The sequence below is a fragment of the Ovis canadensis genome, chromosome 7 (genome assembly GCF_042477335.2).
Source record: "Ovis canadensis isolate MfBH-ARS-UI-01 breed Bighorn chromosome 7, ARS-UI_OviCan_v2, whole genome shotgun sequence".
Classification (NCBI taxonomy): domain Eukaryota; kingdom Metazoa; phylum Chordata; class Mammalia; order Artiodactyla; family Bovidae; genus Ovis; species Ovis canadensis.
The window spans coordinates 106,562,660-106,634,748 of record NC_091251.1 but is presented as its reverse complement, the minus strand read 5'-3'; positions in this window follow the sequence as shown (position 1 = coordinate 106,634,748).

Genomic DNA, 72,089 nt, shown 5'->3' with positions numbered 1-72,089 from the left:
CCAGTAAGCCACCTGGGAAGCCCTGTGGAATTACTGTAGAACCCCATAATTGTACTTATTTGCATTTATTCCAGAGAATTGAAAACTATTACAGAGGTGAAAGCATCTGTGCATAGGGATTTGTCTACACTAAAACCTATACACAGATGTTCAGGGCAGCTTTATCTTTAATAAACCCAAACTGGAAACAATACTGGTGTTCTTTAACAGGTGAATGGTTAAACAAATGTAAAAACATACCATGCATGCTACTCAGCAATATGAATGGATACTATTGATACATAGAATAATTAGGATTGCATTTTTATAACATTCTTCAAATGATGTTTTATAAATTAAGGCTAGATTAGTGATTGCTATCATTTAGGGAAAGTGGTTATAGAGTGAAACCTGAGGGATTCTTGTGCTAGAATTGCTCATATCTTGACTGTGGTGGTGGATACATAAAGCCACAGATGGTATAAAATTGCATGGAACAAAATTGTCTAGAAAGAAGCAGGAGCTATTCATAGTGGTGAAGAATCTGCCTGCCAATGCAGGAGACATAGAAGATGTGGGTTCAATCCCTGAGTCAGGAAGATCCCTTGGAGGAGGGCGTGGCAATTCACTCCAGTATTCTTGCTGGAAAACTCCATGGACAAAGGAGCCTGGCAGGCTAGAGTCCACGGGGTCTCAAAGAGTGGGACACAGCTGAAGCAACTTAGCATGTATGCGGTGGGAGCAAATATGGTTCACAGAGATCTACTCTGCAGAAAATCACAGAAGATTTCGTCACTGAAGAAGGAACCAGTGGTGAGTATCAGTTCAGTTCAGTCGCTCAGTCATGTCCGAATGTTTGCAACCCCAAGGAATGCAGCATGCCAGGCTTCCCTGTCCTTTACCAACTCCTGGAACTTCCTCAAATTTCATTAAGTCAGTGATGCCATCTACCCATCTTATCCTCTGTTGTCCCCTTCTCCTCCTGTCTTCAGTCTTTCCCAGCATCAGGCTCTTTTTCAATGAGTCAGCTCTTCGCATCATATGGCCGAAGTATTGGAGCTTCAGCTTCAACATCAGTCATTCCAATGAATATTCAGGGATGATTTCCTTTAAGATGAACTGGTTGGAGTCTCCTTGCAGACACTCAAAAATCTTCTCCAATACCAAAAGCATCAATTCTTCGGCACTTAGCTCTCTTTATGGTCCAACTCTCACATGCATACATGACTACTAGAAAAACCATAGCTTTGACTAGATGGACCTCTGTCGGCAAAGTAATATCTCTGCTTTTTAATAAGCTGTCTACATTGGTCATAACTTTTCTTCCAAGGAGCACGTGTCTTTTAATTTCATGGCAGCAGTCACCATAAGCAGTGATTTTCAAACCTAGGAAAATAAAGTCTGCCACTGTTTCCATTGTTTCTCGATCTACTTGCCATCAAGTGATGAGACCAGATGCCGTGATCTTAGTTTCCTGAATGGTGAGGATCAGTTCAGTTCTGTTCATTCGCTCAGTCATGTCCGACTCTTTGTGACCCCTTGAACCACAGCATGCCAAGCCTCCCTATCCATCCTCAACTCCTGGAACCCACCCAAACCCATGTCCATTGAGTCGGTGATGCCATCCAACCATCTTATTCTCTGGCGTCCCCTTCTCCTCCTGCCCTCAATCTTTCCCAGCATCAGAGTCTTTTCCAATGAGTCAACTCTTCGCATCAGATGGCCAAAGTACTGGAGTTTCAGCTTTAGCATCATTCCTTCCAAAGAAATCCCAGGGTTGATCTTCAGAATGGACTGGTTGGATCTCCTTGTAGTCCAAGGGACTCTCAAGAGTCTTCTCCAACACCACAGTTCAAAAGCATCAATTCTTCGACACTTAGCTCTCTTTATAGTCCAACTCTCACATCCATGCATGACTACTGTAAAAATCATCACCTTGACTAGATGGACCTTTGTTGACAAAGTTATGTCTCTGCATTTCAATGCTGTCTAGGTTGGTGAGGATAGCCTTTGTGAATCTCCCACAGATTTTAACAGCTTTAATCAGTTAAATATTCATCATCTGCAGACAACATCTACCTGAATCGCTCCCACAGCGTCCTTCCACTGCTCCTGCAGGAGCCCAGGAATTCCAGCAACAGTGAGCCTAGATCTTAGTCATAATATTAATAAGGACAACTATATGTCAACAAGGTGAATAACTTAGAAGAAATGGATACATTCTGAGAAATATACAAGCAAACGAGACTTAATCATGAACAAATAGAAAAGCTGAGAGTACTGATGATAATTAAGGAGATCAGTAATCAAATACCTGCCAACACACAAACCCTGTGACCAGATAATTTTACTGGTGAATTCTGCCAAATATTTAAAGAAGAATTAATGCCAACTCTTCTCAAACTCTTCCAAAAACTTAAAGAGGAAGAAGACTCCCAAACTAATTTTATAAGATCCTCATTACCCTGATACAGAAGGCAGATAAGGACACTACAACAAAAGAAAATTGGTGACCAAAATCTTTGATGACCAAGGATGCACAAATTCACAATGAAACATTAACAAACTGAATTCTGCAGCACGTGAAAAGGGTCAGACACCATGATCATGTGAGATTTATCACTGTGATGCAAGGATGTTTCAACATAGCCAACTCAATAAGTGTAATGTACAAAATGAAAAAAATGGAGTTAGATGTCATACAGTTATTTGAATAGATTTAGGAACACATTTGACAAAAAAAAAAATGTCCTTTCCTGATGAAAATGTTCAACAAGTTGGGTATAGTAGGAATACACCTCAAATAAAGGCTATGGATTACAAACCCATAGCCAACATTATACTCAACAGTGAGAGGTTGAAAGCTTTTCCTCTGAAATCAAAAAGATGGCAAGAGCATGGACTCTCACCACTCTTATTCAACATAGTCCTGGAATTTCAAATGAGACAAATTGGGTGATAAAGATAAATAAATGCCATCCAATTTGGAAAGGAAGAGGTAAAAATCATCTTTGGATGCAAGTGAGATTTTATATATATAGAAATTTTGAAAGACAGTGCCAAAAATCTCTTAGAGCTAATAAATTCAGTGAAGTTTAAAGATACAAAATCAATATACACAAATCAGTTGCATGTCTATATATTAACAACAAAACATCTGAAGAAAGAAATAAAGCATAACTATTCACATGGCATCAATAAACAGTAAATACTTAGAAATAAATTTAACCAAAAAGGTGAAAAATCTATTTGTATACTGAAAAGTACAAGGCTTTGATCAAAAAAATAGAAGAATACACAAACAAATGGACATGTTTTCCATGTTAATGGGTCAGGAGAATTAATATTATTAAAACACTCATACTATAAAACCCATCTGTAGATATAATGCAATGGTTATCAAAATTCTAATGACATTTTTCACTAAAATTTGTATGGAGTCGCATAAGACCACAAATAGACAAAGCAATCATTAGAAAGAAGAAGAAACCTGGAAGAAACACACTTCCTGACCTCAAAATATACTGGAAATCTATAATGATCAAAGTATGGCACCGGCATAAAAATTGACATGCAGGACAGCAGAGTGGAATCAACAGCCCAGAAATAAATGGTCACTTTCATGATCAGCTAATATTTGATAAGGTATCTTTGAATACTGAATGAAGAAAGAATAGTTTCTTCAATAAATGGTGTTAGAAAAAATGGTTAACCATCTGCAGAAGAATGAAATTAGACCTATGTCTTACACTGTTCACACAAATTAATCTGATATGAATGAATGCCTTATGCATAAGATCTAAAACTGTAGAACTTCTAGAGCAGACACAGAAAGCTCCTTCACATTGATCTTTGCAGTGATTTTAGGGGTATGATGTAAAAGCACAAGCAGCGCAAGTAAAAACAAGTAAGCTTCTTCTGCTCAGCAAAAGAAATGGTCAACAGAATGAAAAAGCAACCTGCAGAATGGGAGAAGATACTAGCATATCATATAGATTTAATGAGAGGTTAATGTGCAAAATACATTAAGAACTTACAAATTCAGTAGAAACAAAGCAGAACGACCTGATTAAAAACTGGACAGAGAACCTGGACAGACAGTTTTCCAAAGAGCACATACAAATGTCCAACAGGTACGTGAAAAAGGTGGAAACAGCAGAACCAGTGGCTGACTTTATTTTCTGGGCTCCAACATCACTGCAGATGGTGACTGCAGCCATGAAAGTAAAAGACGCTTACTCCTTGGAAGGAAAGCTGTGACCAACCTAGACAGCTTGTAAAAGGCAGAGACATTACTTTGCCAACAAAGGTCCATCTAGTCAAGGCTGTGGTTTTTCCAGGGGTCATGTATGGATATGAAAGTTGGACTACAAAGAACGCTGAGGGCCGAAGAATTGATGCTTTTGAACTGTGGTGTTGGAGAAGACCCTTGAGAGTTCCTTCGACTGCAAGATGATCCAACCAGTCCATCCTAAAGGAGATCAATCCTGGGTGTTCATTGGAAGGACTGACACTAAAGCTGAAACTCCAATACTTTGGCCACCTGATGCAAAGAGCTGACTCATTGGAAAAGACCCTGATGCTGGGAAAGTTTGAAGGCAGGAGGAAAAGGGGACAACAGAAGATGAGATGGCTGGATGGCATCACCAACTCCATGGACATGAGTTTGAGTAAACTCCAGGAGTTGGTGATGGACAGGGAGGCCTGGCATGCTGCAGTCCATGGGGTTTAAAAGAGTCGTACATGACTGAGCAACTGAACTGACTGACTGACTGGCTTTTTTAGATTCCATGGATAAATGATCAAATTCAGAAACAGAGTAGAGTGGTGGTTAACAGGGACTGAGGGATGGGGATATGGAAAGATGTACCAGGGACTGAGGAATGGGGTTATGGAAAGAAGTTGGTGAAAGGGTATAAACTTCCAGTTGTAATATGAGTAAGTTCTAGGAATCTCATAGATGTGATAATTAAGGCTCATAACACTGTACTCTATATGTGAAAGATGCTAAGTTATTGCACCTTGAATTATCTCACCACATAATATAAGTGTAATTATACGACATGATGGAAGTGTTACCTAACCCTATGATGGTAATCATTTTGCAATAGGTAGGTGTGTCAAGTCAACAAGTTGTAAACTTTAAACTTGATGTTGCATGTCAATTATATGTCAGTAAAGTTTGAATTTAAAAAAATGAGTAAGTATTTCAAGGATTAAGGATTCATGATTCTCTTCATTGATGACTTATTCAAAAACTACAGGAAATAGAAGCTAGTTCAAATAATAGAATAAGCTATCCAGACATATTTGCGTGTTCCTTTTTTACATATTTCATGCTTTATTTTTTTTTTACAAAAGGAATGCTGAGAATAACACTTTTCTTATTATCCAATAAAGTTTGCTAAAGACAAAATCTAAATGCAGATTGATCTGAAATTGCTTCTGAATTTTGAAAAAAATTTAAGATTGAAATCTAAGGAAAATACCTTGCCACAGTTCTAGTAGAAATGGTTGAGAAGTCATCTGAAAGTCCCCTAAGTCAATATTTATTCAGATCCAGATAAACTTATAGTTCATTGTTTTGTAATTCATCAAAACTCATTCCTTGTGCTTTCTAGCTAATGTTAAGCCTAATTTGAATGTCAATCATCATTTTTGCCTTCAGAAGAGCTTTGCTTGGTCTACTATCGCCTAGAACTCTAGGGTCACAAAAGCCATGGACACTGAAGCATGACAAAAGGCAGAGGAGGGCTGTTATGTTTCCACTTAAATTTACCTTTCTGCGAAGTCTAAGAAGGCTCACTCCCTGGAAGATTTTTGTCTCAAAGAATAAACAGATCCAATGTTTTTCTTGACATGATGACTCTTTGATTTCTTCTGCCTTGCATATGATTAGAAGAGGATGAGAGATTGGTGACTGATTTTGTATTTTGTTAATTGACACAAGTTACCACATAGGTACTTGGCAGAGGAAACAGATGATACAACTTATTCAACAAATACACTGAAAAAGCACTGTATAAATGCCAAAACATTTCATGATAGTTGGCATGTTAAAATCATCTTGTGACACAAATATTTGCTATGAAAATCTTCCATCAACATTGTGATATAGGACTTTATGATAGATTTCTTGCTGAAAAATGTCTGTTTTTTTTTTAAATGATGAAGATTTATGAATGGAAAAAAAATGTTCTTAGCATCTTACACTACCTTCCGTGACCCTGTCTTTAGTATACATGGAGAAAGTCAGTCTCACTGAGAGGCTGAGAGTCAGTTTAGCTTATTTTTTCCTTGAACAGTTGTGAGGATTGTGAGGATGTTTTTGTAAAGTGCATTTAGTAAAAGAATGAGCCATAATGAGAGAACCAGAACAGCTAAAGTCCTCCACAAGCTGACTCATTACCTTAAAAGTCCATTTCTATATTCATAATGTGATACCTTTAATCCATACAAGGTAACTCCACTTTTATCTTTGTGTACAGTAGAATCTTTGTCACAGTGTATTAAAACCCTTGAGGGGAACCTTTCCATGGTTCCAGGGTTAATATTTAGGGAAAATGAAAGTAAACTATTCTCAGGAAACTACGAGAGCAGATTCTTCATATTCATTTAGATCCAGATGGATTGAAGCTAATGCATGCTACTCATGAAATGTGATAGTCTCTTGGTTTAAGACCAAAGAAAATATGAAGATTGAACCAGAGTTTATCATATTGAAGATAGTGTTTACATTTATCATCATACTGAATCTAAGCTTGGCTTCTTGGGCTGCTTTCAATGTTCTCCTTGAACTAAAAAAGAATCTGACTGCACTACCCAGATGTAATTTGCTCTATTCTTCCATAATATCCCAGGCATCAGCCAAGCCTATAACTGTGAACTTAGACAATAGCCATCAGCAAACCTAATTCTGTACATTTTACTTAGGCTTAAAGTACTCTGCCTGTTTAAGGATTATGTGATAATTTCTCCAATAATCATTTGGCCTCTATTCATTGTAGAGAAGTCACAACTGAGGGAGATAAAAACTAGCATATCAGAGGTGGATTTCAGGCCTCTGCATTTCAGGAGTCAGGCTTAAGCCAACTGGGGCATGGCATTCTTCTAGTTATAATAAATTCTCAGGACCAAACTGAGATCAAAGAGATATCAGAGTTTTCTGGGGATTTTATTCTCTCCTTTATGTGAGGGAGCCATATTATGGGATGGTTTCTTTTCCTCTGATTTCCTTTGCAGAGATTCAGTCCTAGAATTTTAACAGCTATTTTGCTTGAACAAAAAAATAACATACATAACTAGAAACCTCAGAGAAATTAAGTAGCTTCCCCATGATTCTACACGTAGTATGGAGAATAAGTTTAAACTCAGGTAGTATTGCTCCGGAAGTTTCATCCTCAACTATTATGTGATAAAGTCTCATTATATGCTAACCTCATATTAGCTCTATACAAGTTCTTTGTTTGAATAGTTTTCCATTTATTGTCTTTATTTTATAGTTAATACCTAATATATATATATATATATATATTTTACCCTATATATATATATATATATATAAATATATTTTTTTTCTGGAACTATTTTGGTGACAGAGAATGAGATGGTTGGATGGCATCATCAACTCAATGGACATGAGTTTGCCCAAGCTCCGGGAGTTGGTGAAGGATAGGGAAGCCTGGGGTGCTGCAGTCCATGGGGTCACAAAGAGTCGGACACTACCGAGCAACTTAACAACAACAATTTTATACTTATGTTTCACATGTGCATTTCTGATTTTTATTTTTTGCCTGATTCCTTTGGAATAGACTCTCTTTTGCAGTACTCTTATATTCTGTAATGTCTTGTAGATACAATGAATTCAGTGTGCATAAGAATATTGATATAATCTCAAAATTATGACAAGTCTGGCTGTAATAAACTTAATCATTGAGTTGTCACATACTTGAATAAAAGACTACTATTAAGGCAACCTCCTCTATACAAAATTGGAAATCATAGGACATGAATTTCTTTGACATTCTGATCTCACCCTTACCATCATGTGAATTTAACCACCCTAATTATCACTGTCCCTTTTCATACCTTTGGTATAAGACACATTCTTCTATGATTACTATGCTTCTTACCCTCTTTTGCCTGTCAGGTGACCCTGGCTCATTAGATCTTACATCTTTTTTCTTGTTCAATTTTTTTTTTCTCTCTCTCTCTCTCTCTTCATTGACTCCTTTAGCTTGTAAACAGTATTTAAATCCTATCCTGGGAAAAACAAAAAGGAACACTCTGTTCTACATCTGACACTCTATTCCACATCAAATATTCTCTTAGCCTCATCCTTTGAGTTCATCTCCTTTCATACCCAAGTTCCTTGAAAGCGTCTTTTTTTCTCATTTTTGATTCCTAATTCTTCTGCTTCTATCTCAAGGGAAAGTAAATTGTTGTTGCTAAAGTGATTCACTTTAAAAATTACTGGGCTGTCTGCTTGATTTTTTCCAATTAACTGCTTCCTTCTGGAGGTTCCTGTGTCTTAGCTTCAACATTCCTATTTTTCTTGTTGATGTTCTATTAATGTGCGTCCAGATATTACTCATGGGATTCCCTCCCTCCATCCCTACTTTAGATACTGTTATTTCTTACTTTTGTACCTGGAGATTTCGTTTATTCCTTTTTTTTTTTTCACTTTTTTTGTTAATCAGAAGTGGCAATTTTTCAGACTCTCTCAAGAGCTGAATTCTCTCTTGCTTGATACGTGCAATACCAACATAGTGCTCAACATGTAACAAAGTATCTTGATTTCTATAGAAATGACATAAGCTTCTTTTATTTATCTTTCAATAGGAACAATGGTCTTGAACAATGTGGGTTCTGTGTGGTGTATATCAGAACAGTGGACAGAGGAGATCATAGGACTAAGTGGTGAGAATGTGAGGCGTGGCTTTCACCTATTTGATGACTTTGTTGAGGACTCAGACTGTCAAAATGGGTCATAATTGTTTCAAACATGGAGGCATCACTCTAAGGAAGAGTTTCACTATACTTTTAGGCTGCTAATCCCTGGTGGCTCAGACAGTAAAGAATCTGCCTGCAATGCAGGAGACCCAGGTTCAGCCCCTGGATCAGAAAGGTCCCCTGGAGAAATGAATAGCTACCCACTCCAGGATTCTTGCTTGGAGAGTTCCGTGGACAGAGGAGCCTGGTGGACTCCATGGGGTCACAAAGAGTCGGTCATGACTAAGCAGCTAGCACTTTCACTTTCACCTAATGCTGAAGCAGGCAAAATGAAAGTCAAAATACCATTATTTGACAATTTTTAGAATGTTTAGAATGTTTAGTTATTTTTTCCTTTCATGTTTATTAACATGCAATTGATATGCAATACTGTGTAAGTTTGAGGTGTATAACATGATGATTCAATACCTCCTAAAATCATTACAGTAGTAAATTTAATGAACATTCGTCGTTTAACACTGATAGAAAATAAAAGAAAGAAAAGCATTTTTCCTTGTGATGAGAACTCTTAGGGTTTCCTCTCTTATCTCTCATATATTACATGCTACATTATTAATTGTATTAATCATGTTATACTTTATATGCCTGGCACCAGTTCATAGCTAGAAATTTGCACATTTTGACCACCTTCATCTGACTCCTCTCGCCACATGCCCCCTAACCACAACACTGAGTTTTGTATGAGTTTGTTCTTTGAAGTCGTATAATTGGCCTATAGCACTGCGTTAGTTCCAGGTGTGCGGCATAGTGGTTTGATAGTTATGTACATTACAAAGTGGTCATCGTGATAAGTGTAGTTACCCTCTGTGAATATACAGAGACATTATGTTATTATTGACTCCGTTTTTCACACTGTGCATTTCATCCCCATGATTCAGTTTCTTCTGTAATTGGAAGTCTGTTTTCTTAATTAAGAAAAGCTCTTAATTTTCTTCTTCTCTTCCACCCCCAACCCTGCCGGCAACCACCTGTTCTCTGTGTCTATGGATTTGTTTCTGTTCTGTGTTTGTTCATTTGTCTTGTCTCTTGGATCCCACATATACATGAAGTCATATGGTATTTGCCTTTCTCTGTATAACTTATGTAACTTAGTATAACACTTACCAGTATAACTTAGTATAACACTCTATCCTCATTGTCACAAATTCTATTTTTTTTTATGATGGAATAATACCCCATTGTGCATCTATAACACAGCTGATTTAACCAGGCATTTATTGGTAGGTACATAGGTGGCTTCCATTTCTTGGTTATTGTGAATAATACTTTAGTGAACACAGGAGCACATTTTGAGTTAGCGGTTTTGTTTTCTTTGAGAAAAGTACCCAGAAATGGAATTGCTGGATCCTATGTTAGCTTGGTGATGTCCATGTGTAGAGTCTTCTCTTGTGTTGTTGGAAGAGGGTGTTTGCTATGACCAGTGCATTTTCTTGGCAAAACTCTATTAGTCTTTGCCCTGCTTCATTCCGCATTCCAAGGCCAAATTTGCCTGTTACTCCAGGTGTTTCTTGACTTCCTTCTTTTGCATTCCAGTACCTTATAATGAAAAGGACATCTATTTGGGTGTGAGTTCTAAAAGGTCTTGAAGGTCTTCATAAAACCGTTCAACTTCAGCTTCTTCAGCATTACTGGTTGGGGCATAGACTTGGGTTACGGTGATATTGAATGGTTTGCCTTGGAAACGAACAGAGATCATTCTGTTGTTTTTGAGATTGCAGCCAAGTACTGCATTTTGAACTCTTTTGTTGACCATGATGGCTACTCCATTTCTTCTGAGGGATTCCTGCCCGCAGTAGTAGATATGATGGTCATCTGAGTTAAATTCATCCATTCCAATCCATTTTAGTTCACTGATTCCTGAATGTCGATGTTCACTCTTGCCATCTCCTGTTTGACCACTTCCAATTTGCCTTGATTCATGGACCTGACATTCCAGGTTCCTATGCAATATTGCTCTTTATAGCATTGGACCTTGCTTCTATCACCAGTCACATCCACAGTTGGGTATTTTTTTGCTTTGGCTCCATCCCTTCATTCTTTCTGGAGTTATTTCTCCAGTGATCCCCAGTAGCATATTGGGCACCTACTGACCTGGGGAGTTCCTTTTTCAGTAACTTATCATTTTGCCTTTTCATACTGTTCAGGAAGCAACAGTTAGAACTGGACATGGAACAACAGACTGGTTCCAAATAGGAAAAGGAGTACGTCAAGGCTGTATATTGTCTCCCTGCTTATTTAACTTACATGCAGAGTACATCATGAGAAATGCTGGATTGGAAGAAACACAAGCTGGAATCAAGATTGCCGGGAGAAATATCAATAACCTCAGATATGCAGATGACACCACCATTATGGCAGAAAGTGAAGAGGAACTAAAAATCCTCTTGATGAAAGTGAAAGTGGAGAGTGAAAAAGTTGGCTTAGAGCTCAAAGCTCAACATTCAGAAAATGAAGATCATGGCATCTGGTCCCATCACTTCATGGGAAATAGATGGGGAAACATTGGAAACAGTGTCAGACTTTATTTTGGGGGGCTCCAAGATCACTGAAGATGGTGATTGCAGCCATGAAATTAAAAGATGCTTACTCCTTGGAAGAAAAGTTATGACAAACCTAGACAGCATATTGAAAAGCAGAGACATTACTTTGCCAACAAAGATCTGTCTAGTCAAGGCTATGGTTTTTCCTGTGGTCATGTATGGATGTGAGAGTTGGACTGTGAAAAAAGCTGAGCGCCAATGAATTGGTGCTTTTGAACTGTGATGTTGGAGAAGAATCTTGAGAGTCCCTTGGACTGCAAGGAGATCCAACCAGTCCATTCTGAAGGAGATCTACCCTGGGATTTCTTTTTAGGGAATCATGCTGAAGTACTTTGGCCACCTCATGGGAAGAGTTAACTCATTGGCAAAGACTTTGATGCTGGGAGGGATTGGGGGCAGGAGGAGAAGGGGACAGCAGAGGATGAGATGGCTGGATGGCATCACTGACTCGATGGACGTGAGTCTAAGTGAACTCCAGGAGTTCATGATGGACAGGGAGGCCTGGCATGCTGTGATTCATGGAGTCACACAGAGTTGGACACGACTGAGCGACTGAACTGAACTGAACTGATGTTAGCTTGGGGCTTCCCTAGTGGCTCAGTAGTAAAGAAACTGCCTGCAATGCAGGAGACCTGGGTTTGATCTCTGGCTTGGGAAGATCCCCTGGAGAAGGGAATGTCTACTTACTCCAGTTCTTGTCTACGAAATCCCATAAACAGAGGAGCCTGACAGGGCTATTGTCCATGGAATCACAAAGTGTTGGACACCAGTGAGCTACTAAAACTTCCACTTTTTCATGGGAATTCTATTCTTTTAGATTTTTTGAGGAACCTCAGTCTTCTATAGTGACTGCTAAATATTGTAATACTTGAAGAAAGGAAAAAAAAAAAAAACCCAAAACACAAAACTTTGAAATGGGCTTTGGGAGTACTGCCTTAAGTTATAATATGGAATTTGTAACTAACTTTGGAATTTTTCTGTTAAAATGATTTTCCCCACAAAGGAAGAATTTTAAAACTTAAAAAGAAAGGGGGTGGTGGGAAAGAGGGAGGAAGGAAGAAAAGAAAAATAATAAAAATGTATATGGAATTCAATATGCTATAATTGCAAACCTCCTTAATAATCTTAACATACAGAGCACATAGGAGATGAAGGAAAGAGGGAGAAAAGAAAACTTGCTGGTTCTTAACAGATTAACCAAGGGCATCTTAATAAATGCTGCTATAGTGTTTATGGTACAACAAGGGGAGCCCACATTACCTTTAAGCTGTGCCTTTCCCATGGCCTATATTGTCTAATCTTGTACTACATTTAATCAAGTTTGATGGCCTGCATAACAAAGGAGGAATTCCAGATAGTATTTGCTCTCATTCTTTTATTCCCTAGGTAGATACAGAGAAGAGGCAAAACATGAGTCTGAGGAATGAAGACGTTTCAGCGTAATGCTCTGACCTCTAGAGCAAACGCGTTCCACATGAGAGTGTTCATGTTAATAAAAAGGTTAGCATCATTAATTCCATGATCTCTTGTTTTGACAGCCAAGATGAATTGGTCTGTTTTCTTAAACATTCTATCCTCTTTCCTGGTGAGAGATTTCATCCACAATCATGGCACTGAGTCAATTAATACAATTTCTTGAAGGGACATATGTAATAATGACCATCAGACAAACTGAGAAGGTATTCAGTGATTTAATAATGCCATAAATCTTTATAATAATTTCATAAATGTTTACAAAAATTCCTTCAAAATCTTTTCCTTTATCTATACCTACTGTTGAAATCATTGGGAAATCAGCTGTTATGATCATTGTAGAATATGCAAAGTCAAGAGAATTATATGGACAACCGAACTATATTCTTTTCATGGTCCAGTCTAAATATAAAAATTCCTTGTGAATTGATTGCAACCTTAAATCAGTATGTTTTCATTCCAGTGCTCTCCAGATATAGAGAACCAATAAACTTTTACATTGTTTAGCTGACTTACTAGCTCCCTAAAGCTATGCTGAGCATCAATAATAATTTTCTAAATGACTTCTTAAAACCACAGCATTCAAAAAGTCAAGTCTCAGAGATCAAAAACAGATTGTGAAGTGGGGATGGTTTGCTAATGGTCCTACCTTTTTTGTGATATAGCTGGCCTAGTGATTGAGGGGCTAAAAAGGCAAAATATGAGCATAGAGGAATAAGGGTTTCTTGAAAAAAATAGACCCTGAATAGTTAGATGTGAAGACACACTGAAGAGACGAAGGTATCGAAAAGAGAAGACATGTGCTTCTCGATTTAGCATAAGGTCAGTCCTCATGCATAAATCCTCCCACATGCCACGTGGTGTATTCCAGCCTCAGATCATCATCCATTGGCCTAATCAAAGTACACCTGGCTTTTTGTCCTTTTTTTTTTTTTCTTTTTTTCAGTTTCTCTTAATTGGCCTATAAAAGACATTTTCAACCTCCTTTTCCTCTATCACCTCCCCTGAAGGGACTGGAAAGCCAAATAATTACCTTTCCAGGACCTTTTCTGTTATATAAGTGTTTAGCCAAGTTCCAGCTTCTGAGAAATAAGCAGCATTCTGCTGATGGAAGGGTTTAGTTCTCCAAAAAAATTTTTCTTCCCTTTTAAAAAAGGACATGGTGGATTTTCTTTACTTGTCCACTCTTTATGCCTTCAGAGTGGGTGATTTATCCATTGCTGCTATGTGTCCATTTCACCATGAAGCCAAGTAGGGAAAGACTAACAGTCTTAGGATGGCAGGTTAGGAAGACAGAAAGATGGCATGCTTAAGCGCTCAAACAAATGTCAGGAAAACCAACCCTCAGATTAGGTATGTTCACAAAATAACCACTGTAGTCTAGTTTTCTGCTTATGACAGATTGTGTGACCTAAGGTCTTTACAAATAAATATTTTTAGCATTTTTTTTAAAATTATAAGAGTATTTGGTTTTGCTGACATAAAGCTCCACAGGATATGCCTTTATTTTTTGACAATTGTCAGACTGATGACATGAAAAATGCATAGGATATCTGCAGACATACAGAAATTTCATCGTGTATAAACAAAACAGTCTAATCACTTTGTCCTTTGTCAGAAATCTTGGTGGAGTTTTATATTTCATCTCTTTCCTCTCAACATATCATTTGCTTTTCTCAACTCTGTAGCCTTGTGGTATGAGCCTGAACTCTCTGCATTTCCTGTTGTTTAGTTGCTAAGTCATACTGACTCTTCCACAACCGCTACATGGACTGTAATTCACTGGGCTCCTCTATCCACGGGATTTTCTAGGCAAGAATACTGGAGTGTGTTTCCATTTCTTTCTCTAGGGGATCTTCCCAGCCTGCATCTCCTGAACTGTAGGTGCTGAGCCACCAGGGAAGCCATTCCCTGAAGTGATAATAAAAAGACATTCATTGCATGATTCATTCATTGTGCTCCTAAAAAGGGCATGCATATTATTTTTTTATGTGACTCCATTTTTTCATGCAGTAAATCATGTTAATAATTATGTTTTTATGGCTTGGCATTTGATAGGCATCTATAATTATACAGTATCTGCACCCATGGCCAACCCAAATTTTTTCCACTGCTCTTGTGCCAACTCAATGAAGCACAGCCCAGTGTAATAAATACACAGAAGAATGTGACACCTGAGTAGGTGTTATGTATTACTTACTAACTATGTGGCTTCAGATAATTTGATTAACCTCTGCTTAAGCTCTAGCTTTCATATAACACAGAGAAAATTTTGCATATTGCTGTTTTGCAATTAAATAAGAGTCTTAAAAAGAATCTATTATAGCACTGGTCTGCAACCTTTTTGGCACCAGGGACCAGTTTCACCGAAGACAGTTTTTCCACAGACAGAGAGTGGGGGATAGTTTGGGGATGATTCAAGTGCATTGCATTTGTTATGCCATCATTGATCTAACAGGAGGCAGAGCTTGAGCTATCATGCAAGAGATGGGGAGTGACTGTAAACACAGGTGAAGCTTTGCTCATTCACCCACCACTCATTTACTGTGCCGCCTAGTTCCTAACAGGCCAGAGACAAGTATCAGTTGTGGCCTGGTGGCTGGGGACTCCTGCATTACAGAACTTGGCATGCACTTGGCAGTCAATAAATGTCAATGATCTGCTTGCCTTCTCTGATATATTAATTTATTTTTGTTATGACATTATCCATGCTGATTGAGGTACAGTGTATTAAGTCTGTTAGTATTGGTAGAAGAAAAAGAATATGCACCCCATCTCTTGCACAATAATCTGTAGAGCAAAAACTGCAAAATGGAACTAGGAATAAATTGTATGTCCTCATTATATAATAATAATGATTGATGTGTAAAATCTCACCACCTGTTTATGTCTGTTAGGGCTGTGAGTAGATTTACCTGTTTTGAACCTCTCAAAAATCCTGTCAGTAAGCTACCATTTTGTTCATATCCATCTCACAAATACAAAATTAAAGATTCAGCAAGTTAAAAGTCCAATAGCCTACTCAAAGTCCAATAGGTCATCAGTATGGAGTTTGGTGAACTTATTTGAATGAAATCTCTGTGAATCTAGAGCCTGTGAATCTAGAATCCATTCTCCTTTGTACTCCGCCTGGAGAGTAATTGATAATTTATAAATGATTGATGATCATCAATTGGAGGAATATCTCTCTAGTCTCCAGAAATCGTCAAACATTTTTGAAACAGCAAGGACGAATCTTTACACTTTCTTATACTTTAGAGGAAGATAGTTCTATCAGATAGCACATCAAATAATTATCTGATCATCATCCATATGGAACATGGTTCAATTTCTTTGTTAAATATTGCAAACACAACTTCTCAGTGGAATGGTGCTTATGAGGGGCTGGGAGGTAGGGAAAAAGGGAAGATATTGTCAGAGGGTACATATTACAGTAAGAAAATGAATAAGTTCTAGAGACATAAGATACAGCATAATAATAGTGGACTATTACCTTTGGAGAAGGAACTTGCAGCTCACTCCAGTATTCTTGCCTGGAGAATCCTATGAACAGAGGAGCCTGGAGGTCTAGAGTCCACGGGATTGCAGAGTCGGACATGACTGAAAGACTAGCACACACACAGACTATACCCTTGAAATATGCTGAGAATAGTTCTCAACTGTTCTTAGCACTCGTACAAAAGGTAACTATATGAGATGACAAATGTATTAATTAGTTTGATTATAGTGACCATTTCATAATATATATCAAAACATCATGTCATTCAGCCTAAATACTTACAATTTTATTTGTCAACCACACCTTAATGAAGCTGAGAAATAAATGGGCAAGTAGAAAACGTTTATGTTGAAAGAGAAAACAGAAAAGGCATAGCTTCTTACATCTTTTGATGATTCTGATATTCAAGAGGTGTCCTTTAATTCAGTAGCTTTTGCGCTGTATTAGCATGCAGGACCAGATAACTAGACTTACTTAATAGACAACAAGACTTGAAACTCTACATTTGTGCTCTGCTTGTTTCTTTTTTTTTTTTATCTCAGTTTTGTTTATTTGTTTACCTTACAATATTATAGTGGTTTTGCCATACATTGACATGAATCCACCATGGGTGTACAGGTATTCCCCATCCTGAACCCCCTCCCACTTCCCTCCCCATACCATCCCTCTGGGTCATCCCAGTGCACCAGCCCTGAGCACCCTGTATCAGGCATCGAACCTGGAGTGGTGATTCGTTTCACATGTGATAATTTACATGTTTCAATGCCATTCTCCCATATCATCCTGCCCTCACCCTCTCCCACAGAGTCAAAAAGACTGTTCTATACATCTGTGTCTCTTTTGCTGTCTTGCATACAGAGTTATTGTTACCGTCTTCCTAAATTCCATATATATGTGTTAGTATACTGCATCACTATGAACAAAGCTAGTGGAGGTGATGGAATTCCAGTTGAGCTGTTTCAAATCCTAAAAGATGATGCTGTGAAAGTGCTGCACTCAATATGCCAGCAAATTTGGAAAACTCAGCAGTGGCCACAGGACTGGAAAAGGTCAGTTTTCATTTCAATCCCAAAGAAAGGCAATGCCAAAGAATGCTGAAACTACCGCACAATTGCACTCATCTCACACGCTAGTAAAGTAATGCTCAAAATTCTCCAAGCCAGGCTTCAACAGTATGTGAACCTTGAACTTCCTGATGTTCTAGCTGGTTTTAGAAAAGGCAGAGGAACCAGAGATCAAATTGCCAACATCTGCTGGATCATGGAAAAAGCAAGAGTTCCAGAAAAACATCTATTTCTGCTTTCTTGACTATGCCAAAGCCTTTGACTGTGTGGATCACAATAAACTATGGAAAATTCTTAGAGAGATGGGAATACCAGACCACCTGACCTGCCTCTTGAGAAATCTGTATGCAGGTCAGGAAGCAACAGTTAGAACTGGACATGGAACAACAGACTGGTTCCATACAGGAAAAGGAGTATGTCAAGGCTGTATATTGTCACCCTGCTTATTTAACTTCTATGCAGAGGACATCATGAGAAATGCCAGACTGGAAGAAGCACAAGCTGGAATCAAGATTGCTGGGAAGAAATATCAATAACCTCAGATATGCAGATGACACCACCCTTATGGCAGAAAGTGAAGAGGAACACAAAATCCTCTTGATGAAAGTGAAAGAAGAGAGTGAAAAAGTTGGCTTAAAGCTCAACATTCAGAAAACGAAGATCATGGCATCTGGTCCCATCATGTCATAGAAAATAGATGGGGAAACAGTGGAAACAGTGTCGGACTTTATTTTGGGGGGCTCCAACATCACTGCAGATGGTGACTACAGCCATGAAATTAAAAAATGTTTACTGCTTGGAAGAAAAGTTATGACAAACCTAGATAGCATATTGAAAAGCAGAGACATTACTTTGCCGACTAAGGTCCGTCTAGTCAAGGCTATGGTTTTTCCATTGGTCATGTATGGATGTGAGAGTTGGACTGTGAAAAAAGCTGAGCGCCGAAGAATTGATGCTTTTGAACTGTGGTGTTGGAGAAGACTCTTGAGAGTCCCTTGGACTGCAAGGAGATCCAACCAGTCCATTCTGAAGGAGATCAGCCCTGGGATTTCTTTGGAAGGAATGATGCTAAAGCTGAAACTCCAGTACTTTGGCCACCTGATGCGAAGAGTTGACTCATTGGAAAATACTCTGATGCTGGGAAGGATTGGGGGCAGGAGGAGAAGAGGATGGCAGAAGATGAGATGGCTGGATGGCATCACGGACTCGATGGACATGAGTCTGAGTGAACGCTGGGAGTTGGTGATGGACAGGGAGGCCTGGCGTGCTGCAATTCATGGGGTTGCATAGAGTTGGACACGACTGAGTGTCTGAACTGAACTGAACTGAACTGATACTGTATTGGTGTTTTTCTTTCTGGCTTACTTCACTCTGTATAATCAGCTCCAGTTTTATCCACCTCATTAGAACTGATTCAAATTTTTTCTTTTTAATGGCTGAGTAATACTCCATTGTGTATATGTACCACAGCTTTCTTATCCATTCATCTGCTGATGGACATCTAGGTTGCTTCCATGTCCTGGCTATTATAAACAGTGCTGCGATGAACATTGGGGTACACGTGTCTCTTTCAATTCTGGTTTCCTCGGTATGTATGCCCAGCACTGGGATTGCTGAGTCGTATGGCAGTTCTATTTCCAGTTTTTTAAGGAATCTCCACACTGTTTTCCATAGTGGCTGTACTAGTTTGCCTTCCCACCAACAGTGTAAGAGGGTGCTTGTTTCAAATAAATATTTAATTCCCAACACTCAAGGATTTCCATATGTGACAAAGAAACATTTTTAAATAAATGGCTTAGTTTCATTTGTTCATACCTTGAGGAGATGGATGTAGGCAGATCTAAAGTTTTGCTTAACTTTTAATTCAGTTTTTAGAAAAGATGTGAATTGTGAATAGGCTATTGGAAGTGAGCCTTATAAATCACCTGAACTGTTCTACTATTGGCATATCTTGGAGTCATTATGTATAATTTGTTAATGGTGTATTTATTCTTACATTATTGGATCAGCTCCAGGGATAATCACTGATGAGTTTCAAAACTCCTGGAGGATTTCTGTGCAGAGGTAAATGAGTTAAAAAACAAGATAAAACTAATTACTTTTATTTAAATTCAATTTGGGGGTAATCATTCTGTCTTGGGGGTCTTGCAGCAGTTTTCAGAAGTGATAAATTTGCTTTAGTTTGCTAACTTGCATTCCCCTAGAGGTGAGAAATTAAATCATTGCTGATGAAAATCAGAAAGGAAGTCATTCATACTAAAGTCCATCGTAGAATTTCCCACCTTTGTGCAGTCTTCTATTTGATACCTTAGCTTTTTTTAACATGACCTTTGGAAACTTGATAAAAAGGAGAAAAAGAACCATTTTCAGAGACAAAATCAAATGCGCATTGCTTAAAAGTCTTAGGACTTTCAGAAACTATACAAATACCACAACAGAAAAAGGCTCACATGTATTGCACTGAAGGCATCTGCTGTGACTGGACACAGAAAATGCTGACAGTATAATGCTGTAATTTTCATTACAGATATGGCCAAGTAATAAAAAACCAATATACAATTGGTTGTATAAAACCAAAACCAATATTTTGCCTCAATATACATCACTGGATTCATAATTGTTTAACTGAGATGATAGCATTAGAACTCTTTTCCTTTGAAGATATGTATATTATTCAAGAGCAAATACCGTGCAATAGGTTTATAAACTATTATATCTAACCTGTCTTCCATGAGACAAATAGGACTTTTCCTGGCATGATAACTTGAGATAGGGAAAGGGATCTAGTAAGAAATGAACGTAAGGCTTTGGTGAGTATATCAATTAAAATGAGATTCAACCACATGGAGGAAGATCTAAATAAATAGGAAGTGAGCGCTACCGTAAGCTCTTGAGCTAGCCATTGACAAGTTGGTGCAGGTACTCTGTCATCATCAGGGATCAAGGACCCTTCTATTTATCTCCTTTTTGAAAAAAAAATTATTAAACTATGGGGTTTCCTAGTGGCTCAGACAGTAAAGAATATATGTGCCTGTAATGCAGGAGACCAGTGTTCAATCAGGAAGAGCCCCTGGAGAAGGGATTGGCTACCCACTTCAGTATTCGTGCCTGGAGAATTCCATGGACAGAGGAGCCTGTGGGCTACCATTCATAGAGTCTCAAAGAATCAGACACAACTGAACGACTGACGCTTTCTCTCCATGCTCACTTCACAGTTGCATTTCACTTTTGGGTTAGTCTCTGCTGTAGGGCAATGAGAACCAGCTGTATGTACACATACCCTGTTTTTTGATTTCCTCTCCTTTAGGTCAGTGGAGAGCACCGAGCAGAGCTCCCTGTGCTGCCCAGTGGGTTCTCATTAGTTGCTTGTTTCAAGTCTTTTATACAGAGCAGTGCATGCAATTTTCCCCGACTGACTCACCTGTTGAAGTGATGGACGTCACCGATTAAACAGGTAGAGACAAAAGACAGTAGGGAACCAGGCTACAAATTATCATCACCATTATTCAGCTCTTGGTGAGCAGAAGAAGCAGAACCAAACCACCAAAAATTACGAAGAACAGCAATACGATAGAAAAAGGCGTAGCCTCGCCATGGAACTGAGCAGAGATCTCTAGAACCTCAGGCAGCTCTGTGTGCTTAGGGGCTTCTGTGTAAATAGGACTCAGCTAAACTCTGACCTGTCTTACTTACCATATCCCCATCATTTTTACTCATTCTTTAGCCCAACCAAAGGACAAATGACTTGCTTCCACGATTTATATAAGCTAGAACATTTGGATGACCATTTGGATCATTTATAATTTCACAAAAACCCCATTCTGTCAGTTGTGTCCAAAAGCATGTTGTATGTCCAAAACATATATCAAAACATGCCATGAAAATTAAGTTGTATAAAATAGATAAAATGAAATGTCATCTCTTGAACAATTATTTTATAGCCCCCTTAGTATTTTTACATATAATGCTGTCATGATATTTCAAATTTCTTCTTGAGGGACTAAAATAATCTAGTGGACTAGATACATGGTTTGTGACCTGTATTAAAGGGCTTTTGACCATTTAGCAATGTTCTGTTATGGATTCACACACAAAAACGTCAGTGAATTTATTCTTAGTTGCTCTTATAGTGCATGGAATAAAAGAGGCTCTCTATAAATGTTTTTTAAATAATTGCATAAATAAAGAATTCCTGGGAGCATCACTATAAGATAGAGGTTTAAATTTCATCATCATTAGTGTTTATGAATTACCTAGTTGCTATGTTTCTTCATATGTACTATAAGCTGATTATGTCACAGAAAATTACAGCAACATTGCATTCAGCTTTTAAATGACTGCCCTCTTGGAGATCAAACCACTGCTGAATAATGAATATCATTTGACTGTCCTTCCCTTCTGTCAAAAAGAGTTAAAGTAAGTGAAATATGTTCTTTAAAAAATGTGTGTACCATATGTGGATGACTTATCATCGTGCCCTGTTTAGAAAGCCCAAGTATGTAAAAATCACATATAGTACAGAGGTGCAAGTTCAGGAATGATACAGCTTTTTGAAATCCTATGTAAATTGCTTTCCCCTCTTTATAATTCCAGGAGAGACTAAGAGAGCACATTTTTGCAAACTTGCCAGTCCTTGGATCTTTTAGTTTGTGTTATTCATGGTCTCACTTGGGGTCTGATAACCCAAAGCTATTATAGATAAGCCTATCGTCAGGGACTGAAATGTTGGTGAGTGGCAGAGAACGGACTCAGGAGTGACTGTTGTAGAAAGGGGCAGAAGTTACAAGACTAAGACCACTCCTATCATGATATATAATGAAGTCATTAACTACTGAAATAATCACAGCCTTTTTGGTCAAGGGGATGGGAAAAGGTTGGTAAGGAGCACTCTTAAGGCACCATGACTATTTTTGTCTGAAAGTGAAAGTGAAATTGCTTGGTCATGTCCAACTCTTTGGGACCCCGTGAACTGTAATCTGTCAGGCTCCTCTATCCATGGGGTTTTCCAGGCAAGAATACTGGAGTGGGTTGCTATTTCCTTCCCCAGGGGATCTTCCCAACTCAGTGATTGAACTGGTTGAACTGGGTCTCCCACATTGCAGGCAGACTCTTTACCATCTGAGCCACTAGTGAAGCCAAAAGGAGATAATATAGCTTTTTTTTTTTTTTTTTTGTATATTGCTGCCTTAAACTTGCTTAGTAAGGAGGAAGCAAAGTAAGGAAAGTGTGAAGTATTAAGCTGCTCTGTCGTGTGGGACTCTTGTGACCATATGGACTGTAGCCTGTCAGGCTCTTCTGTTCATGGAATTCTCCAGGCAAGAATACATGAGCGGGAAGCCATTCCTTTCTCCATAGGATATTCCTGACCTAGGGTTTGAACCTGGCTCTCCTGCATTGGAGGCAGATTCTTTATTGTCTGAGTCACCATGGAAGCCTATTTTTGCCTACTGATACCCATATTACCTTAATTTCACCTTGGGGAAAGTGACTGCAAGAGATAGTAGACTGTATTTCATGCATATCTCATCCTTACAGAGATTCTTAAGTTATGGTATAAATACACCTATTCATCCTGAAAACAGACTCCTACTCAAGTGAGTGTGGTTCAGTAGGTCTAGGATGAAGCTCAAAGAGCTGCAGTTGCAATAACACCCCAGGTAACGTTACTATAGAACCTGGACCACACTTTGAAAAGCTGAGTCATGGGAATGTAAGTATTCCTCATGATCCAAATACAGGAGCTCATTATGTTTGTCTTTTTATAGAGAAACAACATGCATTTTTATTTTAAAATAGATCATTATGGACATTTTCTTAGGTATGTAATTATATACATTACTCTGGATGGTTTCAAGGATACAAAACATTCTGTGTCTCATCCCACATTACTTAGTAAATCCTAAGCAGAAGAGCTTAAATACTAACTGTCTATAATACAGCATGGGTTTTCCAAAAATGTGATCTTTGACTATATTTGTAAAAAGTTTGTAAAAGGAATATACAGTTATAATCTCACCCCAGGTAATATAGAATTGTAGGGGACTGGAATGCAAAAGTAGGAAGTCAAGAAACACCTGGAGTAACAGGCAAATTTGGCCTTGGAATGTGAAATGAAGCAGGGCAAAGGCCAATGGAGTTCTGCCAAGAGAACTCACTGGTCATAGCAAACACCCTCTTCCAACAACACAAGAGAAGAATCTACACGTGGAGATAATCGGATGGTTGACACCGAAATCAGATTGATTATATTCTTTGCAGCTGAAGATGGAGAAGCTCTATACAGTCAGCAAAAACAAGACCAGGAGCTGACTGTGGCTCAGATCATGAACTCCTTACTGCCAAATTCAGACTTAAATTGAAGAAGGTAAGGAAAACCACTACACCATTCAGGTATGACCTAAATCACATCCCTTTTGACTATATAGTAGAAGTAAGAAATAGATTTAAGGGACTAGATCTGATAGACAGAGTGCCTGATGAACTATGGATGGAGGTTCGTGACATTGTACAGGAGACAGGAATCAAGATCATCTCCAAGAAAAAAAAAATGCAAAAAAGCAAAATGGCTGTTTGAGGAGGCCTTACAAATAGCTGTGAAAAGCAAAAAAGAGAAAGCAATAAGGAGGCGAAAAGGAAAGGAGAAAAGGAAAGATATACCCATTTGAATGCAGAGTTCCAAAGAACAGCAAGAAGAGATAAGAAAGCCTTCCTCAGCGATCAATGCAAAGAAATAGAGGAAAACAATAGAATGGGAAAGACTAGAGATCTCTTCAAGAAAATTAGAGATACCAAGGGAACATTTCATGCAAAGGTGGGCTCAATAAAGGACAGATATGATAGGGACCTAAAAGAAGCAGAAGATATTAAGAAGAGGTGGCAAGAATACACAGAAGAACCGTACAAAAAAAGATCTTCATGACCCACATAATCACGATGGTGTGATCATTCACCTAGAACCAGACATCCTGGAATGTGAGGTCAAGTGGGCCTTAGGAAGCATCACTATGAACAAAGCTAGTGGAGATGATGGAATTCCAGGTGAGCTATTTCAAATCCTAAAAGATGATGCTGTGAAAGTGCTGCACTCAGTATGCCAGCAAATATGGAAAACTCAACAGTGGCCACAGGACTGGAAAAGGTCAGTTTTCATGCCAATCCCAAAGAAAGGCAATGCCAAAGAATGCTCAAACTACTGGACAATTGCACTCATCTCACACGCTAATAAACTAATGCTTCTCTGGATCATGTTGTTGTTCAGTCACTCAGTCATGTTTGACTCTTTGTGACCTCATGGACTGCAGCACGCCAGGCTTCCCTGTCCTTCACTAACTCCTGGAGTTTGCTCAGATTCATGTCCATTGCTTCCATGATGCCATCCAACTATCTCATCCTCCTTCACCCCTTTTCCTCCTGCCCTCAATTGGGCTTCTCTGGACAATGTGCATCATAAATTGCTTCAGTCGTGTCTGACGCTTTGTGACCCCCATGGTCTGTAGCCTGCCAGGCTCCTCTGTCCATGGGATTCTCCAGGCAAGAAGACAGGAGTGGGTTGCCATTTCCTTCTCCAAGGGATCTCCTGATGAAGGGGTCAAACCGCTGTCTCTTACCTCTCTTGCACTGATAAGCAGTTTCTTTATCTTTAGTATGACCTGGGAAGCCCTCTCTGGATCATAGCTATGTCTTTTGTTAAAATATGTTTAATAGATTTATTTTGATGAATTGTTATAACTATTAAGTTAGACTTCACATATAATATTATTAAAGTGGAGTTCAGCTAATGTATATATATTGCTTACATTTCATGGTTCATCTTTAATTTTTAAATTGTTGGATGAACTTGCTAACATTACCTTCATTTCATTTTTTGTTTGGTTTGTGATATTTGATTACATATGTTTGTGCCAAAATCAATTCAATTTATTAGTACAAATTTAGATGTATTTATTTTTTTAATGAATAAATATACCTTTTAGATAAATTTGACTTCCCCAGTGGCTCAGATAGAAAAGCATCTGTCTACAGTGTGGGAGACCTGGGTTCGATCCCTGGGTCAGGAAGTTCCCTGGAGAAGGAAATGGCAACACACTCCAGTACTCTTGCCTAGAAAATCCCATGGACGGAGGAGCCTGGTGTCCACGGGGTCACAAAGATTTGGACAGGACTGAGCAGTTTCACTTTAGATAAATATATCTTTCCTTAAAATATGAACTTAAATATATATTTTTTAAAGTAGTGGTATAGGACAAACTTGGATATTTCAAATTGGATTCAAGTTTAATAAACTACTTACATGATAAGCTGCTATTATGTGTTTTTTTTTCCTTAATCCTGCACTTTTTTTTTCATTTTTGGATGCAGGATATAGAATTATAGAATATGAGTGATGGAAAAATATTATTAATCACTTTATGTGGGCAAAAATGCACAGTGAAGCAACATATGTATTTATCTTTCAAAGTGCCATTATTGCTTGTAGACTTTCGGATTGCAGCCATTCTGACTGGTGTGAAATGGTATCTCATTGTGGTCTTGATTTGCATTTCTCTGATAATGAGTGATGTTGAGCATCTTTTCATGTGTTTGTTAGCCATCCGTATGTCTTCTTTGGAGAAATGCCTATTTAGTTCTTTGGTCCATGTTTTGATTGGGTCATTTATTTTTCTGGAGTTGAGCTGCTGGAGAGGATGTGGAGAAAAGGGAACCCTCTTACACTGTTGGTGGGAATGCAAACTAGCACAGCCACTATGGAGAACAGTGTGGAGATTCCTTAAAAAATTGCAAATAGAGCTGCCTTATGACCCAGCAATTCCACTGCTGGGCATACACACCGAGGAAACCAGAATTGAAAGAGACACATGTACCCCAATGTTCATCACAGCACTGTTTATAATAGCCAGGACATGGAAACAACCTAGATGTCCATCAGCAGATGAATGGATAAGAAAGCTGTGGTACATATACACAATGGAGTACTACTCAGCCATTAAAAAGAATACATTTGAATCAGTTCTGATGAGATGGATGAAACTGGAGCCTATTATACAGAGTGAAGTAAGCCAGAAAGAAAAACACCAATACAGTATACTGACACATATATATGGAATTTAGAAAGATGGCAATGATGACCCTGTATGCAAGACAGCAAAAAAGACACAGATGTGTATAGCGGACTTTTGGACTCAGAGGGAGAGGGAGAGGGTGGGATCATTCGGGAGAATGACATTGAAACATGTATACTATCATGTAAGAAACGAAGTGCCAGTCTATGTTCGATACAGGATACAAGATGCTTGGGGCTGGTGCATGGGGATGATCCAGAGAGATGATATGGGGTGGGAGGTGGGAGGGGGATTCAGGAATGGGAGCTCATATACATCCGTGGTGGATTCATGTCAATGTATGGCAAAACCAATACAGTATTGTAAAGTAAAATAAAGTAAAAACAACAACAACAAAAAAAGTGCCGTTATTTTCCTGAAATTCTGTTTCAGATGCTAACGGTCACCACAATGCAATGAGACCATATCAAATTGGACAAATGGAGCCAACTTAGAAATTTGGATGAAACATAAATATTTTGTTTTGTCTAATCTATGTTTAGAGACATACTCCAAATAATTTGTTTGCCATTCTAGTCTCAGAGTTGATAATTTATCAATGGCTAATAATGCCTCTCTGTGTAGTTTGAGTTAAATGTTGCCCTTTGACAGGAAAGTTCATAGAAGGTAAGTTTTTTTTTAATCAAAAAAAACCAACAATGCATTCTACTTTCTGATTTTATGTAAACTCAGAAAAGATGTGCAGTGGGGTCAGATCTTAAAAGCATTCCTATATTCTTGTTTTTAAAATAGTGCTTATAATATGGAGAAACAAAGTTCAAACTGCAAAATATAAAGTTAAGAAGACCAAGGTCACTCAATAAGTTGGCGGACACATCCACATGCAAAGGACAAATGAAATGAAGCATTTATAATGGTATTAACGTAGCTTCTAGCAAACTTGGTAATATATCCATTTATATTTCTGTTTCTTACACACACGCACACACACACACACAAGCACACACATATGCACTATGTCTCTCTCTCTCTCACACACACACAGACACACACACAGACACACACACACACACACACACACACACACACACTCCCCTTATGCACCGGGCATGAGAAAAGTATTTCAGAAGATGCTGGTCAGATTTGTACCAACCTGGAAGGTTCTATACTACTAGATACTTTATGGAGTCTTCAGAACACCTGCTGAATATCCTGAGGCGTTTAGTCACATGAAGCCATAAGTGGAAAAACAATTCTTATAACACATCCTGTGAAATGTTTGTAGTACCAATTAGCAACCCTGGAGTGATTTACAGACTTTGGAAATCTTTCTTGTCAAGTGCTTTAAAAGAAATATATTATCCAAGGTTTTCCACAGTCTACCCATAGAAGCTAGAGTCTATGTCATATTTGATTCATTCTCCTTGGTTTACTACAATAGAACACTTATGGGTGGATGGGAAATGAAACAGCTTGTGTCAAAATAGTAAATTATGTCCTCCAGACCTGGACATTTTTTTATAGTCACATATTTAAATGTGGCCTGTTCTAGTGGAAACTAAAGCTAGTTACGGCTCGCAGCGGGGAAGATCAATTTGCAATTCACAAATCACTTATGTTACACTTCTGTTGTAAAAGACAATAATTTGTTGGTTTAAATAAGTCTTCAATCTCAAGTATGGTTGCTGGTGTTTGAGAGTATCAGTGTTCTCACTGATAGAATATGTGGAGTATAAAATGTTGAGGTTTTATAAAATGTTCCTGCATTAGCACCATTTTATTAAAGTAAATTCTATGCTTTAAATTACAGGGAACTATGGATTATATATTATATCCTAAAGAGGATGCTAAACTGTTAATACACCAGTTACTCTTCCTTTATGAAATGTTAGCCAGTATTGAACGCTCATTTATGACTTACTGTCTTCATCCTTTTTTTCTTTCTTTTTTTTTTTTCAGAATCAGAGATACATTTATGGTAATGCCTTGACATGACTTTAAAGATAAATTGCCTAGATTTTTTTTTTTTACTTTATTATCTCTTTTATTGATGTATAGTTGGTGTACATTGTTGTTCCAATCTCTGCTGTATGGCAAAGGGAATCAGTTAAATATATGTATATTTTATATATATATATATATATGTATAGTATATATATGTGTGTGTTAATATTCTTTTCATTATGCTTTATGCCAGAAGACCAGATATAGTTTCCTGTGCTATACAGTAAGACCTTGTTGTTTATCCATTCTAGAAGCTTTTAATAAGTTGGAGGGCAGGGTAGAGAGCTCAAAACTTGGAGTAGGAGCTATGTACCCACGTTACCATTCTTTTTCACTCTTCACATTGCAAGTGGCCAGGAGGTTTCAAGGAAATTTATAAACGCATCTCCAGTGGCATCTGGAACAGAGTATGGATCTGTATCTATAGCTCAGTTTCCATTTTTTAAAATAATGGCTGACGTGTGTGCCCTCGCTCTGCTAAGTGAGATGCTTAAGATTCTCCCCTTTGTGATTGTCTCAGAAAATGTTCCCTGATGCTTGCGTATGTGGACACCACTCATGCACATGGATGGACACACACACACACACCTGCTTCATTTTGTTTGAATTACAGACTCTCTAGAATTCTGTCTCCTAACCGAAGCAGATCACTGTTTGGGTTGCATTGCAGTGTCTGTGATGCAGCTCTGTGATGTTTGCTTCATGTATTAACTTGACTGGGCTGAGAGACGCCCAGACAGCTGGTAAAACATCATTTCTGGGTGTGTCTGTGAAGATATTTCTGGAAAAAGATTAACATTTGAATCATAGACAGTAAAGACACCCAATGCCGGTGGGTGTCATCCCATCCAATGAGGGCCTGAATATAACAAAAATGTGGAGGAAATTAAAATTTGCTCTCTCTGAGTTGGGACAGTCATCTTTCTTTGCCCTTAGATATCTGTGCTCCTGGGTTTGGACCCTTTGGACTCAAGCTGAGACTTAAGCCATTATAACCCCTGGCCCCCATGGGTTCCTATTCTGGTTTGATATGGAAGTACACCACCAGCATACCTGGGCCTCCAGTTTATAGATGGCAGAGTATGGAACTTCTCAGCCTCCATAATTACATAGGTCACTTTCTTATAATAGATGTCTCTACTCCTCTCTTTCCTCTCTCACTATATATATATATATATATATATATATATATATATATATATATATATGCATATGGGTTTCCCAGGTAGCTTCCTGGGGAGCTCAGCTGATAAAGAATCTGCCTGCAATGCAGGAGATCCTAGTTCCATTCCTGGGTGGGGAAGATCCCCTGGAGAAGGAATAGGCTACCCACTCCAGTATTCTTGGGTTTCCCTGGTGGTTCAGATGGTAAAGAATCCTCCTGCAAGGCAGGAGACCTGGGTTTGATCCCTGAGTTGGGAAGATGCCCTGGAGGAGAGCATGGCAACCCACTCCAGTATGGAGTTGCATGGAGAATTCCCACGGACAGAGGAGCCTGGGGGACTACAGTCTACAGGGTCACGAAGAATCAGACATGACCCAGTGACTCAGCGCAGCACACACACACACACACACATATGTTATATATATATATGTATATAGATATAGATATAGATATAGATATAGATATAGATATCATGTTATATATATCACACATGCACATATGTAATATATATCACAATATGTAATATGTATATATATCACATGCACATATGTAGTATATATACCACACATTCACATATGTAATATATGTATCACATGCACGTATGTTATATATACCACACACATGTTATATATATCACACATGTGCATATGTAATATATATCACACATGCACATGTTATATATATCACATGCACATATGTAATATGTATATATATCACACACGCAAATATGTAATATATATTACACACGTGCATATGTAATATGTATATATATATCACACTCACGCATATGTAATATATATATATATCACATGCACATATGTAATATATATCACACACATATGTAATATGTATATATATTTATCACACATGCACATATGTAATATATATCACACACGTGCATATGTAATATATATATCACACACATATGTTACATATATCACACACATGCACATATGTAATATATATATCACACACATGTAGTATATATCACACATATGTGCATGTGTAATATATATCACACACATGCGCATATGTAATATATAGATCACACACATATGTTATATATATCACACATGCACATATGTAATATGTGTATATGTATATATGATATGGCATGTTTTATTGGTTCTGTTTTCTGGAGCACCTTGGCTTAACAGAAGCTATAAAAGCCTGTTAGGATTCTAAAAGAAAATCTCTATGGATGTGTTATAAAAAAGGAGAAAGAAAATTGTTTTAGGATAGGTGGTGTGAAGGAGGTAGGAGCTGGAATGCTAAGAGTAGGTAACTTACGTCAGCTTTACAGGAGCTGGTACAGCATCTGTCTTGTTACTTTTGTGTGAATAATTTCTGGCACATGTTATGCACTTGAAGTTTGGGAAGGAGGTAGGAGGTGGAAGGCTGAAAGTAAGTAAGTTACATCAGCTTTACGGGAGCTGGTATAGTATATATCTTATTAATTCTGCATTAATAATTTCTGGCACATGTTATGCACTTGAAGTTTGTTGAATGCAGCCATTCATGCTTAAGAAAATGAATGACTTGGTGGATGGAAAAATATGATAGAATTCAGTTTCAGGAGACACAAGTCAAATAAAGCGAGATTGTGAGAGTGGTGATTGAGAACACCACCTATGATGTTATTAAGGGCTGGTTTCAAATCTTTACTAATTATCAGCTATGGGATTCTGGACAGGTGGCAAACTCCCTGAGTGAAATTTCCTCCTTATAATAGCTTTGCTGTTGTGTTGTTTAATCACTGAATCATGTCCAATTCTTTTGCAACCCCAGGGACTATAGCCCTCTAGACTCCTCTGTCCAGGGATTTCTTGGGCAAGACTATTTGAATGGGCTGCCGTTTCTTTCTCCAGGGTTCTTCCCTACCTAGTGAGCCTGTGTCTCCTGCATCAGCAGATGGATTCTTTACCCCTAAGCCACAAGAGAAGCCCTTATAATAAGTAAAGTAGTGGGCTTTGCTTTTTTTCATGATGAGGGCAATGAGGCTGGTAAAACACTCTGGACCTGACTCAAAGTAAGCGGTGATGATGGTGATAATGATGTGATGAAGATTATGGCCTAAGAGTTATATAATATGTCTGAATTAATATAATGTCTATTGTTCAACTGTTACCTTCAGTCTGTTACAGAAATTCATCTAACAAACTTGTATTTCTCTCACAGGTCACTTAAATGTAGGGCTGTGTGACCCTGTGACAGACTCACTTTGACCTCCAACTTGGTTACAGTAGTTTTCTTGCCCACATATGTAGTTTAAACTTACTACTTATGCAAATATGTTAGCTTTTTCTGCCACTAATACCTCAAAAACATAGTGGGTTAAAACCAAAATAATAATAATAATAATATTTCCTGATTCTTGTATCCACTGGGCACACAGAGGATTCTTTTGGTCTGGGCACAGTCATGCTGTCTTTCTGGTCAGTCCATGGCTGGGCTGTATAGTCTAGCATGTTCTCTTCCACAGGTAAAAAGTTGGCATATCACCTTGGATGAAAGAAATGACTTGCCTGTGTGTCTTTCATTATCCAGCGCGCTGGCTTGGGCTCACTTGCATTGTTATGGTTGCAGAGTTTTAAGGAAGGGCAAGTCTCAGTGTAGAATCCCATTCAAGCTCCTACTTTTGCTTTTCTTTGTTAATGACTTGTTGGACAAAGCAAGTCACATGATCAAGTCTAGACTCAGAGAGTAGAAAAATACATATGCTTTACCCCTTGTTTGTAGGAGTTGTAAGATCAAAGGTATTATCCATACAGGAGTGGGAGGAATTTGTAGCCATTGTAGCTTTGTAGTGCTACAGTCTACCACATTCTATTGAATATCTGCTGCTGCTGCTGCTGCTGCTGCTGCTAAGTCGATTCAGTCGTGTCCGACTCTGTGCGACTCCATAGACGGCAGCCCACCAGGCTCTGCTGTCCCTGGGATTCTCCAGGCAAGAACACTGGAGTGGGTTGCCATTTCCTTCTCCAATGCATGAAAGTGAAAAGGGAAAGTGAAGTCGCTCAGTTGTATCAGACTCTTCGCAACCCCACAGACTGCAGCCTACCAGGCTCCTCTGTCCATGGGATTTTCCAGGCAAGAGTACTGGAGTGGGGTGCCATCGCCTTCTCCAATTGAATATCTACTCACTACTAAAAGTAACCATAATTCCTGTCAAAATCTACTAATCTATGTCTTACATATCTTCATGGATGATACAATATGCATCATCTCTGAATGTGGTGGTTTGCTCATGGTAGTTGATTACTTTTAATTGAAAAAGCAACTTTGTCTGAAAAGGAAGAAACTAAGCTCAATCAAGTCATTCTTTGTAATTCAGTTTTAATTAAAATACTTAAACTTTATTAACTTTAAGGTACAAAATATGACTCATTTTTCAAGTACAAAGAAAGACTCTCATGTAAAAAAAGGCAATAGTTTTATTTTAAATGGCTTGGCATTTTCTCTCTTACAAGTCATTTAAACACACTGCAACTAGTTCCACAATGAAAATGCAAAACTAATTTGTTTTTCTCACCTGTGAGATAAATGAGACAACATATGCAAGAATGAAGCATAGATTATAATGTGAGACAAAATATTTTAAAAATAGATAGCCAAACAATCAATGTCTTTTATTTAATTGTTTTAAAATGGAACCTTGCTTATCTAGATTTTTGTCTCCATGTGCATTTAAAACCTTGTAATAAAAGTCCATTGCTTTTTGATTAATTGCATTATAAATATGGAGCCAGTATATTTTAGTTACATGTTCAACAGTTTTAATAGCATGGATTTTCCCTGAATCTTCTAATTCTTTTGTTCTTTGGGGACTTAAAGGAAGCATCACTGTAACAGTGATTCTTAGCAGTGATTTTGCCACCCTGGGTGCATTTGACAATTTCTGGAAACATTTCTGATTATGGCAACTTGGAGAGGTTGAGCACTGGCATCTAGTGAGTAGAGGCCAGAGACGCTGCTAAATACCCTATTATGCACAAAGCGGTCCCTCCAATTCCCCAACAAACAGTTATTCAGTCCATTATGTTGATAATGCTAAGGTTGAGAAGCCCTGCTCAGCTGAGTGAAGAATTTGCTGCGGAGTTATTATTTGACAAAGAAGGTGGTTGGTGATGAGCAATAACGGTAGAGGTGCAGAAGGTGAGGTGGAGAGGGTCTTCTTCACTCTTCCTCCTCTCCAGAAGTGGCCACCCTTCCATAACAAGATGGTAAGGTGCAATCTCAGATCTCTTTACTGGTGGAGTGACCCCTGCTCCTCTGGCAATTTCCTAGTGCTCACTTATCATCTTAGTGGTCTCCTGTCTGTCCAGCTTTGCTCTCACATTTTCCTATTGTTGTTTTCGTAAAGCATTATCTGAGCTACCGGCTGGGTCTTTAAAATTGATGAGGTACCATCAGCCATTTCCAGTTTTATCAAGGCAGCAGAGGCGAGGGGGAGTTGAGCTCTGGAGTGTGTTTGGGAGGTGTTTGTTTTGACTGCCTGATGGCTGCATACCAGCCTGAGGGAGTCACGAATGTCACTGGTGTGCAATGGTATAATTTTCCTGCTGCTCCAGAGAGTCTTCTGTGTTAATCTCCTGGCATGTCTGGCAACTTTCAAAATAGGAGCTAAAGGCAATTCCATGGAGTGGTGGAAAAAGATTCAAAGTCCCCATTCGTCTTTGTAAGGACAGAGAAAATTGCTAGTGTGCAGTTGGCCTTTTTCATTATTGAGAACATAGCGTGGCTTGGCTTTCACTGGGGCTAATTGATTTTCACAGCTGGGGCAGGAAAGTCTAAGGATGAACTTGAAAAGTTCCCTTTGTCCAGGCACGGAAGCTCATGGGTTCTGCAGGGACTTAAAACTGGGGCTTCAAGGAGAGATGCTGAAATCTTCTGCAATAACTTTGGGCACCAACTGGAAAAGACTTGTTTGTTTGTAGAATGCATGGAATGAGTGGGTTATGGTTTGACATACGGCATCTCTTTAAATTCATTATTTTTTCCTTTACATTAACTAGCATTAAGCTGCATGGTGTACACCTAATTTCACCCCTGATACCAAATAATTCCCCTGTCTAACATGACATGTACTTCCCTGGTGACTCAGATGATAAAGAATCTGCCTGCAATGTAGGAGACTTGGGTTTGATCCCAGGTTGGGAAGATCCCCTGAATAGGGGAATGGCTACCACTACAGTATCTTGCCTAGAGAATTTCATGTACAGAGAAGCCAGGTAGGCTACAGTCCATGGGGTCGCAAGGAATCAGACATGACTTAGTTCAGTTCAGTTGCTCAGTCGTGTCTGACTCTTTGCGACCCCATGAACCACAGCACACCAGCCCTCCCTGTCCATCACCAAATCCTGGAGTTCACCTAAACCCATGTCCATCGAGTTGGTGATGCCATTGAAACATCTCATCCTCCATTGTCCACTTCTCCTCCTGGCCCCAATACCTCCCAGCATCAGAGTCTTTTCCAGTGAGTCAGCTCTCCACATCAGGTGGCCAAAGTATTGGAGTTTCAGCTTCAACATCAGTCCCTCCAATGAACACCCAGGACTGATCTCCTTTAGGATGGACTGGTTGGATCTCCTTGCAGTCCAATGGACTCTAAAGACTCTAAAGTCTTCTCCAACACCACAGTTCAAAAGCATCAATTCTTTGGTGCTCAGCTATCCTTATAGTCCAGCTCTCATATCCATATATGAGTGACTAATAACACTTTCATTTTTTTCACCGAGTAATTCTCCTATCTAATATGGCATGTTAGATGATATTGATGCCCTGTGGATGACAGAAGATGCTGTCTGATGCCTAGAGAGTGGTCTACATCATGGCTGTTTTATTTTCTAACTGAATTTCTTTATGGGCTAGTTGGTTTTTGTAGTTCTTATTATGAAAAGTTGGACAGGCAATGGAAATAGGAGGCAGAGCTGCTATACAGAAATGCAAAGTGAGGATATAGTTACTGGAACTGGGATAAAGGGGAGGATTTGGTCACATGGGATGTCAGTGTTCAAAGGTTTGAGCATCTTAAAAGAGGTAACATGGTGCAGTGAAAACATGGACACTGGGTCAAATCGTTTTGACTTCTGTTCTAAACTTGGCACTTGAGAAGTCAAGGGATCTCAGCTGAGTTCCATGAGCCTCATTGTAGGCTTGTGAGATCTAAAATGCATGTAAAAAATGCTGTAGGTGGCATAATCTTTTCTTCCTCTTCTAATTTCCTTACTGGAAGCTAGCTTCAAATTCTTGCTCATCAAAGCCTACTGGATGTTGAATCTTGAACCATGACGCAGACCTTGTATTTTCAACAACAGAATTGGTATTATATTTTGGGGTACAACTGGAGTGCTATGCTGCCTGGAGAATGTCTGTAAAACACAGTGGTGGCAAAATGTATCACTAAATTCAATAATGGCTATTATTTGAACACTGGCTAGCAAACATTTTAACAACAGTCCATTTATATAGTCAAAGAATCAGTTGCCTTTCCTCAACATGTTTGCACTTTGTCTTTGAAAAAATATTAATAATTTGGTGACAAGTAATTAAAAGGAAAATAATGAACTATTAACATTTCTTGTGACCCATGAGAATTGCATAGTATTTACTTCATGAAATAAAGAAGACTTTTAGGGAGCCTTATGCTAAATGCTGATGTTCATAAAATTACCTTGATATTAAACTTGACCCAATATTAAAGTTATTTAAAAAACACACTTTTGTTGCAAAATATCCCCAATAAAATATAAAATCATAAGCAACCTGGGTGTTGGCAGGTAGTGTATCTACTTAAATATACGAACATATGTAAGGAATAACCAGTGCATGCTGCCTTAAACTCTAGGTATTGGAAAAGTAGTGATCAAAAGTAGTGAAGACACAAATATTTATCAGTACACAATTCAGTGTTGTCTATGGACTCAGTAAGCAGAATAATGATAAAACTAAAGATTACTTTTAAAGAAAAAGAAAAAAGATTGATGGTAAACATTCTTATTGAAAGTTGCCAACCTTTAAAACGTTCTGGATATGCTTGGATGTTGTTGTTTAGTCACCAAGTCGTATCCTGCTCCTTTCCGACACCATGCACTGTTCCCCTCCAGGCTCCTCTGTCCAGGGATTTTCCCAAGCAAGAGTACTGGAGTGGGTTGCCATTTCCTTCTCCAGGGGAGCTTCCCAACTCAGGGGTGGCACCTGTGTCTCCTGCGTTGGCAGGCAGATCCTTTACCACTCAGCCAGCTGGGAAGCCCTGCTGGTTGAGTAGGAACTTCATAGCATCGTGCAGCAGACAGGTTTCATAGTATATTAGTTATAGTTGCTATTAATCGGTATTGATGTGAAGCTCTGCCTGTTTTGCAGCGCAAGACCCAAAATATTTCCTTATTTGGTATCCCTGTTAAGTAACTTGGATATCCTCTCATTTTTCTTTAAAATACTCTAATACTTCAGACAAAATTACATATTAAAGTTGTATACTGTACTGTTATTGCAGCCTGCAGTTAATTGTCAAGTGAAAGTCTTAAAAATAGTTCAGTATGCAAAGAATTGTAACAATTACACTTTTAGCTATTATGATTCAGATACTTTTGGTATATTTTTATTCTGTATCCACTGTTTCATTCATTTACAGTTAAACTAACAACTTAAGAATTATTGACATGTTTGTATGAATATTTAAAAAACTGAAATTGCTTAATTAACTTAGTCAAAACATAAATTTGACGTTTCTAACTAAAAGCTCAAAGCATATTTTTCAGATATTCTCGGTTCCACTTCAGTTCATTGGCTTTTAAAACCAGAGAGAATTTACACCTGATAAATAAGTAGTGAAAACCCAAACCAGACATATTCAACTTGTATATTAGATTCTATAATCTAAATAGGCATGTCTGAATGAATACATTAATATAATCTAGCAATATAAATATTTTTTGCATTACATAGAAATCTTTCCTTGAAGGGTGACTAATTGAACCTATTCAATTATTGAATCATATTCTGAAGTTTTTATTTGATTTCATAAATTAATCCATTTTATTTAAAAAATAATTTTACATATTTTGTTCTTGCTGTTGTTGTTAGGTCACAAACTCGTGTCTAACTCTTTGTGACCCCATGTACTGTAGCATGCCAGGCTCCTCGGTCCTCCATTATCTCCCAAATTTTGCTCAAATCATGTCCGTTGAGTGAAGGATGCTATCTAACCATCTTAGCCTCTGCCGTCTCCTTCTCCTTTTGCCTTCAATCTTTCCTAGCGTCAAGGGTTTTTCCAATGAATCGGTTCTTTGAGTCAGGTTGTCGAAGTATTGGAGCTTGACCTTCAGTGTCAGTCCTTCCACAGAGTATTTATGATTGATTTCCTTTAAGATTGACTGTTTGGATCTTCCTGCAGTCCAGGGGATTCTCAAAAATCTTCTCCAGCCACACAATTCCAAAGCATAGATTCTTCGGCACTCATCTTTATTTATGATCCAACTCTCATATCTGACTACTTGAAAAACCATAGTTGATTTTTATTTCTTTAAAGAAATGCCCAGCCCCTTGTGTTCGGAATGAATCCTTATGTGGGATATGTTTTTTGAGCCTGGGATATATTTGTGTTGCATGCCTTCTTATCCTTTGAGACCAAGGAACAAAACACCTTTCTGAATGTGAACAGAATTGCACCTGCTGGCTTAATGTGAGGAAGACTTGGTCTTGAATCTCAGCTCAAATTCTTCCCATTGGGAGTGGGCACTTCTATAGGTTTCTGTCAATGTGTTAGTAATGAACCAAATGTCTATTAGAAAGTCTCAGACTTTGCTCTTTACAAGTTCATGCATGGACTCCTCACTGAAAATCCTGGCAGTTTTCATTTACATTATTTACCAACAGAATCAAAACCGGAAGAAGTGAATTAACTTATCATTCCTCTTCCAATGCTTACATTCTTGCCCCCTTTGATAGAATTTACAGTGCACACTTTCCTTCTAGACTTTTCTAAATTCAGATAGACCCTACACTTGAATTTGAAGAGCCTGCCATGGCAGAATCATCTTCGTTCGTTTTAACTTTATCATCTCCTGAATTTTTGTCTTGAAATAGAGTTGTAAGAAATGCTAACTGAACATAGTAGGGGAGGACGCTGATTTGTTTTTCCCATTGACATTTATCAGCTATGTTCTAGGCACTTTGGATGCATTAGTGAACAGTTGCCTTCATAGAAGTTATTTTCTAAATCGGCATGATAGATGAAAAGTGTCAAACATCATATAGGAGTAAATTAAGTAACTAGCACAGTGATCATGGGACTTCCCAGGTGGCTCAGAGGTAAAGAATCAGCCTGCCAGTTCAAGAGACAAACGTTCAGTCCCTGGGTTGGGAAGATCCCCCTGGAGAAGGAAATGTAACCTACTCCAGTATCCTTGCCTGGGAAATCCCATGAACTGAGAGGCTTGGTGGCTATAGTCCATGGGGTCACAAAAGAGTCAGATAGGACTCAGTGACTAAACAACAACATTCAACATAATATATTGAAAGTAGTAGCGACTCAATACAGTAAGAAGGCTTGTAGAATACATGTACATCAGTCAGAGCACTGAAATATCAGTTTAGTGGAGTCTCTTCTGTGAAAGTCCTATTTATCCATTCACTCTTTCAACAAAGTACAGGAAGCAGGAGTTGTTTACCATATTCATTAGCAGAACTGTCTTCATTGTACAGTAGCTTAAGTTTATAATTGAAACTGTAAAATGTCTTATCCCTTCCTCTCACTATAATTCTCCTTGGTGATATATAATGAGTACTGGTGAAGCAAGCATGTGACATTGTGTGGGGAAAAGTTTGAGCATTCCAAGTGTAGGGATTCTGTTGGCCACAATCTGTCTTTAAGACAGAGCTCTACAGGGAAGAAACAGAGGTGCCCTCCCAGTTTAGTGCCAGCTTAGTTCCTGTAAAACTGTCCCAGCTGTGGCACTCTGAGGGCAGAACAATCCTTTCACAAAAGAGAGGCCCATATTTGGAAAGAATTTCCTAAACATACATAGCAAGACACCAACAATCATAAAACCTAATACTTACTGAAAGACACTGAGTTTGTGGCACTGATTTATTGAACACTCCCTTCAAGTTCAGCCTTATAGATGCTCAATAAGAGAGAAAAACAATGTATTTTTTTTTTATTTATGGCTGCCGCATTTCATTTTAAAATGTAATATGAGGAAGCTTATGAGAGAACTAGGTTTAAATCAATGAGGAAATGAGAACAGAAGTAAAATGAAGCTAAAATAGGTAAGAATAATAAAATTACATATAATATAATTCTGGACAGATGTTAGTAATGGACTATTAATTTGATTTTCTAGCAGCCAGAACAAAGTATAAATAGCCAGAGAAAAGACTTAGGTATATCATGGTAGACACGCTTTTGAAGACAAAACTTAAAGAAAATCTATGAGGAAAAATGTTTTATTCAATTCTGTAGTCTCTGTACCAAACACTGAATTTATTGTTCACAAGTAAGCATTCCATAAATACACAGTTAGCCGGGGGCGGGGGGGGGGTGGCTATTTTTAAATTCAACACTAAGTTACATGTATTACACCTTTAAAGATCTAACATATAAGAAGATGAAATAGCATAAAGTCAGGCTGTTTCCAAAAATTTATTGCATATTGCCAATATCGTGGCTTCCTTCAGAAAACTCAATGTACTTAAATGAGACAAGATGGACAAAATAGTATCATTGAATTTTAAAGGTTTTCATATTTTAAAGGAATATTCCACTTCAAAGGCCAGACATAGATTCTTAACCTGCCTTTATAAGCAATATTTTAAAGTAAATAACTAACTCCTTTTCCCCTTAATAATTTCTGCTCCTCCATTTCTTCTAAGACATATCACAATTTAAAATTTCATGAATGCTAATGAAGAGCCAAAGATAACTCTAATTAAAATTTGTGCCAGTGTAGCTTTCTAATAATTGCTTCTAGTTTGAAAATTAGAAAAAAAAAGTAATAATTCGCTCTTTCTTTTTCTCTCTGATTAACCAAATCACAGCACAGTAACTTGTCTGCAAACACTCAGTATCAAGGGCAACTGATTTTTCTAGACCTTCCCATTTCACTGTCCTTTTATCCTGGAGATCACTGGATAAATACATCCTGCTGTTATAATAATTTATATGAATACTCAGAAAGGGATTCTGAAATGGCCAAAATCACATACCACAACAAAGGTACGGTTACAAAAACTCAACATTCAAATCCCTTGCCAGTGGACTTCTGATAAGGGGTCTTTCATCCTAAACGGGGTTAACTGAACATTGCTGTGTTATTTAAAACTTTCTCTGGTCGCTGTCTAGAGGAATGCTGCCACCTGGAATGCATTACAAAGGTTAACATAAAAAAGCATCCAGAGACAGAGAAGGAGGCCTTCAGCCTCACCTCTTTCCCTGCTTTCCCTGACTAAACAGCTGAGAATGTTGGTCTTCTGCAAAAAAAAAAAAAAAAAGTGATCAAGATTTTTTTCTATTCACTAAAATTGATAAAATGCTCCATTACCTCAGGATCAAAGACAAGTCAAGAAAAAATTACACCTAAGGGGGCCTGGAGTGCCTATTGAAAGCCATCAACAGGGAGGCCAGTGACAGACCAGGAAGCAATTGTGGAGCCATCAACCTAACTGCCTGTGAAATCCACCCTGGACCCACTGTCTGCCATCCTGAGAATGTTGTCTCCATATGAGGGCACCTGGGGCCTGCCAGTCATCCAAGCCCAGAGAATTAAGACGTCCATTATAACCGTCTCCATGGCATAGCCTTAGTTGTCAATGAACTGGAAAAGTACTAGACTCAGAAACAATTTGTGTTTTAAGGGACTCTGGGAAATAAAAAATGATGTGATTTCTTACAGTTGCTAAGACAGACATGCAGAGCAAGTTGTATTGAATCATACCAGTAGTGATATATTTTGTTTTTAATGGTCATTCCTAAAATGCCATCCAGAGTATGACCTTCAATATTGCTAGATAACTATACCATAGGGACATTTTCTACAGACACAAATCGTTTTTTACCATCGTTTCTCTGATTTAACAACATATTTTGCTTAAATCACAAACCAAAAATTCAGTTACTTTTGAATGAATCTTAAAGAACAGAAGTTACATGATTTATTGATAAAGACTCAAATCCATTAGCAAAACAGTTCATTTTGTTTTTATTGGTGTTGCATTTCTCCACTGCAGCTTCTTTATGTCTTTTAAATGAAATGCCCTTCTTCTTTTTTTTTTTGTTTGTTTGTTTTTTTGTTTCTTTTTTTAATTTTTTTTTATTTTTTAAATTTTAATATCTTTAATTCTTACTTAAGGTCTTTATTTTAGTAGTGATGTACTGTTAAACTTTAGTGACTAATCTTGACAAGAGTGGACCTAGTTATTAAATTAACAGGCTCATGAAATCTTCTTTTGATAAAAAAAGAAAGAAATTACCAGAATATTTAGTGCCTAAAAAACTACGTTTTGAATATGATAGCCCATGGCAGGTTTGCGGTCATGGCTTTGATGTGGCCCTTATCGTTGTGGAGGTGACTTTTGGAAACATCTGCAGAGGAATTTGATGATTGATGAATCATCACTTTTAATTTCATAGCACTTTATAATTTAGAAAGTATTTTCACCTATGACAGACTACTGGATTTTCGTAATAACTCTATGGGCATGTAATCATGCTGTTGTTTCCTTCTTATATGGTGCCTTTTTAATGTATAATTTTATTTATCATTTATTCTTGGCTGTGCTGGGTCTTCATTGCTGTTCAGGGTTTTTTTCCTAGTCGTGGAGAGCTGAGGCCACTCTCCAGTTGTGCTGCATGGGCCCCCCACTTCGGTGGCTGCTCTTCTTTCTGAGCACAGGCGCCAGAGCACGTGGGCTTCAGTAGCTGTGACACGTGCACTCTGCAGTTGCGGCTTCAGGGCTGAAGCACAGACTCAGTAATTATGGTGCATAGGCCCGGTTGCTCCACAGTATGTGGGATTCTCCTGATCTAGGGATTGAACCTGTGTCTCCTGCACTGATAGGCCGAGTCTCCACCACTTAGCTACCACGGAAGCCTAACTGTTTTTTTTTTTTTTTTTTTGTATGTGTTATGCCCAAGTCGCAAAGTCTACCAATGACTACCAGGGAGCCGATATCCAATACAAAAGCAAGAGAGTTTTCATTACCAAGCTCGAGCTGGGGCTCCCGCTGATACCAACACAGAGGCTATAGGGAGGAGCCCCGGGTCTTGGATTACATCGCTTATATAGGGAGTATACATGGAAAGAAAGGATTTCTAGGTAGGGGAACGTCTGATTGGTCACTTTCTTTCAAAGGGTTATGTGTTGGTTCTTGATTGGTCCCTATTGTCTAGGTAGACCACAAGTTCCTGAGTGTTAAGTCAGGAGATTTTGGTCTGGGGTCCGATTGGCTCGTGGGTGGTGGGGTGAGGTCAGGGGATTTCCAAAGGCTCTTGAATTTCCAAAGGCTCTTTTCCTGGAACCTTACAAAATGGAGTTTTTCTGTTCACAAAATGGAGTAGCTTAGATTCTTCAGTAGCTCATGGAAACTGAAAGCTCATGGAAATCAGACCTCCAGTACTTTGGCCACCTCATGCAAAGAGTTGACTCACTGGAAAAGACTCTGATGCTGGGAGGGATTGGGGGCAGGAGGAGAAGGGGACGACCGAGGATGCGATGGCTGGATGGCATCACGGACTTGATGGACGTGAGTCTGAGTGAACTCCGGGAGATGGTGATGGACAGGGAGGACTGGCATGCTGCGATTCATGGGGTCACAAAGAGTTGGACAAGACTGAGCGACTGAACTGAACTGAACCATTCCTTGGTACAACCACATCCCAGTCACTAGCAAATCTGAAGCCTGTAAATCTGAACTGGTAAATCTGAATACAGAGCTTGGCCTTTATGTTCTGAAACCTTTAGTCTTTCCTTTCACTCTACCTTCAGACCTTACCAAGTAAAGTAGACTTAACCTTGTCAAAATGTAGGCAATTGTCTGTTTGCCTGACGTGCTTATATAGCTTCATCATCTAACTCCTACTTATTGCTACTCTTTGTAAGTTTCATATTGTTATGTGAAATATTTCAAACTGTGGTTTCCTCAGCCTTACCATGTTCAAAAGCTGCCTATGTCCTCAGCTTCATGAAATTGCACATGTTGAAAATCGCATATTTCAAGATCAATGAAAGTTGCATGGCACCTATTATAGTTTATCACTCTAATTCTCTACTGTGTTCAGCAGAAAACCCAGTATTATGTACGTATCATACTTTTTCCGATCGTGTGCGCTCTATCCTTGTTAATGATAGGAACTTGTTTGTTAAATCAACTTAATGTACATTTTGGCCAAATGTGCAATTTTTCTTCAAAGATGGTCATCTCTTTTTCTTTGAATCTTAGCCAGAATTTGGTATTAGGAGTTTGTCTTTGATTTTTCTTTGTCTTCCTTTCAGAAATAAGAATTTCCTTAATAATACCTATAATAACCTTGCCTTTGCCAGAATTCCAGAAGGATTACTCTATTGATGTACCTAAAACATACCATCTATTGAATTTATTATGAGTTTAGCCAGCTGATGTTTCTGGGCTCAAAGCACACCTAAACAGGTTTTACTGACCCATGGTTCACTTCCTCAAATCCTGTTGCCCCAAACCTGCTCCCCCTTTATTCTCAACCTGGAGCAGAATTTCTTCAGCAGTACTTCTATAGCTGCATTTCCATATTTCTTATCTCTCAGTTCATATTTATCATGTTTTTGTGATTATGTTTTGGAAGGATTTATTAATTCATTATATTACTCAGCAACTTCATATAGAAAAATATTGACTGCTAAATGTATCTCTTCCTATCAAAAATTGTTAACTTTGCAGTTTTTTTTTTTTTTTTGCAAATAATATATTTTTACACTTAATCTAACTTCAGAATTTTTAAATGCCATGCCATATAAAATGACAATGGGAGACAGGATTTTGTTTCCTCGGACTCATACTGAGATTTTTCCCATTTAGAGAAAGTTGTTTCTGGATGGAAACATCATATCAATATTTGAAACTATGGATGAAGCCATTGACATCCTTCCAATCCCCCACCCCAGAATAGCTTCCGGTGACTGCTGTGGTTCCATCCATGATAGAAGCCGTTTTATGTCGTCCCACAGAATGAGGTAGTCCTAGGTCAGATGTTTTAAATGGCAAGATTTTAAACTGAAACCTAAGTAGAATTTTTCTTCCAGAGCTATAGAAGTTTATATTAGGGCAGAGTAAATATTGGAAAGATGTTTACTCACATAAATAGTAATGATGAGAATAAAGAGGTATTGGATGGGGTCTCTGGAGACAGGCAGTACTCCTACCCAGTACAAGCAACATTACTTATCCTGGGCAGCATCTAGCTTCTGCCTTACTTCACCGCAATCGGAAACTTCCCTCTTTACTGTTGAACAATTCCCTGTTGAGCCCAACTGGACCTCCTTTAATGTCTCAACCTATAATCCCACTTCTCTTAAATGGAGCAACAGATAATTGATTCCTTCCTCCACTGAAAACTCTGTAAAGTGAACAAAAGTATTGATTCTCAGCCACCTAACTCCATTCCCCTTGACCAATTTTTTTTTTCCTTTGGTCAAGACAGTTTAACTTTCTTCCAAGTAAAAATGCTTTGGGTATCCTGAAACCATCCAGGGAATTCAAGTTAAACATCCATTATTTAAGAGGGAGAAGGAAGCTGAAGAGAAAGTAATATGGAACTCCCTAGTAGGTGACATTAAATGTGAGGAACTATCTTGGAGCACAGTGAAGTTTTATTGCTCCTTGAATCGTGAGGGCGATAGCTGCCTTCTCAGCCTGCTCATAAAGGTAGCCCCACACAGAAGTGCTTATTTCCCATGGTTTCTCCTATACATGGAATACCAGTACTGGTTGATCAGCTATTTTAGCGCCTAGAGTACTTCAGTCAAGAGAATGGTGACGGAATACGGGGAGAAAAGGTGTTCTTCCTTGCTTCTCCATGAGGCACTCCTGGCTTTCTCCAGAACATGAACATGCTTCCTGAATCTTGAGTAGTGTTGCAAGTCAAGCATCAGTAACATTGCTTGGGTGGGAGGAGGAGAGGAGAAAGGAAGGGAAGGTTGAGAGAACGCTGAAACTCGACCCCTCCAAGTAATAAATGAAGGACTTCCTCTCTTCCACAGAGCCGTGGCTTTCTCTCACGCCCCATTTCCTTGCAGCTAATAAACCCTAATGAGATAGCAGTACCTGTGCACGCCTGTGTTACGCAGCTGTCCTTGCTTGCTTCGCCTCCTCCAGTGGCCAATTTGTAACTCTCATTACTTGTGCTCACTCCTTCCCCTCCTCCCCTCTTTGGTTTTTCATCCATCCTTATTCCTGTGATCCCATTACAGCCCCTCTCTCTCCCTGTCTCAGGGATAAAGCAAGCAGAACATTTGCATTCCATTATCATCACCTGAGCCAGGCTCTGCTTGAGTGACAGAAAAAGAAAAGAAAAAGGGGAATGCCAGGATGCTTCTTGGGTGTAATCAATCCAGCAAGTTAAGAGCAGACTTGCACCAAGGAACCTATGGAGTTATAATCATGGTATTCTAATCATAGGATTTCTCATTTTCTCCCCACTCTCCCAGACAAAATTCATTGGTGAGACTGGAACTGTAGTAGGTATCACTAAGGATGTATTTTTTAGAGGTGCTCACTTTGAACGTCTGTCCCAGATTCAACACGACTGTGCCATACTCATTGAGACTGCTGGCAGAGTTTTTGGAAGAATAAATAAAACAAAAAAGCAATGCGATGTGAAACTTTTCCAGCCAAAGTCAGAAGAATGACTGCTGTTATCTTCTTTTGATATGTTTGTTAAAGAACAGAAAGAAATGTAATATCAGCAAATAACTTGCAACCGCTTTTTTTTTTTCAACTTTAAGGTTCAGAATAGCAGGAAGTAGACTGCTATCTAAGTTGTAAAACTCAGGAGTATTTTATTAGAAATATAATCCCTCTGTTTATGATTCATTGACACTGTGCTCATCAAAATAGTATTTGCTCAAAGAGATCGTGGATTGAAGACTTCAAAGGTGTTTTTAATTTTTTTTTTTTTTTTAACTACGAGTGTAAGGGTTGCCAGGAATCAAAACAACCTGCACTGCACACATTCTTAGTTTGCCCCCAGCTAGAAGGTGTAACTCTCTCCTAAGAACGTCAGATGCAATGCGTTTATTCAGGCTTCTTTCCTCATGCGGTTAATGGGATTGTTTATGTGAACTAGGAAACTTTCCACTCCTTTCCCTAACTACGACCCAAAAGGAGTAAAATGCTATTTCATCACTTGAACATTTTGAAGATGAAATTATGTCTGGCCTTTCTTAGTGGCCAGAATTTATTTTGTTCTCCCTTCAAAGAGAGCATTTGGCAGGAACTAATGTACAGAAAAGACAAAAAAGACAGACATTAAACACTACAAGATGTGAACTGAATGGTTAGAGGGTAATTTGCAGCTCTTGCTGACAGGAGATACACATGAGAGTGAGAAACAGCAGAGAGGTTTAGATTAGCTGCACGCTGAAGGTGATGCCTGAGAGGGTAAAAGTAAAGGCTTTGCAAATTCTTCCTTTTGTCTTTTCAGGGACATGTTGGAATTGGGGTTCTTGGGCCAAGGTTTTCACAGTTTGCATGTGTGCATTAATGCGAAGTTACTTCAGTTATGCCTGTCTCTTTGTGACCCTATGGTCTGATCCTACCAAGCTCCTTTGTCCGTGGGATTCTCTAGGCAAGAATGCTGGGGTGGGTGTCATGCCCTCATCCAGGTATCTTCCCAAACCAGGGATCAAACCTGCATCTCCTGCAGCTCCTACATTGAAGGCAGATTTTTTACAACCAAGCCACCAGGGAAGTCCTTTCACAATTTAGGAATATCCTATTGAAAAGACCCTGATGCTGGGAGGGTTTGAAGGCAGGAGGAAAAGGGGACAACAGAGGATGAGATGGCTGGATGGCATCACCAACTCAATGGACATGAGTTTGAGTAAACTCCAGGAGTTGGTGATGGACAGGGAGGCCTGGCGTGCTACAGTCCATGGGGTTACAGATAGTTGGACACGACTGAGTGGCTGAACCGAACTGAGCTAAACTGATTGTCCTGTAATGCAAAAACAAACCAATCTTAATAAAACTGGTGGAAACAATTTTTGAATGAGACGGAACTTAGGAATAGGAGAATATGTTCATATTTTAAAAATATCACTTCATCGTAACAGTACCATTGAGGACTTCCCCAGTGGTCCAGTGTTGAAGAATCTGCCTGCCAACTTGGGAGATATGGGTTTGACCCCTGGTCCAGGATGAGTCCACATGCCATGGGGCAACTAAGCTTGTGTTCCACAGCCACTGAGCTCATGCCCCAGAGACTGTGCGCTGCAACAAGAGAGGGCACCACAGTGGGAAGCAGTGCTCTGCAGCTGGAGAGTAGCCCCAATCGCTCCACAACTAGAGAAGGCTCAAATGCAGCAGTGAAGACCAGGCACAGCCAAAAGAGAAAAAATAAAAGTAAATAAGTACCAGCCCCAAGCATGCTGTATCCTGCATCAGACATAGACTGGTGATTCACTTCTTACATGATAGTAAACATGTTTCAATGCCATTCTCCCAAATCATCCCACCCTCTCTCTCTCCCTCTGAGTCCAAAAGTCCTCTATACACATCTGTGTCTTTTTTGCGACCCAGAGGGATGTTGTGGGGAGGGAGGTGGGTGGGGGGGTTCATGTTTGGGATCGCATGTACACCCGTGGTGGATTCATGTCAATGTATGGCAAAACCAATACAGTATTGTAAAGTAAAATAAAGTAAAAATAAAAATTAAAAAAAAAAACATAATAAAAAAAAGAACACATAATAAAAAAAAAGTAAATAAGTATAGATACCAGTGACAAATAGACCAATTAATTTTGTTTTAACCTCTGATACTTTCATAGACAGTAATTATTTGAAGATCATCTATACTTTTTGAGAACTTGCTTTGTAATATCAAATCAGTCCAAACTCAATGACGGTAGAAATTCCAATCCCATTAAAGGCTTTCGGACCTGGTGGACTAGAATGCTTTAGAATGATACAGTGTTGAAACCTTGCTTTTCCTATTGTTTTTCCCAGAAGTTATACTGATAATAACAGAACAACAAAATCTGGGAATGGTTTTGTTTAAATCACCATTTTCACTTTCTGAATTTTCTGGTTAGCCACCTAACATGAAAGATCTGAAATCAGATCTTGCTGTCATAAAACCAATATTATATGGTAATCAGGGGAGTTATTTTATCTATTTGTATCAGCTTTAGAAGAAAGCAGGAATTCAAGACATTTCCCTTGATAAGTACCCTTGAAGCCAAGAAGCTTAGGAAAGGTCAACACATTTTGCAAAGATCTGTCAGAAAATGAGATAAGGGTGTTGTGTATGTGTGTGCTCAGCTGTGTCTGACTCTCTGATTATCTAGCAAGAATACTACACTGGGTTGTCTTTTCCTTTTCCAGGGGATCTTCCCAACCCAAGGACAGAAACTGTGCTTCCTGCGGCTTCTGCATTGGCAGGCAATTCTTTACCACTGAGCCATCTGGGAAGTTTTATTAAGTCTTCTTGAGATTTAAAAAAAAAAAAAAAAATCACATAAAAACCACTCCTTTAAAGTTGCTTTTCAGTATTTTTAGTGTAATGGCAGAATTGTGCAGTAATAGCCATTCATCCCTAAAGCGTTTCTGTGCATTGACCACTTTTTTACTTTTTATATACATGATATCATACAATATGTGGTCGTTTATGACTGGCTTTTTCTTAGTGTAATGTTTTCAAGATTCATTCATGCTATAGCTTTTGTTGGTGTTTCATTCCTTTCTTTTGCTGAGTAATATTCCACATTTCCTTATCCATTCACAAATTGATAGACTTTTAGGTTGCTTTCACTTTTGGGATTTTATGAATAATGCTACCACAAGTATTGATATGAAAGTTTTGTATATATAGGTGTTTTCATGTCTCTTGAGTAGTTATTTACGAGTACAATTGCTGAGTAATATGGTAACACTATGTTTCGTATTTTGAGAAACCATCAAACTCCTCCAAAGAGATTGCATCGCTTCATATTTCCATCAGCAATAAAAAAGTTCTGAGAGCTCCACATCCACACAACACTCATTGTTCGTCTCTCAGTCATGTCTGACTATTTGTGACCCCATGGACTGCAGCACACCAGGCTTCCCTGTTCTTCACTATCTCCCTGTATTTACTCAAACTCATGTCCATTGAGTCAGTGATGCCAACCAACTATCTCATCCTCTGTTGCCCTCTTCTCCTCCTTCCCTCAGTCTTTCTCATTCTCAAGGTCTTTTCCAGTGAGTCAACTCTTCACATCAGGGAGCCAAAATATTGGAGCTTCAGTTTCAACTCCAGCCCTTCCAATGAATATTTGGGGTTGACTTCCTTTAGGATTGACTGTTTTGATCTCCTTGCAATCCAATGGGCTTTCAAGAGTCTTCCCCAGACCACAGTTTGAAAGCATCAATTCTTTGGCACTCAGCCTTCTTTCTGGTCCAACTCTCATGTCCTTATATGACTACTGGAAAAACCATAGGTTTGACTATATGAACCTTTGTCAGCAAAGTGATATGTCTGTTTTTTAATACACTGTCTAGGTTTGTCATAGCTATTTTTCTGAAGAGCAAGTGTCTTTTAATTTTGTGGCTGCTGTCACCATCTGCATTGATCTTGGAGCCCAAGAAAATGAAATCTGAAACTCTTTCCATACGTTCCCCATCTATTTGCCAAGAAGTGATAGGACCAGATTTTCTTTTCTGAATGTTGAATTTTAAGTCAACTTTTTCACTCTCCTCTTTCATCTTATCAAGAGGCTCTTTAGTTCCTCTTTGCTTTCTGCCATTAGGGTGGTGTCATCTGCATATCTGAGGTTGTTTATATTTCTCCTGGTAATCTTGATTCCAGCTTGTTACCCCATCAGTCCAGGATTTTTCATGATGTACTCTGCATATAAGTTAAATAAGCAGGGTGACAATATACAGTCTTGACATACTCCTTTCCCAGTTTGGAAATAGGCCATTGTTCCATGCCTAATTCTAACTATTGCCTCTTGACCTACATACAGATTTCTCAGGAGGCAGGTAATGTGGTCTGCTATTCCTATATCATTAAGACTATTTCGCAGTTTATTGTGATCCATGCAATCAAAGACTTTAGCATAGTCATTGAAGCAGACTTTTTTTTTTTTTTAATTCCCTTTCTTTTTCTATGATCCAACAGATGTTAGCAATTTGATGTCTGGTTCCTCTGCCTTTTCTAAATCTAGCTTGTACATCTAGAAGTTCTCGATTCATGTACTGCTGAAGCCTAGCTTGAAGGACTTTGAGCATATTCTTGCTAAGCATGTGGAATTTCTGCCAGCAATCTGAGAGCTCCATGTCCACAAAGCACTCATTAGTGTCCTGCTTTTTAATTATAACCATCCAAGTGGATGTGAAGTGATATCTTACTGTGGTTTTGATTTGCGTTTCCCTGATGACTAACTGTATTGAACATCTCTTCATCTGCTCATTGACATTTGTACATACTCTTCAGAGAAGAGGAGTCAAATCTTTTTTCTATTTTTTAGAAACTGGATATGTCTTTTTATTGTTGGGTTCTAAGGGGCTTTTTTTTTTTAACTTAATATTTTTCTGGATAATAGCCCCTTCTCAGATAACTGATTTGCAAATATTTCCTCCCATCCTAAGAGTTCTTTTGACTTTTTCAAATAGTGTCACTTGGAAGACAATTTTTTTAATTGTAATGAAGGCTTAATCACCTTTTTTTTTCTTTTATTGATTTGATTTGGGTTATATCAAATAAAACATTACCTAAAACAAGATCCTGAATATTTATTCTTTTTTTTTCCCCAGGAAAAGCATTTATTTATTTTTTTCTGGTTTAATTAATTTATTATTATTATTAATTTTTTTTAACTTTACAATATTGTATTGGTTTTGCCATAGATCAACATGAATCCACCAAGAGTGTACACATGTTCCCAATCCTGAACCCCCCTCCCACCTCCCTCCCCATACCATCCTCCTGGGTCATCTAAGTGGACCAGCCCCAAGCATCTATAGATTCAATGCAATGAATATTTATCCTTATGTTTACTTAATAGTTATATACTCCCAACTCTTGCATATAGGATTTTGAACAATTTTGATTTAATCTTTGTTAACAGTGTGAGGTAAGGGTCCAACATTATTCTTTTCCTATGGATTGTCAGTTACACAGCACTATTTGCTGCTAAAACTAGGCTTTAGACATTGTTGTCTGAAATCAGTTGACCAAAACAAAAGCTTTATCTCTGTACTCTCAGTTCTGTTCCATTGATCTATATCTCTGTTTTTATGACTGTTTCATATTGTCTGGACTACTATAGTTTTATATTGTGCTTTGAAATTGTGAAGTATGACCCCTACAACTTTTTTTTTTTTCCTTCTTCTTCAAGATTGCATCAACTATTTCAGATTTTTCTCACTTTTGGAATCAACTTGTCAATTTCTTCAAAAAAGACAGCATAGATTTTGAGAGGGATTACTATTGAATTTTTAGATTAATTTTTTTATAGTATCACCATTTTAACAGTATTAGATTTTCTAATTCCTGAACACAGAATGCTTATTTGTTTAACTAAGTCACCTTCAGTTTCTCCCAATGATGTTTTGCAGTTTTCTGTGTATGAGTCTTATACATTTTTTGTTGTTTTTTCCTAAACATTTCTTTATTTTTGATACTATTATAAACGTATTTTCCTGTTAAACATAGTTTTACATTATCTTTGCAGTTTTAGAGAAATCAAATGTATTTTGTGTATTAGACATATAGCATGCAAACACGCTGAACTCTTTAATAACAAATGTTTTTTTTTTTCTAATTAAGATTTTCTACATCCAATATTATATGTGAAAAGAAACAGATTTATATGTTGCTTACTTTTCATTATGGATGTCTTTTTTTTCCATGTTTTTAGCCCAGCTCTCCTGGCTACATGTTCCAGTATGATTTTACAAAGTGTTGAGAATGAACATCTTTGTCTTATTCCTGAGCATCAAAAGACAGCTGTCGGTCTTTTATGATTGCGATGAAATCTGTGAGATTTTCATAGACTGCCTTTATCAGCAAGAATATTCCTTTCTATTTTTTATTTAGTTTTTCATCATGAAAAGTCATTACTGCTTGAAAGGTGAATTTCCTGAATCTACTGAGATTGTCATCTGGCTTTGCCATTTATTATATTAATATGTTGTCCTCGATTTTTGAATGTTGAACCAACTGCCTTCCTGGGATAAATCTCAGTTGGTCTTGGTATGATTTTTTTGGTATATTGCTGTATTTAGTTCGCTAGTATTTTGTCAAAGAATTTATGTCTATATAAGATATATTCTTGTAAAGAATTGATATTAGTTTTTCCTTAAAGGGTTGTTGTGACTTTTCTTAGAAGACTTGTGTGAGCCTGAACTTTTCTTTGAGTAAAATGTGTTGAATAGTAATTTATATTTTTTTAGTTTGTTTATGTCTTTATATAAACTTATTCTTCAATGAGTTGTGGTTCTATATGTCTTTCTAAGAATTAATAAGTTTCCTCTAGTCTAATTTTCTGGCACATGTTTATTCGTAATATTTCCTTAAAAGGTTCTATATTTCCCTAAAGTCTGCAGTAATGCATCCTCATTCATCCTTGATTTTATTAATTTATGAAATCTCTCTTTTTTCATTGTAGTTAATCTAAAGATTTATCAACTTTGTTGATCGTTTTAAAGAACATTTTTTCAGTATTGTTGATTAATAGCTATCATTTTTCTGTTTTTTCCTTCATTTCTTAATATTTCCATTCCGTGCATTATCATTTTCTTATCTACACCTTCTTGGAATTAGTGCAGTATTTCCAGCTTCATGAATAAATCTTGACAATCAAATGAATCTGTATAAGTGGTTTTTAAAGGATAAACAATAAAGATAAATAAAAAATCAATATGTTGAAGTCTCATTGCCAGCTCACTTGGCCCCGGTTCATTTTACAATAATGGTGGATAGCATGGAAAGTTAATCATAGCATCAGCTCAGCTCAGTCACTCAGTCATGTCCAACTCTTTTCAACCCCATGAACTGCAGCACAACTAGGCTTCCCTGTCCATCACCAACTCCTGAAGCTTGCTCAAACATGTCCATTGAGTCAGTGATGCTATCCACCATCTCATCCTCTGTCGTCCCCTTCTCTTCCTGCTTTCTAGCTTTCCCAGCATCAGGGTCTTTCCCATGAGTCAGTTCTTCACATTAGGTGGCCAAAGAATTGGAGCTTCAGCTTCAGCATCAGCCCTTCCAATGAATATTCAGGACTGATTTCTTTAGGATTGAATAGCTTGATCACCTTGCAGTCCAAGGAACTCTTAAGAGTCTTCTCCAGCACCACAGTTCAAAAGCATTCATTCTTCATTCTTCAGTGCTCAGCTTTCTTAATGGTCCCACTCTCACATCCATACATGACCACCGGAAAACCGTAGCTTTGACTAGATGGACCTTGATTGGCAAAGTAATATCTCTGCTTTTTAATGTGCTGTCTAGGTTGGTCATAGCTTTTCTTCCAAGGAGCAAGTGTCCTATAATTTCATGGCTGCAGTCACCATCTGCAGTGATTGGAACCACAAAAAAAAAAAAAGTCTGTTACTGTTTCCATTGTTTCCCCATATATTTGCCATGAAGTGATGGGATCAGATGCCACGTTCTTAGTTTTCTGAATGTTGAGTTTTAAGCCAGTTTTTCACTCTCCTCTTTCTCTTTCATCAAGAGGCTCTTTAGTTCCTCTTCACTTTCCGCCATAAGGATGGTGTCATCTGCATATCTAAGGTGATTGATATTTCTCCCGGCAATCTTGATTCCAGCTTGTGCTTCTTCCAGCCCAGCATTTCTCATGATGTACTCTGCATGAACGTTAAATAAGCAGTGTGACAATATACAGCCTTGAAGTACTCCATTCCCAATTTGGAATCAGTCTGTTTCATGTTCAGTTCTAACTCTTGGTTCTTGACCTGCATACAGATTTCTCATGAGGCAAGTAAGTTGGTCTTATATTCCCATCTCTAAGAATTTTGCACATTTTGTTGTGATTCACACAGTCAAACACTTTAGCACAGTCAGTGAAAAAGAAGTAGATGATTTTCTGGAACTCTCTTGCTTATTCAATGATCAAGTGGATGTTGGCAATTTGATCTCTGGTTCCTCTGCCTGTTCTAAATCCAGCTTGAACATCCGGAAGTTCATGGATTATGTACTGCTGAAGCCTGGTTTGAAGAATTTTGAGCATTACTTTGCTAGCGTGTGAGATAAGTACAATTGTGCGTTAGTTTGAACATCTTTGGCATTGCCATTCTTTGGGATTGGAATGAAAACTGACCTTTTCCAGGCCTTTGGTCACTGCTGAGTTTTCCAAATTTGGTGGCATATTGATTCTATACTTTAACAGCACCATCTTTTACGATTTGAAATAGCAGTTACTATTGAAGGAGCCAAAGGCCATCCGTTTTTGGTATATGGAATGCTGTGAAAGTTTTTAAGATGACAATGAGTTAGATGTTATAGTGTCTTTTTTTTTTTTTTTTAATGGGCTAGAAGTATGTTAGTCCCTCAGTTGTGTTTGACTCTTTGAGACCCCATGGACTTTAGCAAGGCAGGCTCCTCTGTCCATGGGATTCTCCAGACAAGAATATTGGAGTGAGTAACCATTTCCTTCTCCAGGAGATCTTCCTGACACAGGGATAGAACCTGGTCTCCTGCATTGCAGACAGATTCTTTACCATCTGACCCACCAGGGAATTGCTCTGAAAGCACCAGTGTATTTTGGATATCTTACTTAATAAGCATCTCCTTTCCTGCTTCCTGTTCCCCACCATGCCCCTCTCAGCATCATAGATATTCCAGATCCAGATTTCCTCTTAACAGATTTCCCTCACTTTGTTTCTAGGTGCTGCTAAAGGGAAGCCCAAGTCAGAGCAATACCTATTATAGAAGCAAAAAGAAAAAAAAAGCAACTAAATCCAACATGGGAAAGAAATTCTCTAGAAGATTTAAGACAGAGAGGAGTTTGTTATTGGATCTTTGACTGATGGTCAATGCTAAGAAATGTGCAGGTGTCTGAAAATTTTTGTAATTTCTATTTTGAAAAAGTCCCTGGAACACTCAGAAGATGATTTTCCACTAGGCCATTCAATGTCCCTGAAAAAATTTTAGAATAAAATGTTTTATTTAATCTTTTATTTTGCTTTGGAGTGCGGTTGATTAAAAATGTTTTCTCAGTTTCAGCTGTACAACAAAGTGATTCAGTATTCTTTTCCCAATTAGGCTGTTGCAGATCACTGAGCAGACCTCCCTGTGATAAACAGTAGGTCTGTGTTGCTTATGCATTTTGAATACAGCACTGTGTATGTGCTAGTCCCACACTCCCTAGCTATCTCTCCCCTGCACCTCATCCTACAGGAACCGAAAGTTCATTCTCTAAGTCTGTGAGTCTGTTTCTGATTTGTAAATATGTTCATGTATATTGTTTTTGTTATTTTTAAAATATAAGATGGCCTTGTAAACAGACTTTGCTTTAACAGGATACATTGAATATTAAAAATGCAAAGCATTTTAAAAAGCAAATCCAAATAATCTTGAATATATAAATACTTGACTCAAAAGAGTACATAGAACAAAGGAGTTATTGATCCATTCTTTAAATAAGCATAAATAGATGAATATACATGCCTGCCTCTACATATATATATATATATATATACATATATATATATATATATATCAACACATGAATGGCATGAAATATAAGTGGTCAGATGGTCAGTTGAGTTGGAAAATAGTTTGGTTCCTTTTTCCTGTCTCATTTATATGGCTATGCTTTCAAGCATACCTAAAAACCATTTCACATAGATTCTTTAAAAATATGTATCCTAGCATATGTGAAAATAAAGTTTCAAAGTGATTTTGGAAATGTTTTAAAACAAACCTCATGCACTATATTTTAATAGGCTATTGAAATACTTTTTCATTAACTATAAAATGTTGTATGGTGTTGTTATAAACATCTTGGAATTTAATACCTGTTGCAACTGATGACTGACATGAGGGTATAAATAGCTACGAAGAAAAATATGTGTGGAACCAAGACTGTGGAGCACTGGCTTTATTTCTGGCTTGAGACACAGCCAGAGAGAATATGTCATTGTCTTATAGAGACATTAAGAATTGGGACATACCATTAAGGGGAGGACTGTCTTTAATTAGAATGAGAGAGCATAGTGATACTCAGTAGCATTAGACATCAGAGTATAAAAGAAAGAGGAAACAGTTCATGTTAAACCAAAATTTATTTTATCCTGTAAACATAAAAATTCATTTATTCGAGGTGAATTATTAGAACAAACCCATCACTGACACTAATGGGAAGACGTCTACTTTCCTAAAAGTTATATGTTCTTTAACTATTTGAAGTTTCAACCTACTTTACTACTGGGTGAACAATCTTTTAAATCATGTGCGCTTTTTTTTTTTTTCCTCCTTTCTTAAGGATCACAGTTTGAGAGGAGCCAGAGGGAACACATGAGGAATCTTGACCTTGGGCTTTCTAAGGTGACAGCATTTCAAGGGACAGCAAAGATGCCAAACAAAAAACAAAAGTTGAGTCTTTCGCTGGTGCTAAATTCATTATGGTGGACAGGTTTAATCAGTCACAGGCCTCAGAAAACGTAGCTGAAAGGATGAGCAGGATTTTTACAATTCTCCTTGTTTGCCGTTTTGCTCTCTGCTTCTATCTCTGGGCTTTTCTGGTGGCTCAGATGGTTAAGAATCTGCCTGCAGTGCAGGAGACCCAGGTTCCATTCCTGGGTTGGGAAGACCCCCTGGAGAAGGGAATGGCTACCCACTCCAGTATTCTGGCCTGGAGAATTCCATGGACAGAGGAGCCTGGTGGGCTACAGTCCATGGGGCTGCAGAGTTTGTCAAGACTGAGTGACTAACACTTTCATCTCACTTTCAGGTTTTGCATCTCCAATGTTCCTTCCCTTCTTCTCATCTTTCCTTCTCTGTTCGTTACTACTCTTCTGTGTGTGTCTGTCTGGCTGTCTCTCTCTATCCCATCACTGTTTGGTCTTTAAAAAAATCTCATTATGTGATGCAAAATATACTACTTTTCTTGGGTGACCATAGTATTTTGCTGTCCTTTACTATATTTGTGACCTCACACACCGTAAGCTTCATTTTAAGTCTAAAAATTGAGGAGTATGATAGAACTGCATCCTGGAAGAGACAGCAAACATCAACACACAGTCATCAACGTTTTACTCTTTTTTTGTGTGTGCAAGAAATGCTATATCTTCTCAAAACATTCTATAAATTCAGTGAGCTCATTTTATTACTGTCTAATAGAAAAAAAAAAATTAGCAGGTAGAGACTTGTGTTAAAGTCTTCCCTGAGAAATGGAGCAGAATTTTTTCCTTTCATAAATTAATTGCTGAAAGAAACTTTGGAGATATAACAGAATTAGATATAGCTGGTCTCCTATATCAAATTGGATACATTTGTACAGTACTAGTTGTATTTTAGGGCTTAGTGATAAGGTCAAATGGAATATTCAGAGTTTTTTTTTTTTAGAATTCTGATTCTAGGTAATCATATGCATGTAATTGAAAAGTGAAAGGGTTAGTTTCTCAGTCGTGTCCAGCTCTTTGCAACTCCATGGACTCTAGCCTGCCAGGCTCCTCTACCCATGGAATTCTCCAGGCAAGAATCCTGGAGTGGGTAGCCATTCTCTTCTCCAGGAGATTTTCCAACCCAGGGATGGAACCCGGGTCTCCTACACTTTCCACTTTCACTCATGCATGAATGAACTGCTTAACAGTTGATGATTATTTTAAAATAAATAACAATGTACATGGCCAACTCTTTTTTCCCTTTTTGGGAAATTCTTTTACTTACCCATAAAATTAGCAACAAATGAAAACATTATTTATTGGCATTTATTTACTATCTATATTTCTGAGTTGGAAGAGGGGTTCAAAATGTTACCTATTGAGATTCAGAAGTTTGGTTCAGTTCAGTTCAGTTGCTCAGTCATCTCCAGCTCTTTGTGACCCCATGAAGCGCAGCACACCAGCCCTCCCTGTCCATCACCAACTCCTGGAATTCATCCAAACCCATGTTCATTGAATTGGTGATGCCATCCAACCATCTCATCCTCTGTCATCCCCTTCTCCTCCTGCCATCAATCTTTCCCAGCATCAGGGTCTTTTCAAATGAGTCAGCTCTTCACATCAGGTGGCCAGAGTATTGGAGTTTCAGCCTCAGCATCAGTCCTTCCAATGAACACCCAGGACTGGTCTCCTTTAGGATGGACTGGTTGGATCTCCTTGCAGTCCAAGGGATTCTCAAGAGTCTTCTCCAACACCACAGTTCAAAACCATCAATTCTCATCAATTCTTTGGCTCTCAGCTTTCTTTATAGTCCAACTCTCACTTCCATACATGACCACTGGAAAAACCATAGCCTTGACTAGATGGAACTTTGTTGGCAAAGTAATGTCTCCGCTTTTTAATATGACATCTAGGTTGGTCATAAGCACCATATAATCTTTAATGATGTTAAATACCCCATATATTTCTGAAAACCAACAGGAGCTTCATAATTGTCTAGTATTTAGAATGCACCTTTCACTCAACTAACTGAATAATTCAGCTTACCAAATTATTTTCTTTAGTATAGGAATTTTGTACATCAAGAAGCCTAAGGATTAATGACAAAGGTAAAATACTGAACATTTTTAAGAATAAATTTCCAAATATTTTTTTGACTATATATTTGAATATGGTTAAACTTGAAAGTTTTAAACTAGTTTTGACTTTTCCATAGTCATGTATGAAGGCAAAATACACACACACACACAAACACTCACACATACACACACATTACATTGACTACAAATCATGTAGAAAAAGACCTGTATCATCTGCATTTCATGAATAGTGAAAAGCACTTAATTTCTTTAAAAAAATGCTTTTTTATTATATGAAATGGAGGTTCATTCTTAAACTCTCTTTACAAATATTCCATTTAAGAATTAAGTACAAAATATTGTCTCTTCCCTGGTGGCTCAGCAGTAAAGAATCTGCCTGCAATGTAGGAGCTACAGAAGACATGAGTTCGGTCCCTGGGTTGGGACATCTCCTGGAGGAGGGAATGGTAACTCACTCCAGTTCTTGCTTGGAGAATCCCATGGACAGAGAAGCCTGGCGGGCTATAGTCAAAAGTGTTGGAGATGACTTAGCAACTAAACAACGACAACAACAATCAAATATTGATTGTACCTCCAGCATTCCTGGATTTTAGAAGTTGAGTCATCTCATTTAGTGATTTGGGATGGGGAACAGGAAACAGGGCAGTTTTCAGCTCCTTCCTTCTGATGTTTGAGATTTAGAAGTTTAGGGCTTATCAATAGCCTTTGAACACGGCCACATCAGAGAGTCTAAGAATGGTGGGAATGAACTTTGCTAACCATTATAGTCCAGTACGTCTTTGAAAGAGAAAATATACACGCTAATTCAGGAACAAGGTCTAGAGTTGGATACCCAAATTTAACATGGTGCAATTCCAAGTGTGATGAGTTTTAGGTATAATCTACTCCAACCTGTTCATGTTCTTTTTGAAGAAACTGATGTCTGGAGTGGATTCATGATTGGCCATTAGCCACAGGTCAAGTTACTAGCCATCCTTATCAATGTCTGACTGGTCCTCTTTGCCCAGAAACTATACTTTAGTAATATAAAGGGTCCTGGAGGAGAGAAGACCTGAGAGTCATATAATCATCCTCACCAAGATGTTTCATTTCACATTACAAGCAACTGATTAAGTGGCCGTAAGTCCATTTGGCCATGAGTGTGATACAATTATAAATAAAGGATGGGACAACGAGAGCCAGAAGCTAGATAAAGATAGCTGGATGGTTTCCAACAGTATCTATAAGAGTGAAGTGCAGTTGTTATGTGGAGTCTTGCAATTTACTGTTATTTTTCCCCCAAAACAAAACAAGCAATAAATAAATAATACAGATTAAAACCATTTTTTCTCTGTTCAGAGTGTTTTATAAAAAATAGTGTTTGCCTTTATATTAAAATGTAAAATTGCTGCTACAAAAGTATATCATTCAGCAGTTGCCCATTGTCAGTAATCTAGAGCAAACCATAGGCAGAGTTTGTGGCACAGGGAACACTGTAGTGACTGCCTTCATGCACATGAAAAGGCTGCACACATCCACTGTCACAGTTGATTACCAGCTGTTTTGTGTTGTTACTCAAAAAGACTTTATTTTCTTATCCAGGGCAAGCCAAGGACTTTTGTGGGCTCTTTGGCTCCTAGCCTAGATTTTACAGGATTCTAGGGTTGTGTTGAGAATTCAAAATGTGTAAGAAACTCTCACACAGGCAGCCAAATCACCGGGAAGAAAACTATAACTCGATGATGTTAGTGTTTTCTCCAACAGCTGACAGACAGAGCAGCTGACTTTCAAAGGGTTGTTTTCATTAAGTTACCTCCCACCCAGTGAAACTCAATTTGGAAACAATTCCTCCACTCTCCTAGTCTCAAATCTTCCTCACTGAGGTCTTACTAAATGGGGTCTTGTAAAAACTGCACCAGAGGGATTCGCTTATTGCAGACCAGTTTGTTCTTTTAATGAAGCTGAGCAAATCTTGGGGCTAATTTAGCAAATTCATGCATTGCACGATGGTATTCTTCCAGTACTAATGGCCCTAAGACTCAGACTCATTCGCTCAGGCGTCTCTGGCTTTTTGCGACCCCATGGACTGTAGCCTACCAGGCTTCTCCGTCCATGGGATTTTCCAGGCAAGGGTACTGGAGTGGGTTTCCATGGCCCCAAGAGATACTGCTTAATCCTCCATAGATCATATTCTCTGCCTGTTTTTGGAATTAGTCCTCTTCTCCCCTCAGGTATGCAGAGCCTGTTGTGATGCATCACAGTTTAACTGGGAAGTGTGTTTAGATGGAGAACTGTGAGGCACTTCCACATATTAAAGACAAGCAACACATCCACTGGCCAGGATTCCATCTTCTACTGCCATCTGGAAGCTCTGGCTTCACTGGAATAAGGCCTCAAGATCTCTTCCTGTAAGGCCTCTTTTTAATGACATCTAGGTGGCATCTCATCATAGCAAACACCCTCTTCCAACAACACAAGGGATGACTCTACACATGGACATAACCAGATGGGCAATACCGAAATTAGGCTGATTATATACTTTGCAGCTTAAGATGGAGAAACTCTTCAGTCTTATACAGTCAGCAAAAACAGACCGGTAGCTGACTGTGGCTCAGATCATGAACTCCTTATTGCAAAATTCAGACTCAAATTGAAGAAAGTAGGGAAAACCACTATACCATTCAGTATGATATAAATTAAATCAATTATGATTGTTCAGTGGAAGTGACAAATAGATTCAAGGGATTAGGTCTGATAGAGTGCTTGAAGAACTATGAATGGAGGTTCATACAAGAGGCAATGATAAAAAAAAATCCCCAAGAAAAAGAAATGCAAAAAGGCAAAATGGTTCTCTGAGGAGACCTTAAAAATACTGCATGTGTTATATACAAAATATTACATATATGTGTAAAGTATTACTTGTATTCTTCAGTGCAAGAATGATATTGTGATGCTCTTATCTATATTGTCTTTTCTAGATCATCTATGAATATGAATATCTGCTGAAGTATTTATGGTGAAGTGCTTCCCTGGTAGTTCAGTAATAAATAATCCTCCCGTCAATGCAGGAGACTTGAATTTGATCCTTTCACCTGGAGAAGGAAATGGCAACCCACACCAGTATTCTTGCCTGGAAAATCCCATGGGCAGAGGATCCTGGTGGGCTACAGTCCATGGAGTCTCAAAGGGTCAGGTACAACTTAGTGACTAAACCAATTTACAGTGAAATGTCATATTGTCTCAAGCTTACTTTCCAATGTGGCAGAATTTTAACAGTTGGTGAATCCAGGTGAGGAATGCATGCTGTTCATTGTATAAGCTTTTTATCTTTTCTAAAATTTTGATTTTTTCAAAATAAAAATTTGATTGAGGAAAAAAAATAGCTGAGAAGAGAAGCTATATGCAAAGGAGAAAAGAAGACATACACCCATCTGAATGCAGAGTTCCAAAGAATAGCAAGAAGAGATAAGAAAGCCTTCCTCAGTGATCAATGCAAAGAAATAGAGGAAAACAACAGAATGGGAAAGACTAGAGATCTCTTCAAGAAAACTAGAGATACAAAGGGAACATTTCATGCAAAGATGGGCTCGATAAAGGACAGAAATGGTATGGACCTAACAAAGCAGAAAATATTAAGAAAGGGTGGCAAGGATACAAAGAAGAACTATACAAAAACAGGTCTTAATGACCCAGATAACCATGATGGTGTGATCACATGGAATGTGAAGTCAAGTGGGCATTAGGAAGCATCACTACAAACAAAGCTAGTGGAGGTGACAGAATTCCAGTTGAGCCATTTCAAATCCTAAAATATGATGCTATGAAAGTGCTGCACTCAATATGCCAGCAAATTTGGAAAACTCAGCAGTGGACACAGGACTGGAAAAGGTCAGTTTTCATTCCAATCGCAAAGAAAGGCAATGCCAAAGAATGCTCAAACTACCTCACAATTGCACTCATCTCACACACTAGTAAAGTAATGCTCAAAATTCTCCAAGCGTGGCTGCAACAGTATGTGAACCGAGAAACTCCAGATGTTCAAGCTGGATTTAGAAGAGGCAGAGGAACCAGAAATCAAATTGCCAAAATCCCTTGGATCATTAAAAAAGTAAGAGAGTTCCAGAAAAAAAAAATCTAGTTCTGCTTTATTGACTATGCCAATGCTTTTGGCTATGTGGATCAAAACAAACTGTGGAAATTCTTAAAGACATGGGACTACCAGACCACCTTATTAGACTCCTGAAAAATCTGTATGCAGGTCAAGAAGCAACAGTTAAAACCAGACGTGGAACAATGGACTGGTTCCAAATAGGGAAAGGAGTACGTCAAGGCTCTATATTGTCTCCCTGCTTATTTAACTTATATGCAGAGTACCTCATGTGAAATGCCAGGCAAGATGAAGCACAAGCTGGAATCAAGATTGCCGGGAGAAGTATCAATAACTTCAGATATGCCGATGACACCACCCTTATGGCAGAAAGTGAAAAAGAACTAAAGAGCCTCTTGGAAACTGAAAGAGGAGAGTGGAAAAATCGGCTTAAAACTCAACATTCAGAAAACGAAGATCATAGCATCTGGTCCCACCACTTCTTGGCAAATAGGTAAAGAAACAGTGGAAACAGCAGCTAAGTTTATTTTCTTGGACTCCAAATTCATTGCAGATGGTGACTGCAGCCATGAAATTAAAAGATTCTTGCTCCTTGGAAGAAAATCTATGACCAACCTAGACAGCATATTAAAAAACAGAGACATTACTTTGCCAACAAAGTCCATCTAATCAAAGCTATGATTTTTCCAGTAGTCATGTATCAATGTCAGAGTTGGACTGTAAAGAAAGCTTAGTGCCAAAGAAATGATGCTTTTGAACTGTGGTGTTGGAGAAGACTATAGTCCCTTGGACTGCAAGGTGATAAAAACATTGAATCCTACAGTCCTGAATATTTACTGGAAGGACTGATGCTGAGGCTGAAGCTCCAATACTTTGGCCACCTGATGCAAAGAACTGACTCACTGGAAATGACCTTAATGCTGGGAAAGATAGAAAGCAGGAGGTGAAGTGTGATGACAGAGGATGAGATGGTTGGATGGCATCACCGACTCTATGGACATGAGTTTGAGCAAGCTCTGGGTGTTGGTGATGGACAGGGAAGCCTGGTGTGCTTCAGTCCATGGAGTTGCAAAGAGTCGGACATGACTGAGTGACTGAACTGAACTGAACTGATTTGACATCTATGTGAAGTGAGTTTTCACATCTTACTGATACATTTTGCCCAGAAATTAGAAAATAAACACTCACATTAAACACACATCTGCAAGAGTGAAAAGGTGATAGACATATTAGTTCAGGAGAGAAGGGAGAGAGAGGTACCTTAGAGTGATATTCAGTCTTGATGGATGTTGGTATGGACCAGGTCAGGAAATCTAAAATGGTTTCTTAAGGGAAAAATATAGGGGAAAGAAAAAAAAAAAAAAAAAAAGAGGCTAGCTCTTTAGGAGTGTCAGTGTATGGAGAATGGAAAACAAGAAGCATAATATCTAGATGTGAACAAGAAAACAGAAAATGACATTATGGCTCTTTGTTGGAATCAAGGTGATTTTGAAAATGAATCAGGTATTGAATTCAAAGAATAGATCCAGCACCAGACTTCTTTGGAGTTGGCATAGAACTGGGTCAAACACCATTAGCATTCTTGAAGAAGACTGTCTTCTTTGTTACTCTTTAATTCTGGCTCATTTTATCATCTGTGGTGTTCCATTTGACATTTTATTTAAAGTTGATGTTCTCAAATATCTTAAGAGGAATGGTCACAAACATCTGGAAAATGAAAGTCTTAGTTGCTCAGTCATGCCCAACTCTTTGTGACCATTATGGACTGTAGCCTAGGAAACTCCTCTGTCCATGGAATTCTCCAGGCAAGAATACTGGAGTGGATGGCCATTCCCTTCTCCAGGGAGTCTTCCTGACCTCAGGGTTGAACCATGTTTCCCACAATGCAGACAGATTCTTTCCATCTGAGCCAGCAGGGAAGCCCGCAAACATCCTGAATGAAAGGTATTTCTTGAGTCCATGTTGGACCTTTGGATTCTGATGTGTCTCCCAATCCAACAGAGTATATGCTTAGACTTACAAATTTCTGTATATATCATCCTAAGAGGAGATCTTAGAGATCAAACCAGTCAATTCTAAAGGAAGTCAACCCTAAATATTCACTGGAAGGATTGAAGCTGAAGCTCCAATATTTTGCCTACCTAATGGAAAGAGTTGACTCATTGGGAAAGACTCTGATGCTGGGAAAGATTGAGGGCAAGAGGAAAAGGGGGCGCAGAGGATGAGATGGTTGGATGGCGTCACTGAGGCAATGGACATGAGTTTGGGCATACTCCCAAACTTCACTATCCAGGAAGTAGTTAAGGACAGGGAAGCCTGCTGTGCTTCTGTTCCTGGGGTCGCAGAGTCAGACATGAGTTAGCAACTGAACAGCAACAAAGAAAAGGTCAGCCTCAAATTCGATTATACTTGTGCTGAGGTGTGACAGCTAAGTCACAGAGTTAAAAAATTTTGCTTCTATAAAAATGTTTTGCCTTAATTTTTCTTAAGTATCATATAGAGGTTATTCAATATTAGTGGTTTGTTGTCCAGTATTATTGATGGTGGTGTCCAATATTACTAATCAGTCAGTTCCATTCAGTTTAGTCACTCAGTCATGTCTGACTGTTTGTGACCCCATGGACTGCAGCACACCAGGCCTTCCTGTCCATCACCAACTCCCAGAGTTTATCTAAACTCATGTCCATTGAGTTGATGATGCCATCCAACCATCTCATCCTCTGTCGTCCCCTTCTCCTCCTGCCTTCAAATTTTCCCAGCATCAGGGTCTTTGAAAATGAGTCAACTCTTCACATCAGGTGGGAGAAGTATTGGAGTTTCATCAGCATCAGTCCTTCCAATGAACACTCAGGACTGATTTCCTTTGTGATGGACTGGTTGGATCTCTTTGCAGTCCAAGGGACTCTCAAGAGTCTTCTCCAACAACACAGTTCAAAAGCATCAATTCTTCAGTGCTCAGCTTATAGTCCAACTCTCACATCCATACATGACTCCTGGAAACCATATTACTCATAACAGCAACTTTTTACCCAGTATGATGTGGCCCTCTGACATGACAGAATGTTCACTGTCCAGGAGTTAGGATGATGTCATAGGGCTAGCATGTAGATATTTTAGTTTCCAAAGAGACAGTGCAAGCTCTCATTCATTTTTACTTTGTAAGAAATGATTGTCATTTTTAATTAGTGCACACTTGGGATGGGCAAAATCACATCCCACTTGTCTTCTGCCTAACATCATCTCCCCTTCAGTTCAGTTCAGTGGGTCAGTCATGTCCGATTCTTTGTGACCCCATGAATCACAGCATGTCAGGCCTCCCAGTCCATCACCAACTCCCAGAGTTCACTCAAATTCATATCCATCGAGTCAGTGATGCCAACCAGCCATCTCATCCTCTGTTGTCCCCTTCTCCTCCTGCCTCCAATCCCTCCCAGCATCAGGGTCTTTCCAATGAGTCAACTCTTCATGGCGTGGCCAAAGTACTGGAGTTTCACCTTTAGCATTAGTCCTTCAAATGAACACCCAAGACTGATCTCCCTTAGAATGGACTGGTTGGATCTCCTTGCAGTCCAAGAGACTCTCAAGAGTCTTCTCCAACACCACAGTTCAAAAGCATCAATTCTTCGATGCTCAGCATGCTTCATAGTCCAATTCTCACATCCATAGGTGACTACTGGAAAAACCATATCCTTGACTAGACGGACCATTGTTGGCAAAGTAATGTCTGCTTTTGAATATACTATCTAGGTTGGGCATAACTTTCCTTCCAAGGAGTAAGTGTCTTTTAATTTCATGGCTGCAGCCACCATCTGCAGTGATTTTGGGGGCCCCAAAAATAAAGTGTGACACTGTTTCCACTGTTTCCCCATCGATTTCCCATGAAGTGATGGGACCAGATGCCATGATCTTCGTTTTCTGAATGTTGAGCTTTAAGCCAACTTTTTCACTCTCCTCTTTCACTTTCATCAAGAGGCTCTTTAGTTCCTCTTCATTTTCTGCCATAAGGGTGGTGTCATCTGCATACCTGAGGTTATGGATATTTCTCCCAGCAATCTTGATTCCAGCTTGTGTTTCTTCCAGTCCAGCATTTCTCATGATGTACTCTGCATGAAAGTTAAATAAGCAGTGTGACAATATACAGCCTTGACATACTCCTTTTCCTATTTGGAACCAGTCTGTTGTTCCATGTCCAATTGTAACTGTTGCTTCCTGACCTGCATACAGGTTTCTCAAGAGGCAGGTCAGGTGGTCTGGTATGCCCATCTCTTTCAGAATTCTCCACAGTTTATTCTTTCAGAATTTTCCACACAGTCAAAGGCTTTGGCATAGTCAATAAAGCAGAAGTAGACGTTTTCTGGAACTCTCCTGCTTTTTTGACATCTCCCCTTAGTCCCTTGTTTTTCTTTGCTTGTATGCTAAACAGTCTTTAACTCCTTGTTTTTATTTTTATGTATTTATTTTGTAACCCATCACTAACCTCACAGTCATCGAGGCCCAGGAAGTAAATGTGTGGTATAGAGATTCTGTCATATGCTTTTTTGTCTCAATTGTTATTCAAATGGCCAAATGGGGTTTGATGGCTGACCACCAGCCCAGAAAACAGGCTGGGCAACAGGCCCATTGCACATCAGAAAGACCAGTACGAAGATAAAATTGATCCTCAGACTTGCAATTTATAGCTAAAAGAGGAGTTAAATGATGCCCCTAATTAAAATTCAGAGAATCAGTGTTTTGTGGCAGGATAACCAATTAGAATATTTCCCAAAGTTTAGGAAAAAAAAAAAAAACAAACAAAAACTTCCCACCACTATCACTGTGGCAGCACTAGTAAAAAATGAAAAGAACAGGATTTTTTTCTCTTGGTTGTTAAAAAATTAAAATTTCTTACTTGGCAGCTGGCTGAAATCTAAACCCACCTTTCTCTTTGAAGGGCAGACAGTGTTTTATAAAATTCCTTATATATGTGCCAAAACCAGAAACAGATTATTGGAGGACCAGAGGCAGAAAATTTGAGCTGAATTTCTCCCCATGAGAAAATAAAGGGTGGGGGGGAGATGTTTGGTGAACAGTAGGAGTAATGCACAAATTCTGAAGGACATTTGAAGATACTGATCTAAACATATCAATGTACAGTGTAGTGAGCATCTAAGAGGCCCAAGCCAAGGAATGAATGTTCCTGGCGATAAATCTTACTGTAAGAATACAGAGAAAGCAGTACACAGAGGCAAATCAAGTCATATGTAAACACATTTAAGATCAATGACTAATATTGATTTTAAAGGAAAACGAATAATGTAAGAATTCCTGATTAAGTAAACATAAGTTGTGTTTTGTTTTCAGTTAAAATGGATTTTAAAAAATTAAAATAAGGATCCTATTCCTGTTTTGTTACTCTTGGTGAATTACTTAGATCCTCTGCACTGTTATTTTCTTATCTGTAAAGTGAAGTGAATAATGGCTAAACCATGAATCCATCCAGGCTAACAGCAATACCAAAATTTCATAATTCCTTCACGGTGACTACTCCAGAGACGGTCTGTTGACAATGTAGCCTAATCAAAAGATCTTTTTCAAGATATCTCTGCTGTAGTGTTTACTGATGGCTACCATTCATTCTTTACTCTCTGTTGTATATGTCAAAGATTTAACTTCACAAAGTCCTGTGTTCTTCCTTCAATTTCAGGGGCATCACAATTGAATCTGTTAGGATACCTTGGGTAGCAAGATACAGAAATTCAAGTAAATTGACTCTAAGAAAATAAGGGAACTAAATGATTCATATGACCAAAAAAATCAAATTCTATCATGCACTTCTTATCTTTAGGTAAGTTGTTTGGGATATGATGTTATTTCTTTGGAAAGTTTTCATTTCTGGTCTACAATTTAAGCTTTATCTATGGGTCATTTTTTTTTTTTCACTGTGTCAAAATTGCTTTAACAATATTGAAGGGCCTCCTGCAAGGTACACATAGAAGCATTTGGGTCATTCGTACTTAAATTGGGAATGTGAATCCCTAACTTCATGCTTCTCATCCACTTTTTTGTCCAGTGACATAAAAATAAGCAATGGCATAAAAACAAGCTACTAGTCAAAAAACAAGCAGCAACAAACAATATATTCACTTTAACCGCCCCAAAATGTTCCAAAGAATCATATACACATTAATCCAACACCTTGTTTCTTAGAAATGGTTTATTAGGAATATCCAATGAAGGTAGATTACGTATCTCCATTGCCAGATGATACCGTGAACTACCAGCAATCTCTTTACTGCTGGAAATAGAGTCATTAACAACTTTATTTCGGATCAGTTTGTATTACATTACACTTGCTTTTCCATGTTGTGTTAGTTTCTGCTGTACAGCAAAGTGAATCAGCTTTACGTATGCATATATCCCTCTTTTCTGGACTTCCTTCCCACTTCGGTCACCACAGAGCGCTGAGTAGCGTTCCCTAGGCTGCACGGTAGCGTGCTCAACCGTTATCTGCTTAATACACAGTGGTGTATATATGTCAATCTCAGTCTTCCAATTCATTCCATTTCCCCTTCCCCCTTTGGTATCCACACGCTTGTTCTCTACATCTGTGTCTCTATACCACTTTTCTAGATCTCATATAAATGCCTTCATATACGATATTCATTTCTCTCTCTCTGAGTCCACTCTGTATGACCATCTCTAGGTCCATCCACGTCTCTACAAATGACCCAATTTCATTTCTTTTTATGCCTGAATAAATATGCTATTATATGCATGTACCACATCATCTTTATCCCTCTGTTAAGGACGTGTGGGTTGGTTCCATGTCCTGGCGGTTGTAAATAGTGCTTCAATGAACATTGGGTGTGTGTGTCTTTTTATGAATTATGATTTTTCTCTGGGTATATGTTCAGTAATGGTATCACTGGTTCATGGTGATTCTATTTTTGGTTTCTTAAACACATTTAAATATAATCACATGACAAAGCTTATTTCAGAGACTCTAGGAGAAATCAATGGCACCCCACTCCAGCACTCTTGCCTGGAAAATCCCATGGATGGAGGAGCCAGGTAGACTACAGTCCATGGGATTGCTAGAAGTCAGACAAGACTGAGTGACTTCACTTTCACTTTTCACTTTCATGCTTTGGAGAAGGAAATGGCAACCCACTCCAGTGTTCTTGCCTGGAAAATCCCAGGGACAGGGGAGCCTGGTGGACTGCCGTCTCTGGGGTCTCACAGAGTCAGACATGACTGAAGTGACTTAGCAGCAGCAGAAGCAATTTAGAAAACTCATCCTTAAGATTCTGTTCCTCTAGAATCATTATTGGTATCAAAAGCTATTAGTGAGGGTTCTCAAGAGAAACAGAACCAATAGGATAGATGGATATATATCTATAATAGAGATATATAAATATATAGATAATGTGTATCTATCATGTCTATATGTATAGGCATATCTACATAGATATACATATATCTAATGTACATATGAAATACAGTAGAATATAAACATATAGAAATATATCTGTAGATGCATATTTGCAGACTACATAGACATAGATATAAAAATGCCACACATATCTTTGTATATATATGATTATGCATACATATGGTCTTCCCGGGTAGTTCAAAGGGTAAAGAATCTGCCTGCAATGCGGGAAACCCAGGTTCGTTTCCTGGATCAGGAAGATCCCCTGGAGAAGGGCATGACAACGCACTCCAGTATTCTTGCCTGGTGAATTCCATGGACAGAGGAGCCTGGCAGGCCACAGAGTCGCACAGAGTCAGACACGAATGAGGAACTAACACACACACATGCATACATATGTGCTGTCTTTAAAATGCATGCATTTATATATACATGTATATATAAACATGTTGTTTACACATATAGAGATGCATGTACTGTGATACTTATAAACATATATGTGCCATGCTGTACTTAGTTGCTCAGTGATGTCCAGCTCTTTGCAATCCCAATGGACTGTAGTCCACCAGGCACCTCTGTTCATGCGGATTCTCCAGGCAAGAATATTGGATGGGTTACCATGCCCTTCTCCAGGGGATCTTCTCAACCCAGAGATCAAAACCAGGTCTCCCACATTGCTGGTGAATTCTTTACCATCTGAGCCATGAGGGAATACATATAGCTATATAATATGTATCTATATCTATATATTTGGGTAGACATTTATACATGTATCTATATCTATCTATTGGTTCTGTTTATAATATTTTATAATGTGTATATATAACTTTTATATATCATTCACATTAAACTTACATGCATAATACTTGTATGTGCATATATGTGCATTTATTCATATA